The sequence below is a fragment of the Nothobranchius furzeri genome, chromosome 9 (assembly GCF_043380555.1).
Source record: "Nothobranchius furzeri strain GRZ-AD chromosome 9, NfurGRZ-RIMD1, whole genome shotgun sequence".
NCBI classification, from domain to species: Eukaryota; Metazoa; Chordata; class Actinopteri; order Cyprinodontiformes; family Nothobranchiidae; genus Nothobranchius; species Nothobranchius furzeri.
This window is the reverse complement of record NC_091749.1, coordinates 36,558,595-36,624,615: the sequence shown is the minus strand read 5'-3', so window position 1 is coordinate 36,624,615 and position 66,021 is coordinate 36,558,595. Positions and strand designations below refer to the sequence as shown.

The window sequence follows — 66,021 nt, the reverse complement described above, 5'->3', positions numbered from 1 at the left end:
TAAAAGCCTTGGGAGCGCGTGATGTTCTGCCTAACAACAGGCAGCTGTATGAAGTAGTCCTCACCTACAGCTTTCACCAGGTACTACCAAATCCATCAGAGTACACAAGTTTTTCTAGTGCTTAAATATGCACTTAAGTGTTGTTTTACTTCCCCAGCCTAAGAGTGGAGAGGTAACACCCAGCTGCCCGATGCTGTGTGAGCTGCTGTATGAGTCTGAGTTTGACAGTCAGCTGTGGATGCTGTTTGATCAGAACAAGAGACTGCTGGGCTCAGGGGACGCTTACCCACACCAGGTACGCTTGGACAGGGAAAAAAAGTTTCTTCTGGTGTTTTGAAAACGAAAAAGAAAAGTTAGTAATTGTTTCTAAATCTCACGATCTGACAGAACTTATTGTTTTACTTCTCTAGTATTCTCTAAAGCTGGAGAAGGGCGATTACACGGTCCGACTGCAGGTCCGTCACGAGCAGTCCAGCGAGCTGGAGCGTCTGAAAGATCTGCCGTTTGTGGTTTCTCATCGTCTGTCGTCTACCCTCAATCTGGACGTTTACGAGACACACCGTGCTGCGCTCATGGCCAAGAAGAAAGCAAACTCCATCACCTTGTGTCCAGGTGCGACACAGCCGTTCTACGTCACGAGTCTGCCGGACGACAAGTGAGTCTAACAGCTGAGGGGGGTTCTGTTAGTTCTGCTGAGGGTTAAAGCAGCAGTCCGGAGGTTTCGCCCTTCACAGATTTCTAAAACATCTCAGATTATCATTTATTCACTCTTATTGTTTTAATCTACAGCAGAAATAACAATTTTGTTCATTTCTACCATGAGTGATGTGGTTTTTCTTTGTTTACTTTTAGGATCCCTAAGGGGACATGTCCAGGATGCTACCTGTCAGGCTCGCTTGTTGTTCCCAAGAGCGAGTACGGCAAGAAAGCTGTGAGTGGTTTTCTTCAGTTGATTTGTAAACTTTAGCTTCTCATCAGGACCCAACGGCTTGCTGAGAACAATGGTTACCCTAATCAGGAAGTTTCAGATGATTCTAGAAGCAAACCATGGAGTAAATATACTAAGTTATTAAACTGTGATGTCAGAAGTACTTGTGGTTTTCAAGAGTTGAACTGACCGGTTCTTGGTTCTTTAAAGTTTCCCACAGAACCAGGCTGATGCGTCTCTTCATATTCTGATCATTTCAGACACCTTTGCCTGTCTAACGTTGTTTCTGCCTTAGTCCAGATAAACAACCTGATAATGAGTCTGTTTACGCCTGGCATTAACATGTCTCTAATCCCTCAGACCACATTGAGTTGTACATGAGATGCCATGTATGCAAATGTGAGCTGTCACACTCTGGTTTTCTATTAAAATACATTTATTGCTGCCAATAATAATAATAATAAAGGAGCTCTTGCAAAATCTTCTGCTGCAACTTTGAAAGAGAACAGTCTATAACGCTGTCATAGCTTTTGGTTCAGGTTACTTTGATGGTGGTTATTTATTTATTTATTGGTTTGGGGAAAGTGTTTGTTTTTAATCATCACAAAACACACTTGAAGGATTTGTTAAAGCCAGAGAATACAATTTCCCAAGTTTAAAATGTGTTTTATTTGAAGAAGAATGTCAAAACACATCGGTGTGGCACAGGCTTATACTTTATTTTTTATATTTAATTTTTTGCACCAAACTGGTTAGTGGTGTCCCGTCTGTTATTCCCCCTGGCAGAGTGGGATGTAGATTGATTATTTGTTGAATAATTTAGTGAAATAAAACTTATAAGATGAATGTTAATGCCAAGAGTAAAAAGGCCTTGCATCATCAAAATATTTATGTTTAACTTGGTCTTGTTGAACTAGTCGGCTTGACGGCTTCCTTCTGATTTTCAAAAATAAGGAGGAAGGCTGGAGCGCTCAACATTTCAACACTTATTTGGTCATCAGAGTAACCAAAGACCAAATAAGTGTAGAAATGTTGAGTGCTCCAGCCTTCCTCCTTATTTTTGAATCCTGATGTTTTTTTCTGGTTTTGTTTGTGCTTTTAAGACCAAAATTTGGAGGGAAAAATTCTTGCAAATGATGACAGAAGGCGTTGATGCTGTTTATCCTTTGGGATTCACTTTTTTTCCACCTTAAATTAGGTTCTTCTCATCTGCTTTAATGAAATCTTTATTCCTGTTTTAATGGTGGTTCACAAATTGAACAAGCGAATAATTAAATCAACAAAAGTTTTCATCTTTAACTTTCTGACTTGCAAACTTTTAATTAGTATCTTTTTCTTCAAAGTGCTCTTCCTTGCATCTCATTCATGTCTGCATAGTTTCAGTGTAAACAACCAAATCATAATTGTTTGAGTCAATGGCGAGAAGAAACAGGAAGTAAAAATTAGATGTTGTTAAATCGGTGATAAATAGGTGGATTCAGACTCTGAGTGAGGTTGAAGAATCAAATGAAGAAAGAGAGAATCCTATTTGGTTGGTGTTTGTGTTGTCTCTTCCTTACTGTGTGTTATTTTGACCACCAGGGGCAGGCCTCTGCAAAACGACAAGGAAAATATCAAAAGGTACTGGATGAGCTAGAAACACTGAACAACAGAGCGCCCACTGCTCTCTTTCTGTCAGGAAATAGCTTATTATAATACACCTGCATTTATGTCCAAGCATGTCAGTATTTCTGTTCTGAAATAAGCAAATAGTCGTTTTTATGCATTAGCTTTGTATTTCTGGTGGTCGACACAATTATTAATATTACTATTTTAAATCTGTAGCACTGGATTATAAAATGTACTTTTCCTAGCTGATCTGAGCAGAAAAAAACAGTGAGAGTTTGGTGTTTTAAATTATGACAGCGGGAGGGAGACGAGAAGCATTTGAGATGCTGGATTTGGATGTCCTGTTTTTACAAAAAATACTTTATTGATCAAATTTTTTTTGGTTTGTGTGTGTCTGTACAGGATATTGTTCCAGTTACCTACCACTTAATTCCTGCTCCTAATAAATCAAAGAACGGGGGTAAGGAGAAGGACAAGGATGGAGACAAAGAGAAGGAAGTGAAGGATGAGTTTGCTGAGGCCATGAGAGATTTAAAGATTCAGTGGATGACAAAGTGAGCACTGTTTTTGTCAGGTTTAATTTGGAGACCGACCGATGTCAATTTTTAAAGAATTTTGTGGCCGATGGCCAATATCTAAAGCCAGTTATTAAGTCTGATATATAAAGCAGCACATTGATTGTGGAAAACAACTGAACACTCACTCTGTGCAATGTAAATGAAATAAGTAAATAAATCTCTTAATATTTATTATACTTCAAATGTAAAGCAAACGCAAAACATTAACAAACATTATTAACCCTGTTTCAGAACGACAGAAAATAAAACGGATTCAAGTTTTTTTCTTGTGTTTAAAATAAAGAGAATCAAACGGTACCCAGAATAATGGTGCAAAATAGTGGCTGGCCCGGGTAGAATATTCAAGTAAAAAAACCACAAAGTAAAGCACACTACCACACTGTAGTAAAAAAATAAATCTCAACTATACATAAAAATAGTGCAAACATTAGACACCAAACTTAGAGATATTTCACTCAGAAGCTGCGTCTGTTGTTAGAGTTCCCAGAGCTAGATAAGTGAGAAAGGATTTCTAGCATAGAGCTTTCCTTTTTACTTACATTGTTTTATGCTAAGCTAAAGCAAAACTTACTGCTTCCAGATCAGGAGAATGACTGAGCTTGCTAGCTACAAAATCCTTTTTCTTGCGTATCTAACTCTGGGAAATCTAATATACACAATTTTACTTAAGCTGGGCGGACACTGTGCGACTTTTTCACTCGTAGCACTCAGCTTCAGCTCAAACTGTACGACTTCCTCGCAGGGCAGATCTCAGGAGTCGTGTGCTCACACTGCACGACCCAGTTCTTGGATGCGACCTGACAGCTCACACTGTACGTCTGGTAGCAACACGTCGGACCTAAAAATATGCTAAAAATAGCAGTTTTTACACATCATACTTTTTTGTCTTGTTTTGCCTGTTGTCCTTCGGGAGTGCTGCAGGGACACACACACAGGGATTTTTGGGGGTTGGATGAGGAAAACGAAATAAAGAAAGTAAATCTGTGTTTTGTGATCAGTCTAATTTAACATGAACACGACAAACATGCTTTCTTGACAATCTTTGTGAGTAAAAAACGTGTAGAAATAAAAATGAACAACGTGTGTTATTAGGGAAATAGCGGGCGAGCGGTGTTGATGCATTATTGCACATGCGCCGTGAGCAGTTCTGGTACTTTTTGGGTCGCAGCTGCTCGCAGCGCCGCTTCAACAGTGCGATACCCTCACGAGGGACGAGCAAAATATCAAACACACCAGAAGTCCGTGCGAGCTCACGACTGCTGTTCGGTAGCTGGTCATGTGGTGTTAATCGCCTCTCGTAACCCCCTGTACACTACACGACGCTCGGTGCAAAACTCGCCCCGATCTTGTGGATTCTCGCACGAGTGGAAAATCGGCTCAAAAAAGTGAAAAAGTCGCACAGTGTACGCCCGGCTTTAGGGGTGGAATATTCCCTTTGGTGTAAACAATGAAAAAGGCACCTGATTTAAATAAAAAAAGAATTTTTATCAGCTTTCAAAAATAATTTTGGCCGATATAGGAAAAAATTGAATACATCGGTCGGCCTCTAGTTTTAATTCTCCACCCTTTCAGGTTGGAAACCAGCGCCATCTATGATGAACTGATTGAAAACTACTCAGATTACCTTCCACTGCACGTGCAAAGGCTGCATCAGCTGGACTTAGAAAAGGTACGTAACCTAACCCTACCCGACAAAGAAGAGCACATTCTCAGAAATGCTTTTATTTGTGTAAAATCTAAACCGTTCAACCATCTTTGCTGACAGTTGTCTCTTTTTTTGTGTTAAGGAACGAGGGAAGCGTCTGGCGGAGGTGGTGTCTGCAGCAGACATTGTAATCTCCCACATCGACCAAACCGCCTTGGCTGTTTACCTCAGCATGAAAACAGATCCTCGACCCGAGGCCGCTTCTATCAAGACGTATGTTAAAGACGTGTTTAATGTTTCTGGGATTCGGCACCATTATTGCAAACCTCAAGTATCTAACGCTGATTCTTACATATCTCATGTAGCAATCAGTTTATGGGTCAAGAAATAATGTAGGATTAACTGCCAGCAGAAGTGTGAACAAGCCTCTGTGTTTCAGGGACATGGAGAAGCAGAAGTCATCTCTGTTGGACGCACTGTGTAGGAAAGGCTGCGCCCTGGCAGATCAGCTCCTGGTGCCCTCTGCAACGCAGGACGGCGCTGGTGCTGGTCAGGCAGCATCAGGTGAGGCTGCAGAGCAGCAGGTGGCCAGCAGCTCTGAAGACACCCTTCTAAACGTGACGAAGGCCTTGACTGATACGTTTTGGGAGGTGCAGAAGTGGGCAGAGCTAACGGACTCCAAGGTGATGAAAGTACTTTAGACATCAAAACAATGACTTACTCTTTTGGGAATGTGTTTCATAAATGTATTAAAGTAGACAGATGCTGCGTAATTATTCAGATTTTCTTTTCTTTCTTTTTTTAAATAAAAGTTTTAAAAACAAAAATGCTTTTGCTGTGAGATGTTTGTGATTCATTCAGTTTTATTATATGTTGACAAACTTCGTTCATGTTTTTTCATCGTTTAGGTTTTGATGTTTTCATACAAACACGCCCTGGTGAACAAGATGTACGGCCGAGCTTTAAAATACGCCTCTAAAATGGTCGAGGAGAAGCCGAGCAGAGAGAACATGAAGAACTGCATCCAGGTACCAGAGCCGTCACCGTCAGCTTATCGGCTCTTTTCTAGATGCTTCTGGTAAAATAACTTTACGCTTTGTTTTTCAGCTCATGCGTCATCTCGGATGGACACATTGTGCCACCTTCAGTGAGAACTGGCTTCCCATCATGTACCCTGCTGACTTTACACCATTTTAGGCACAAACACCCACCCGCATGAGCACGGCAGCCATAAACGTCCCAATAATTCTGACATCACAACCTCCAGGTCACATGTTCAGTGCATCTGACCAACCAGCTGCCTCCCGAGATGTTGTCTGGTTTTTTTAAAGGCAGACGTTAATAAACCCCAAACTAAAAAGTAAACAATTTGAGGCTTTCAAAGCTTTTTTGAGATGTTATGAAGTCAATTGAACCAGAACGTAACCTTTAAAAAATTCCACCAACTTACATTTATCTACAAATCTTCCTCGGCTTTCAGGACAATTTGTCATTTCGACCTTTTTTTTGTGTAAATAGTGTAAAAACTGATAGTGTGGACGTCAGGGCTGCATCAGAAGTCTTTCCACACAGCCTGTGACCCTGAGCCTGGCTGTGTTAATGCTTTAGTAAGAAGAGAGAAGGACTTGATCTACAAGACCAAACAGACTCTTTCTGATATTTAAAAAAAAAGGCTTGGACAGATACTTTTTGTTTTTTTCAGCCAAGTTTAGGGTGTATGTTTAGCCTTCAAACACAAAAACAGTCTCAAGGTGCCTTTCTTTGTGTACCTTTTCTGATTAAATGAAAATGAGAGGGAAGCTGCACAGATCTTAGCCTCCGTCCACACGTGGGTCATCTTCATCCGCATCTAAGAGTCGAACATACAAGCTGTAACACTCCGCAGCATGATTTTATCATTATTTTTTCTGGTTGCTACAGTAAAACCACACTCTACCCGACCTCAGTAACATAATGCAGCGGTGGGCCACCACAGGACATTCGGAGCAGATCACATGTTTTAATGTTCACACAGTGATATAAAGAACTTACCAGTGTAGCATTCAGCGTGCTGCATGTGTACACAGTGTCATAAGAATAATGTAAACACACACACAACACACAATATTAAGATGCAATAGTTGTATACTACAGATGTAATCTTAATCGATGTATTTTGCATATACGCATGTCTAGTAGAGGTGTAAGAAAGGCTAGCTTTATGTGAAAATGAGAGTTTTTTGTTTGGATTTAACAGATGTGATTCAGGGTGTGTGTTTGGGAATGATTTTATGTGCACCTGTCAGCATATCTTGGACATTTCTCCCTAAAAAACCTAAACAGGAGCCATTTAGAGGGGTATTTTATCATTTTAAAGGGACCACACCAGTGGTTTTACCCATATTAGTTTGCTTTACTGCTAAGACCCATATCACAGCTAAACATGTTGAAATTAGCTTAATGTTAGGGTTGTTTGCTGCACTTCCTCACAAGACGGTAGATTTTGTTTCTGCACTATTAAATATACTGTTGTTATATTTTCACAGAAGTAATAAAAGTAGAGCCGATCCCCACACATTATTTCTGTCAGTAAAAATGTTTCTTTAGTTGTAGAGAAACACTGGTTTGGTCCTTTTTAAATGACTCATCTGACTCATGTAACAAATGAGGTCTATAAAATAAAATGTTTTCTTTATCATCGTATTGTTTGCTAATCTGCAAGAAAAGGTGTGAAATCCAGTTTTATTTATTTATTTTTAAATCAGTTTAACCAAAGGAGTTTTCTTGTTGAGCTGGCTTCACTAGCAACAGATAAATGACATATTTAATATTCCTAAATTCAGACTATATGGAAGGTTTTGGTTTGACTTTTTCTGATGTTTGTAGCACTCACAGGTGGAAGATCAGTCTAAGAATGTAAAAGCTGCTGCTTTTAGAGCCTTTTGTTTGCTGGAGGTCAATCTATGAGCAGCGGGATTCATTTTTGTTGCTTCGTGCAAAGTCTTGAGATTTGTGGTTGTTTGGCAAAATCCTTTTGCACACCAAGTTTTCTGTTTTTTATCTTGCTTTTAATGTTCTTGTGTTTCTGTTTTTGTGTTATTTTTATTTTAGAAAATGTGTTGTGCTGCCAGTGCCAGTCTGTCTAAAAATGGCCTTAACTTTCACCACACGACTTCACCTTCAACCTCTGACTCCTCAAATCTGTTGCTGTCAGTCTCCTTGTGTCAGAAATGCTTGTATGAACCACGAGTGGTTTTATTTATAGCCATAAAACTTTAGAAAATGCTCATACTTAAAAGAATGTCATGAGGTAACCATTTATTCTATATTCTGGATCATGTAGGGAAAGGCCTGTAACTACTGTTGCAATTATTCTGTTGACATGGAATAAATGAAATCCCAAACAAAGAAAGTGTGCAGAAATAAAGGAGTTGAAAGAGGCACTGGCTTGTGTTTATTTCAAAAGCGTTTCAAAACTGACACATTGTTTTGATTATATCTGCAGCCTTTTTTATATAAAAAAAGAATGAAGCCACCAAATATGATTATTGCTTTTAAGTTTGACAAAATAGCACCTGGAAAGCACATTGAATTGCCTCTGGTTGAAATGTGCTATTTAATAAAACTTCCTCTCCTTTATCTGCTTCACCACACCTGATTTTAATCAGTGAGAGATCTACAGGCTTTTGCAGAGCTTGACCTGCTGAACAGGTCATCTACCACAGGATCAGGTGTCTTGGAGCAGGAAAACCGCTAAAACATGCTGACCAGTGGTCCTCGACCAAGCAAAAAAAGTCATGTCATGCTAGTTCTGATGGATTTATTTGAGATGCTCCTTTTCCAGAGACGACTAAACAACATACAACTTCAGTGATTTCTACAAACAAGAATTGGGTGCATAAATTGTGGATTTTTCTCTCATTGGGATCAGACACATACCAACACTTCTAATTAAGGGTGGGACTCGATTAAAACATGTATCTAGTTAACTAGGGGCTGTGTAATAATCAATCTTGATTAATCACATTTAATCAATTCAAGACAATTCGCACCCAAGCAATTTTAATCATTAAAAAATATTTTAGTGAGGCACAGACAACATACCCACACTAATGAGAATATTTCTGTAACCACAAGCTCTGATTTTTTGTCTCATAAAGGTAACCACTGTGGGATTTGTAGGGAAATATTGGTATGTTTGTTATTGTTGAATGCACATGGAACATTGTAAATGTGTACTGAACTGACACTAGGCGGCAACAGAGCACTGCTAATTTATATATATATATATATAGAGAGAGAGAGAGAGAGAGAGAGAGAGAGAGAGAGAGAGAGGTGTAGTGTAGAGTTCAGGGAAGTTCTGCTGAGAGTTGCAGGATGCATGCTGCATGTATGCTCATCCCTCCTGCTGTAATAAAGTTCATTGATCTGAATATTTAAAAGTTTCTCATTGAGGTTAAAGAGAAGCTGTGTATCCAAAAATAACCCAAACGGTTCCTTGATTTTTGGAAATAAATTATTCGTAACCAGAATCTTTGTTCATCCAAGTCCTACTGACCAAGAATGAAGCGTTATAAGACATCAGTCGTCACAGATAATCCACTTTTAGATGTTTAACAGTTTTAAGCCTTGATCCTGTTGAGTTTGTTCTTGTCAACATCCTCTCCTTCTCTACTAGTCGCCGCGTAGATCTTCATCTCTCCATCTTCAAGAAGCAAGCTTGAGTGAAAGGCCTTGTGAAAGTTGTCCATGAACACCAGATCAGACTCAAACCTGACCCTGTTGGCCCAGATCAGAGTTGTTCCAGGTTTGCAGAAATGCTTCATGGTGACCAGGAGCTCATCCAGGAAGGCGTGATGGTAGACCACGTCGGCGGCTAACACGTAGTCGTACCTGTAGATGGATGGAGGGTAGGTGTTCTCCAGGTCGTAGCCCCAGGAAAGAGCAGCCACCTGGGGAGTGTGTCTGCAGCGGCCCCTGGTGTTCCTCATCACGTTGGCCCTGAGGTTACCCAAAATCTCTGGGAGGTCAGTTGCTGTGACTGAAGCTCCTAAGAGAAAAATCATTCAAATGAGAAGTTCAGTGTTTTTTGTGTGTTTTGTGTGTTTGATTGTGTCCCAAAGTGATCACCTAGTAGGCTAGCCACGACAGTCACCAGTCCAGTTCCTGCTCCCAGCTCCAGCACCTCCTTTCCTTGCAGGTTGACTGTGTTTCTGTTGTCCTCCAGGAAGGAGCACAAAGCCAGCGCCTGCAGGTCAAAGGAAACAGGAGCACATTGCTGAGTTGATGATAGCATAAATGAGGTTCTGAGAGTTTCATTTTATTTAATAATACTCACAGCTGGCCACATCATTCCTCCGTATGAATCTATGGATTCATAAATGACGATGTCTTCTCCTGCGTAGTGGTAGATGTCTTTAGAAGCTCTGCAAATGATCCTGGGGACCCAGCTCTGTTGCACAGGTCTCTGCTCCGTAACCTCTGGCTCTGTGGAGAGAAACTGACATCTGCTTTAGTAAAGTCAATAAATCTGTAGCTTGACGTTCCCTATAAAACGAAATGAACCTAAATAAGATGGGATCAAGTTAGGTGACAGAATAACCACTGTAAAAAAAAAAAGACACTGATCGTCTTCCTTTTAGGTTAAGACACTCTACCCCTCTGGGCTCCTTGTGCTATCTCTGGACTGTTTCTTTTAGTTTTGGCTTCACTATCTTATGACCTTATTTTACAGCTCAGATTTAATTAGTGCTGCACCTGCCTGCCTGATAAAGCCTCAAAGCTGTTTGTTGCTACAGGAAAAAACAGCTGTCAGACCAACGTACAGCCACGAGAGTGAAGAACAGACCCTAAAAACCACAAATGCAAAAAATAAAATCACCTTTTCTGTTTACGACTTCCATGTTTTTCATTTGGCTCTATTTGGGGAAATGATTGTGTTTTTGTCCAATTTGGACAAATTAACTTTTGAAAGCTTCAAATAGTCGTGACATCTTATTTCTGATAACTCACCTGGAGCATGATCATTCATCAAATCTTTGTTCTTTGGCTCATCATCCTCTCTAGGTGACAAAGTCTCCCCTGACTCTTCCTCCTCATCACTGCTTTCTTCCTCCTCATCTCCTCCTTCTTCTTTTGTAACTTCCTGTTTGGCACAGTCAAGTTTTTCTTTGCACTCCTTCTTTCCTTCACTGCTCTCATCCTCATCTGTTACCCGTTTCTCCTCCCCATGAATCTCCATATCCTCATGCTTTTCTCTTTCTCCTTCTCTACTAGTCGCTGCGTAGATCTTCATCTCTCCATCTTCAAGCAGCAAATTTGAGTGAAAGGCCTTGTGAAAGTTGTCCGTGAACACCAGATCAGACTCAAACCTGACCCTGTTGGCCCAGATCAGAGTTGTTCCAGGTTTGCAGAAATGCTTCATGGTGACCAGGAGCTCATCCAGGAAGGCGTGATGGTAGACCACGTCGGCGGCTAACACGTAGTCGTACCTGTAGATGGATGGAGGGTAGGTGTTCTCCAGTTCGTAGCCCCAGGACAGAGCAGCCACCTGGGGAGTGTGTCTGCAGCGGCCCCTGGTGTTCCTGCTCAAGTTGGCCCTCGTGTTGTTTAGGACATCTGGGAGGTCTGTTGCTGTGACCCAGCCACCTGAGGGCAGGAAGCAAAAATATAACCAGTTCTAACTATTGATTGATTGAAGAGATTCATATCTATACCGAGGAGTGCTGCTACAATAGACACAAGTCCAGTTCCTGTTCCAATCTCCAAAACGGCTTTGTCCACAAGACTCCACTGGTCCTGGTGCGTGTCCAGGTAATGGCAGAGGGCCAGAGCCTGAATAATATAACTGCAGTCAGTATTCACATCCAGTAAGGGTTACCTCTGTTGGGGTAATCATGAAAGAGTTTTATATGCATGCCGGCAAAAGCTCTGAATTTAAGGAGATGACTCTGAGCAACCTGGGCTGACAGCTGCATAACTAAAGGGATGGACCAGAGTCACTATGAACAGCCCAAATAAGCTTTAAAAAAGAACAATTTTGACTCCAATTTTAGAAGTGGACCAGAAGTCTGCTTCCAAAACCCAGTCTGGAATCTGGTTTAATGATAAGGATTCCCGATAACTGAAAACTCTACTTGTTGTTCCACTTTTGGAAAAATCTGCAGTCAGAGAAGGAAGGCAAGAGGTGCTGCATCCATCACAGAAACACACCCATGTAGACGTACAAACTCAAGTCGGAAATAACTTAAATTCAGAAATCAATCATTTCCCCCCTGCTAATTAGTTTAAAAATCATGATACAATTAAAACATGCAAAAGAGAACCTTAAGATAAAAGTATTCAGTGATGCAATTTGAGGTTTAAAATCTTACCGCAGGCCATATCATGCCTGCATACGAGTCCAGGCCCTCCTCAATGACGATCTTATGACCTACGTAGCTGTACACCTCCCTTCCCGGTCTGTAGTAGACACATGGAGCCCAAATGGATGGCTTTTGTGGCTTCCCAAAAGCCAATTCCTCTATTTGGGAATCATCTGAAAATATATAAATTATATAAATTTCATCATTGCTTTTAAACCAAACTACAATTCTACAATAACCTTTTTTTTCCTCTTCATCCTCTTCTTCTCTTGTTTCCTCCACAAAGCACGAGGACAAAGTATCCATGCAATCTCTGCAATTGAGCAGAAAAACAGGATGAGAGTAGAAAATTTTGACTTTACTTTTGCAAACGATAAATATATTTTGTCTTTTTTTTCAGCTCTTTTCAAGCTTCAGAGTTGTGATTTTTTTTGTTTTAGTAGACATGAAAAAACACAACAAAAATACAAAAACTGAAGCTTAATTTGAAGGATTATAGCATTCAGTTCAAAACATCCATCCATTTGTTAAACCCGGTTATCCGCGGGGGGGGGGGGGGGGCTGGTGCCTATCTCCAGCAGTCTTTGGGCAAACAGGCGGGGTACACTCTGGACAGGTTGCCAGTTCATTGCAGGGCAACACAGAGACACACAGGACAAACAACCAAGCAGACACACACCTAAGGACAATTTAGGAAATCCAATCAACCTGACAGTCACATTTTTGGACTGTGGGAGGAAGCTGGAGTACCCAGAGAGAACCCACGCATGCACAGGGAGAACATGCAAACTCCATGCAGAAAGACCCCAGGCTGGGATGTGAACTCAGGACCTTCTTGTTGCAAGGCAACAGCGCTAACCACTGAGCCACTGTTTTTGTTAATCCCCCCCCCCCCCCCCCCCCAAATATATTAAATAGCATAAGTTTAGAAGTATCCTACCAGTCAGCGTTGGCTCACTGCTGCTTTAATGCCCCAGAACGATTCCAGAAGTAACTGACTGTAAAGGTTTTAGACTCTCAGCATCCAGCAGGACACACCCATCCTCATCACAAGGACACTGAGGTATTTTTAGAGCTGCATATATTCAAAATAAACACAAGCAGGACTCAGAGGGCACAAAGATTCAGCTCCATAAACAAAGGTGACTCAAACAGGGAGCCAATAGGAAGTAGAGAATGATGGGAATGCCGTCCAAGGAGGTCAGGTCTCGTTTCCCCACAGTTCAGGACCTTTCTGCTGGTGGTCAGGAGCAGCTGGTTGATCATCATTAAGCCTAACCTCATGTAAAATATGAACAACATCAACTTTCATCTCATCAATGCCACTGAAACTATAAAACAAACCACCACGTGTGTTTAGATCAACCACATCCTGCTGCTGATGCATCATTTTTTTATTAGTAGGATTTTATAAATACTCACAAACGGGGGATTGGCCAAGCCTAACTAGGATTTATGTTCAGCTTGATATCATTTTGGCTGAGAGCAGTGGAATGTGAGTGTTGTTACTAAATCACTAACAGCACACAAACCTGCAAAGGTGACATGTTGCTGCGCCTCTTTCTGGCAATTCTTGTAAGTCGAGTTTATTGTAAAAATCAGAAAATGAAAAGCCGTGTGGTAAAATGCAGCAAAAAGTCTTGACCTAACTGCACAATTTACACAAATTCATTCATTCTGCCGTAATTCATATTACTAAAATATGACGTGCCGCTCTGATTTTGATCACTTCGTGATTTTTCTTCCCTGACGCACAAGCGGCTTTCTCATCAAAACAAAAAGTTTGTTTAAATTTAGACACAACTTGGAGAGTTTCCATGTTGTGTTTACTCATTTGCTTTTCATGCAATGGCCTCAATTGCTTCAGCAGAGTTGGGAGGTAACAGGATCAGGCTGCACGTATGAAGCCCCTGAGAGGAGAAGGAGGCTCTAGTAACATCCTCTTCAGACTTCCCTCAGTTACATCTAAACATTAGTGCCCCCTGGTTTCAGGTCCTGTTGTACAAAATGGATTTCACATGAAATCTGAAACGTCTGGGTGCTTTTTACAGGAAGCAGTTCATCCATCAGCCTTGTCGTTTTTCATTGACAAAAGGTTTTTCACTTGATGACAGGCAGCATTTAGGCTCTGTCCCTCTCTGAGAGGGTTTTGGCATTGAAAGGCTTTTGAAAGAGTGACAGAGTGAGGTGATACGTCCACAAGGCCGCACTCAACCCTCAGCTGTCTAGCAGTTATTTGTCCCGACAATGGCAGCCACATTCGCTGCCATCGGCTTAGATAACCTCGTTCGTTTTTAATCCAGCTCGTCAACACGGCTCTTGTTCTGCAGCCAGATATCAAGCATCCACCGTGTTGAGCAAGATGAGGAGGAATTATAGGATCCTAAAAACCTTGGAGGATTTGGGATTATTAAAGTATCAGATTTAAATGGTCACAATAATAGAAAGTGACTCGAGCTTATTCTTTCCAACATAACCTAACAGGTGAGTTTCCAAAATATGAAATAAATTGTGTCGTTGGTGTTCAAGTTACTGCAGCAGCACATAAACTCCCTAACATGGATGGGGTGTTTTATTTAGGAGGCCTACGTGCTTTGCTGATGACACAGATAGGATTAATTTAATCTAATTGAGTTTGTTTACATTTTTGCACGTTATTCTATGTGTCTTTACTTGTTTTTCCACGTGTTGTTGCATTTCTGTAGTCTCTTGCTCCTGGGCAAACACACACTATCAGATTTAACATTTTAATGTGATTGCTTTATTTAAAATTGTGAGTATAATGTATCTAGAAAAAAAATTCAACCCACTTCAATGTTTGAAAGCACAAATGTTTTGACTTATCAAACTCTAAAACTGTAAAAACCTAGCTTGGCTCATCACGTCATTTCAGACGTGGTTTTAAACCAAAAATAAAATACAGCTTGGTAGTACACATTTCTGTTTATGTCAAATAATAAAATAAAGCACAAAGCAATTAAAAATATGTGGACGTTTGAATGAAAAGGTAAAAGTATTATCTTAAAATATTTTACCTTAATATTGTTTTACATGGTTTTATCTTATTGCCAAATTTTAATACAAGCAATGCAACAAAAAGAAAACATTTCTTGTCCTTTTCTTGTTGTGGTAGCTGACTGGTTAAATACATTATAATGCAAATCAGTGGATGGATAAAGAAGGGAGTGAGAGATTATTTAACCTTGATTCCGCCTTAAATTGGTGCTGATTAGAATGTGAATGATTTGGTGACATCTGGTGGTGAAGTTGCAGACTGCAAGCAAAATAATGAAAAGCAGTATTTGTTTCCTGATTCGGATTTATCTCCAGGTAGAAAAATCAGACTGAAACCATTTTATGTGTCGTCATCATTCTGTCTGGAGCTTTTTAACCTAGCGTCAGATGATCTGATAAAATCCTAACTCGTCTACAAAATCAATCAGTGCACCGTACTGAAACAATCACATTTTTATCAAATCACAATGAATGGTTGGTTCAGGGACAGATTTTTTTTTATTATTAAAAAAAATTCCCTATTCTTTGATTGTAATAAAATGTAGGGCTCATTCTCAGAACTCTTTTGATCAATGCTTATGATTCTCATCAGAAATATGTCTGGAAACTCACAATCCCCTGATTACAGTAAAAATGAAACTTTAGCTCCACATTTAATCTATTCTATGGAAAAAAGGAAAATTAAAGAAATTTAAGACTTTGTGCATAAAATACCTTTTATTATTTACTGAAACCTGTAATGTCCCATTGCAATAAAACACCAGAATAATTTACAGGTAAATTCACCAAACAGATGATCTTCCAGGTTTTCCACAGAATGCAGTCAGATCCATGTTAACTCACTCAAAACAACAAACTGGTCGGCTGATTTAACACGCTTCTCAGCTGTGTGTGGACCCATTTCAAATTCACTAAGAATGTGTATTTAGGGAATTCAGGCTGCAGCCTCTCTCTGGTTCCTGCTCCTCTTGTCCTTCCTCCAGGCCCGGTACAGTCTGATGCTCAGACTGGGGAGGTTGTACAGCTCCTCCAGGTGGAACCTCTGCTGGAAGCGTTCCACGAAGCTGTTCTCTGGGTCCAGCCGGAAGCGCATAGCCCACAGTATCTGAGTGTTATCCTGACACAGGTAGTCAAAGGTGTCCATCAGTTCGCTCAGGTAAGGGTGGGCATACACCACGTCGGCGGCTAGGATGTAGTCGAAACAGTGAGTGGCACAAGGGAAACGCTGAGACACCTCCTGACCCCAGATGAGCTCAGTGACCTGGAGACAGTCAGCAACCAGCATAATTAATAAAATGGTTATTAAAGAGCATTCTGTTAGGGAAAATACTCGTCTCGTCTCGTCTCGTCTCGTCTCGTCTCGTCTTCCTCCGCTTATCCGGGTCCGGGTCGCGGGGGCAGCATCCCAACTAGGGAGCTCCAGGCCGTCCTCTCCCCGGCCTTGTCCACCAGCTCCTCCGGCAGGACCCCAAGGCGTTCCCGGACCAGATTGGAGATGTAACCTCTCCAACGTGTCCTGGGTCGACCCGGGGGCCTTCTGCCGGCAGGACATGCCCGAAACACCTCCCCGGGGAGGCGTCCAGGAGGCATCCTGACCAGATGCCCAAACCACCTCAACTGGCTCCTTTCGATCCGGAGGAGCAGCGGTTCTACTCCGAGTCCCTCCCGAATGTCCGAGCTCCTCACCCTATCTCTAAGGCTTGAACCGTCACCTTATCGTGGTGGAGGAGTTTGAGTGCCCTAATGATCCTAGGAGCTATGTTGTCTGGGGCACTTAGTGCCCCTGGTAGGGTCTCCCATGACAAATTGGTCTTAGGTGAAGGGTGAGACAAAGAACGGTTCGAAGGATCTTTCATGGCGGTTAAAATGAAGAGTCGGAGTACCCGGCCCGGAGGGTTACCGGGGTCCCACCCTGGAGCCAGGCCTGGGGTTGGGGCCCGTGAGCGAGCGCCTGGTGGCCGGGCTTTCGCCCATGGGGCCCGGCCGGGCCCAGCCCGAACCGGATACATGGGCTCGTCCAACTGTGGACCCACCACCCGCAGGAGGAACATGAAGGGTCCGGTGCAATGCGAATCGGGTGGCAGACCAAGGCGGGAGCCTTGGCGGTCCAATCCCCGGACAAGGGAAAATACTGTAGAACACAATATGGTGTTTAAACTTAAGGTTTCTTCAGGTGCTGATTGATGAAGAGTTTGAGGTTTGCAGGATTTGTTTTTGTAATTTAGAGATTTGGATCTAAACAGATGCTGATTTTATTTTCATGATGGAATAAATCAGCTGTGCAGTGGTTAGAGCTGTTGTCTTGTAGCAAGAAGGTTCTGGGTTCGATTCCCGGCCTGTGGTCTTTCTGCATGGAGTTTGCATGTTCTCCCTGTGCATGCATGGGTTCTCTCCGGGCCCTCCGGCTTCCTCCCACAGTCCAAAAACATGACTGTTAGGTTAATTGGTCTGTCTAAATTGTCCTTAGGTGTGAGTGTGAGTGTGTGTGTGTGTGTGTGTGTGTGTGTGTGTGATTGTTTGTCCTGTGTGTCTCTGTGTTGCCCTGTGATGGACTGGCTCTCTGTCCAGGGTGTACCCCACCTGATTGCCCATTGATCGCTGGAGATGGGCACCAGCCCAGCCCCCACCCCCACCCCCACCCCCCACCCTGCGTGGATATAGCGGGTTCAGAAAATGGATGGATGGATGGATGATAGAATAAATCTTAAAATTACCAGAGGGATGTATTTGCATCTGCCCTTGGTGTTACGTGCCACGTTGTACTGGAGGTTTCCCAAGACATCCGGTAGGTCAGTGGATGTGACTTTAGCACCTGAAGAGAGAAACTAGGTGAAAACATGATTATTTTCAAGAAAATGACCAGATTTATTTATTTTATTACCTAAGAGGCTGGCTACTATGGTAACGAGCCCTGTTCCAGCTCCCAGTTCGATCACGTTTCTGTCTGCCAGGTTGTACTCGTCTCTGTTGGCCTCTAAGAAATGACACAGCACCATTGCCTGCAGCAAGGGAGTAGTTGAGTGGAAGGAGTTGAAAGGAAAAGAGGGGACAGCAGCTAAATAATTAAAGGACAAACCGAAGGCCAGAGGACAGCTCCGTATAGGTCTGTGGATTCTTTGATTCGGATCTCCAGATCAGAGAAGATGTATCCCTCCCACGTCTCAGGGCCAACGGTCGATGGGTGGAAACGCCGAGACATGATGGCTTTGGCCAGTTCTGCATCTCCAGCAGCATCTGCAGAAGAAAATCTCTTTGATAATTATACTGATGTCAAACTGTGAAACTAATTATATTAATTAAATGATGAGCCCGACAAAGAGATATAAGCTAACTCGTATCTCAAGATGCAAAACAGCTTCCAAAGTGCAGGTTATCACAGCTTTCAGAAAAGATAAACACATCCTTTTTGAGGTGAAATTAGATTTAATGAAACTTTGCATCGTCCTGTTCAAGCATTAACTGTTTTCTGTTCTTGTGAATTAAGATTTTCTGCTGTTTCTTTTCTTGTATATCAAGTTAATCTGAAGAATATGCAGTGATGCTGCAGCCACATGCACATATAAATATTTTCTTTGAAAATTCATACAATTAAGAGAGCCTATAAGACTTATTTTTACTTTTAAATACTGAATAGTTTTTACAGAATAAGGTGACAAAGCAGGAAGTGAGTAGCGCTACCATCGTTTTCATCATGACCTCTTTACTCAGATATGCTGAAGGTTCTGTCATCCAGTAAAACTGGACTTCTGGACTTAAATTCAAAACAAAAATGTAGATTTCCAACCTTTACGATTAAATTTCAACATTTTCAAAAAACAAAAACAAAAAAAAGCTAATAGTTGCTTTAGTTTGAATGAAACACAGAGGAACCCCCAGATTTTAATCCAGGGACACACAGTTATTCTGTTAGTGTCTATTACTTTGATTCTCCGCTCTCTGGGCATATATAGTAATCTCTTCCTGAGCCCCCTGCACTTGTGTCATGGCCACAACTTTAGTTACATCATGCTGGCTTAGCTAAAAGGTCAGGACACCCCACACAGGCTGATGGGGTGCTGGGCACAGCTCACCAGCTTGATTCACAACTCATCATTTTAATGTTTCTAAAGCCAGTTCCACTAAAGCAGATTTATATGATTTAGGTGTTTTTGCACTTACACGTGATGCAAGATGCTTGAATCTAGAGCATCAAGTCAAACTGAGGAGCTAAAGTTTAAACTCCTTCCTTACCTTCTTTGGTCTTTGAGTCCTCTGTGGCCTTAGACGGTCGTGTCTCCATTTCTAAGTGAGTTCTTCAGCCGCAGATGAAAGAACATCCAAATCAGGATGTCTAAAGTAGCTCAGCCAACTGCAGTTCTTGCTTCGTGGCCCACCATGGATCCTGATCTGTGACCGGCTGTTAACGGTGACCTCTGTGGTTTTAACTTACACAGAAACACAAGGTTTCCAAACTTCTCCCCGTGCCGAGCCCCATATCCTGGCCATATTTCCAGCTCTCTCTGGGCGTCTAAAGCAGGAGAGCTGACAGACAACGACAGCTGCTCCGCCTGGCAGCTGGACCTCAACTGGGAAGGAAAGACGGGCAGCAGTGTGTTTTAAATACTGATGAAAAGTAAACACAATCCAAATAAGATAAATGACTACACGATGTTTTGATGAAAGATTAAATGAAAATGTTGTTTTCTATGGATTATAGCACACTTATATTATCAGGTGATCATCACGTTATGGCTCAAGCGTGGATTTTAAAGTGTTAACTTTTCAGTTTACCATAAAATATATTATATACTAATCTTTTGATTTCCTTCTCTTTTATGCACAATAAACCAATTTTCTGTTAAATCACATTATTATTGGCTGATAAGGCTACGCTTCATGTCCACAATGTAAAGAAGCTAAAATGTGTAAGGAAGTAGTTTATCCTTACTAATCTCACATCAGAGAGAAAAATAAGACACAAATTAAGAAAAAATACAAATTTTATTGCAGTTTAATGTGTTTGTGTTACAAAGATACCTCAAAACAAACCCCAGCAACATGAGTGTTTACAAAAACTCTTTTTTTCTTTGCAGAAACGGCTCAGTTAATCTGTTAGTCAAGTAAAACATTCACTCATTGACAGCGTGTTTAAGTGAAGGTTTGAGGTCCCTAAAGCTTCTTTCCCCTCACTTTTCCTCTCCCTCGGCTGCGTTTAGCTCCCCGGCCTCGCTTGTTGCCCTCAAACACAGATCGAGCCGTAACCATAGTAACTTTCTTACCATCATCATCATCATCATCATCATCATCACTGTCCTCATCAGAGCTGCTGCTCCTACTGACTTTTCGAGCTCTCTTTGCTACGACGGATGACTCACCAGAACGGCAGACATCCTTTAGAGGTGTCAGAGGAAGTTCATCAGCTACCTCTGAACTGAGAAACCCTCCTGCCCCCGTCACAGACCTTTCCTCTTCTTTCTGTCCCTCGCTGTTCTTCGCACCCCCCCTCTTGGATGGGGATTTAATTTCCTCCTCTTCACTATCTTCACCTCCTCCGCCTTCTCTCTCTTTTCTCTTTAGGCAGGTGACGGCCCGTCGGAGGCGCTGGCTGCGGATCGCCTGCTTTTCCTGCTGCTCCAAGCGGAAGAACGAGTCTATTCTCATCTGACTCTAAGACACAACAGTCACAAATAAAAGATAAATACTGCTGTTATTCTTTCGGCCATCTTTTAGAAGCCACTGCTGTCAAATCTGGATGTTTTTGAGTCCCTTGGTTACCTGCTGGCTGTTGAGCTGTTTAATCACCGGCTGAAGAGTCTCCTCCGTCTTTCGACTGCTCCAACCAAAACGACTCAGACAAAATGTAACAACAGTTAAGGAAACTTCCTCTCTTTCTAAACACACACAGAGAAGCACCAGCACCTGCACTCACAGAGGATATTCTTTAATCAAGTCGAGCTGGGGGCGCCCCCAGCTGAACGAGCCGTCGGACCGATCAACAGCAGGTTCCAGGTAAGCCTGAGCAACAGCCGGGTTGGGAAAACCCATCTGGAGTTTCAGATCCCTCAGCTTCCTCTTCACCTTCGTGTCTCGATGATCAGCCACCAGACGGCTGTTCTCCTGAGCCTCTGACCACCATTTACTGCAGGAAGAAATTAAAAAAACGGTTTAAATTGTTTAAACAATTACTCAGAGTCCTAATCCATATGCTGGGATTGTTCAATCTACTGAATAGCTCAGTTCACAGAAGATTAAAGAAGATATTTGAGTAGGCTAATGGATAATCCTGAGAATTAACGCAAAAAACAAACCTGAGCTGCACCAGTGGGTCCAACCCCGGTCCCGGAAACTCATTCAGTATCTCCATGCCGGTCACGTGCCCAACTCCCGGCACACCCTCTGTGTAGTCGCTTCCAAGCAAGTAGGCCAGATTTATTAATTTAGTCCTGTCCAGGCCTGACGGAGAAAAAACAACACTATAGTAATAAAAACAGGGGAAAGGGGGGGAGAAAAACATATAAACAAACAACTAAACATTTAAGAGTCAGACTATAATGGAACATCATTGTAGTATTTTGCTGCACTTCAGAGTATTTCTGCCAGAAAGAAACAAAAATTGATAGAAAATACAGTTTTTATTTTATGCAATCTCTAAAAATCACCTAAAAAAACTACAAATGGACAGAATGAAGACGAGCTGATCACATAAATATGTGCAAACACACACAGACGACTGCAGCTACTGACCTAGCTGGCTCTGCAGGTCGCTGTACTGGTAGTGCTCAACGTATTTGCTTTGGCTGAAGAAGTTCTTATAAACATGGCGTCCTCCAAACAGCCACACGTCCGAGTCGTCGGTGATGGTCCCGTGCGTCTGGTCGGCCCGGTCCAGAGCTGCACACTGAGCCTCGGCCTCCATCGGAGCCACCAAGAACGGCACGCCGAACAGCCGCAGCAGCTCCTGAATTCAAATCGTCACCTGATGATTTTTACGATGCTAACACTGTCTGCCAGTATGTTACAGATTCTCCTGTTAACACTTTTAATCTCCGTGGATGTGTGTGTGTGTGTGTTCTGCTGTTATGTGAGAAATCCCATCGCTCATTATCAAACAGCTGATGGGATTAATAAAGGTCAGCCTCTTTTAACAGTTTCACAGCAGAGTCAGGTTTTGATGATCGGAGATACTCCTGCAGATGCTCCAACATTAACTTGTGCACATTTACAGCAAAAACCCGAAGCGATCCCGAATCATGGCTCTAAGTGTCTGGCAGATGCGCCACACTTGGCCCCGGGTGGCATTGCACCTGCTGTGGATCATCAGGTCTCAGATCAGCTGCTAGCTTCATGTGAGGATGGTGAGTTTATGTTTGTAGGTGGTGACGTGTGGTTTCTTTAGTTCACCTGGCTTTCCAGGTACATCTGCCCGGTGACTGTGTTCGCCATCCGCTCCTGCTGCTGCTTCTGCTCCCTCAGGTTTCTCTGCTCCATCTCTAGAGAGTTCTCCAGAGCCTCCAGTTCATCCTGCAGCATGAGACAGTCGTGCTACACCGCTGACATTCTTCTAATTGAAACATGAAAGTACATTTTGTCTTTGACATTTTAGAGTTACAAGTTCATTTTTGGTCTCATCTTGCTTTTTATTCCATACGCAGCAGTAAACCTGAAACCTGATTTAATCAACTTTACAAACTTAATGAAAGTGCGATTCAGTTTTAGAGAAACTACTGATTTAAAGGGGTTAACCTGTAACCAGAGGGGACTGGAACGATTCATTGTTGGCCTCAAATTAAAAATTATTTTCTAAAAAGGTCAGAATAAGAAATACTGACAGATCAGTCTGTTACAAAAGAATCCTTTAAAGATCTCGGTTGCAGGCAGAGGTGGTGTCGTTATTTCTGAAGGGTTAAAAAGAGGAACAAGGTCAGCGGTGCCTGAAATGGCATTTCCTTTGTTTATGTTAATAAGAGTCTTAAAAATGTATCAAAGTATTTCTGTTTTTAATAATCTGACAGTAAAATCCCATGTTGGTCGACATCAGAATAAACAGGTTTGTGGTCATAATCTCCATCAGTTTAATGTTAAATAATAAAATTCTTCTAATCAGAAAATGGTTTAAGGTTAAACTGTCAAACAGACGGTTGGGTTAGTAAATACTCACCGCATCGATATGTTCCCATTCACTAGCGGCTGGTTTGGATTGGGTGTCTCTTCTATCCTCCGACTCCTCCTCTCCCTCTGAGCCGGGAGCCGGATGATCGGGAACCTCGGGTAATCCTCCCTCTGACCCGGTCACATCCTCTCGGAGCTCTCCTGAAGGCCTTCTCTCTACAACAGCTGGATCCTCTGCACAGCCTTCTTTACTCTCCTCCTGTGGGACCTCAATAAAACTTTCTGGGAAAAATAAAAAAGACATTCAAACACATTTTAACATTTATTGCTCTGACATGTACGAAAAGGATTTAAAACGTTTACCTTCTGACTCGCTGTCCTCTGGCTTTGCCTCATCTCCATTAGTCCCATCTGCAGCTTCACTGGGCCGCTCGTTCCTCTCCTCTGTGACTGCAGGGTGGATGTTCGTCGAGGTTCTGGTTGATTTTTCAATTGGCTCAGAAGGAAGACAGATGACTAACGTGTTCTGGCTCTTTTGGTCTGGCTTGCGCTCCGATTCTGACTTTTCAACGTTCTCTGGTGCTTTTAAAAGCTCCTCCTCTGACTCCGCCTCCTTCTTGGGACTACGTTCAAACGCTGCCAATCGAAGTGCTTTATTTCTCTGTCCGATCACTTCCTCCATCTCCTCTTCAGAGCTGCTGTCCAGCAAACTGTCTGAACTTTGTCGCGTGATGCTTCTTTCAAATTCAGATGTTTCTTTGGACGAAGGCTGCGACTCCTCGTCTGAGCTGCTGATCACCACCTGAGGCACAGGGGGATGAAGACACATCTGCAGCTTGGTGGGCGAGCTACTCGCTCCGTCTCCCTCCTCGGTTAGAGCTTGCTGGATTGCCAGGAGAGTACGTGGAGAGACGCTGCCTTGCTTCTTCTCCTCATCGGAGCTGTCATTCATGGCAGCCTGGATTGCCTTGAGGGTCCGAGGTGAAGGTGGAGCTGTGTCTCCCTGAGATGGGTCCGACACAGACGGCTTTGAGGAAGAAGCATGTGCTTCCATCTCTTCTTCACCGACAGGTCGCCACAGCGGCTCGGGTCTGTCTGCAGTTCTTCTATTGGCTGACAAGGACTTTCCAGACCAGAGCGCAGACGCAGGTCCACCGTCTGAGGTGGCTTCCTTCTGTTTGGAGCCTTTGTGTGCAAAGACATTAGGAGGTGACTTGTGTATTTATTAAAAAAGAAGGTTTACGTGTATTTTACCAATAAAACACTACCTGAGATTACTGATGATATTCTGATTATTTTAAACACAAGTTCACATCTGTTTCACCTTTAATAAGAATATAATGCGAGTTGTCTTCAGAAACCAGACGGTTTGCCTCTATGCTGCGACGCTGCTCATCTCCATCCTCTGGGCAGAGCTGCGGAGCTCCACCAGCGCTACGCTGGCTCATCTCTTTCTCCACACCCTCCAGACGCTGGTTCAGACGGTTCCTCTGCAGCAGGCCGGCCAGCTGGTACTGAGAAAAGTCCCCCGAGCACTGAGAGAGGAGGGAAAGAAGTTAGTGGTAAAAAAAGAAGAGGATATGAAGATCGGATAAACGTACCTCTGGGGGTTTGTGAAACATGGTTCGGCGTCTTTTGCAAAACTCTTTCATTTCTTTCAGTATCTCGTGCTTCATTTCAGGAGGCAGGTGGGTAAACTCCTCTGAGTTGATGTCCACCGAGTTCGGATCTTCATACAGTTCCTCCTGAGAAATAATAAGCAGTCTGGCTTTAAACACAACTTATCCAATAGTGAATTCATTCATTATGTTTTACAGATCACACACCTGTAGTGTCCTATCGCTGCCAAAATGTGTTATTATTCATTCAAACTAGGCATAAATAATTGTAAACGGAGATAAATTTAAATTACAAACTCGGATATTCTTAAATCATCCTTCAGCAGAGACCGTTTAAGCAGTGATGCTTGTCTGTTAAGTAATGACTTATTCATGTTTTACCTCATATGTGTGAGTGCTGTCAACCTTATCCTCATTTCCTCTGCTCTCTTCATCCTCCTCCTCCGAGCTGCAAAGAGAATAAACCAGTTAAATATTTATAGTAGCAATACTACAGGCAAAACAACCAAGGTGAATGGTTAAACCATCTCTGATTAAAGATAATTAGGACTTAGTTAACTCTAATTTGTGTTAAAGAAAAATACATTTATGAAGTGAAGATGTATAATCCTTTCTTTTTAGAGAGCAACTTATCATTTTGCTAATAATCTGTTTGGCTTTCAGATTTATAACCGGTATGGGAGATTTAACGAATCACAACGTGTGGTACGAACGTGTTGGCGGGACTTCCTTGTCTCTCCGAAGACTGCAACATAGCCATTAATAGACTCCTTCCCCAAAATCTCCAGATCCAGGTCAAACAGAACATTCTGGGATATAATAATCTCAAATCACCTCACTTCTATCTACTTGAAGTCATGAAAGTGGGAACAGAATTGGACAAAAAGCTGCTTAAATTAGCTGCTTCTTGTAGATGTTTTATGACAGATTTGTTGGTTTTATGTCAGTCTCATTACTGATATTTATGATATTTTATGGTCCTTCTGTTTTTGTTCATCTATGAATGTGTCTGGAAACATGTCTTGCTGCTTGTCTTTACCTGAAAAAGAGATTTTAGTGTCAGTGAGGCTTATCCTGGTTAATTTAAAGGTACTGAGTGATTGAAAAATCTATTTAGTCTCAAGACAGAGGACACTGCACAGGTTGACTACAGATTTAGAGAGAAGTCAGATGCATTATTATTACACAGCAGTAGTGTGCTCAGAAAAAATTAACAATTAACAAGGTCAGCCTGAGGAAGTTTGCAGCCACAAACGAAACGTAGCGGGAAAACAGGTAAACAGAACTGCTCTGTGTTTTAAAAAAAGAACTACAGCATGGAATTAGAGAAGCGACACAGCAAGAACACACCTAAGATGTTAAAAAAATTAACAAGAGTTTTGAGTTTCAGATTGGCTGACAAAGCTGATAGACTTCAATGGTGCATCTCATAAGTAGTAACCTCAATTTCTGACCTGCTTTTATCCTTTTCTTCTACAAGTGGCAGAGCTGGCAGAACATACATGTCGTCCACCTCAACCCTCCTCACGCTGGAGAGGCTGGAAAGCTGATCCTTACTGTAGCAGTGGGGGGAATTTGGGATATTTCATCCAGTGTTATAAAGATCACAAGCATCCACTTAGAGACCAAACTCCCCCTAACGCCTACCTTTTATCTCCAAGTGCGGCTTTCAGAGCTTGTCTCTTTAAGAATGTCTTCAGAAGTTTTTCATTGGTCTGTTTGGACTCACGAGTCAACTCCTCTTTCCTTTGCCTCCTCAGAGCCTACAGAACCCGATCGTGTAGTGTTAAATAAAAACGCATGTGACGGTTACCGTTAATCTAAAACTGACTCACCAGGGTCTGTTTCTTCAGCAGTGGAGCATCTCCATCAAACACAAAAACTGGTCTGATGCGGAAGAAGAGGAGTTTACAGACGCGGTTGAATAAAGTGAGGAGGTGGGCGTTCTGGACACTGTTGCCTTCACGGTCCCTCACCCCCTTCACTGCCTGGTTGAGCCATATACTGATATCTGGAGGTGTCTAATTAAAGTTCATACATAGCTCAGCAGCAAACAGAAACAAGAAATCGCTTTAAAACGTATAAAAGATGGAAAAGCAACGGTGTATAACAATAAACGAGAAACAAATCACCTCAGAGCAAGGATACCAACAGCAAGAATCTTTCCTTCCAGAGTCTCGGGGTTGATGGGTTTCCCTGTACTTTCCAACAGCCTCCACAGTCCGTGCACTCCCATATTAACAACAACGGCAACTCAAAACTGCAACCAAATAAACGAAGAGCTCACTTTACTGGGTTTTTGCGACAAAACTACAACAGGAGTACAAAGAAACAACAGGAATTCATGCGTTTTTGTAGCATAATTTTCTTCCCTAAAGAAAATCGAGGCGCGTAACAAAGGTTCCGCTACTTGGTTCTGGCATTTCGTGCTGTGGCACAAAGATAACCAATTTATTAATATTTTGAACAAGAATATTAATAAAACGGTAAAGAAATGAGGTTAGTTTTATGTTTTTTGTATGATCAACACTACAAGACATTTTTATATGAGGAAACTAAAGTCGTGATGGTGTTATATTAAAATGTGTCTCCTGATTCCTCGCATGTTTACATACATTTCAAGCCAGCTAACATAAAAATGTTGTGGCCCAAAATAATATCAATAAAAAATATGAATTTGGCAAATATATAGTTTTATAATCTGCTGAACACAAGGAAATGTACCTTTAATTGTGATTTTAGCCATCAGAAAGCGTTTTTACTTTCGTTTACCGCAGTAAACTAAAAGGTACATTAAATATCAAATAATTTTTCTTAAATTGTTCTAAAATAACTGAGAATACGGACCACAACGGTCGGGGGAACCCGGATTCAACGCAACACCGGTGTGTACATCATGTTCTCTCTTCTTCTCGCGAGAGAACAACTGTCCGGTGGAAAACTAAACAATTCAGCAGAGCTCGGATTCTTTCCCCTTGTTGAACAGGTATATCTTCCAATAATGTATTATTTAATCCAGTGATTTGACGATTGTCAAATGAGTGATTAACAGTAAACCATCACGTAATAAATTATGTTTACAATCCTTGATGTTTTTGCTCGTTTACTTCTTCAGTAAAGCTTCTCAGCTAACCGCTAACAAGTTAGCTTACCAGCTATCATATCTTGTAACGTTATTATCTGATAAAGTTAACCTCTGACCAGCGGCTTTCTTTCATGGCAACAGTATGCTGCCAGTTTTGACACCAAACTAATTTATATACCGTTATTTGCCACAGGACAAGGAGTCACCAGGTTTCACCTGAGCTACCTTCTTCACCACCACCATGACTGCTGTTGTGAGAGGTTTGTATTTTAACGCATCTCTTAAGTTTCACATATACAATTCATTTCAGCAAGCTGATGAAACGCACTTCTAAGTGATCTGAGATTGCTTTGTTCAAAAATATTCATAAATTGGCCTGATTTTTCTTCTAGTCAGCATTTATACAAGTCTTAGGCAATATTCAAAGTCCATAGTTACTTTTAAAAGCCAAAGTAAAAAAAAAATCCTGGTCTGATGAAGCATGGTGATCAAGAAAGATATAAGAACATAAAGTCATCAGATACATTAAAGATGTTTCACATGACTTTTAAGCTCTCAATGCTAAATAATAATAGCACCTGATCGGGGCAATCACACCTGATTTTAGGGCAGCTGATTCTGATATTTATGCCCACTTAAAATCACTCAACATATATATAAATGTTACTTATAGACTACTTTGTTATTGTTTTTATTTTCAGGTTCTGCCGGTGTGCCTATTCGAGGCCCTGGTGATGGCATGGAAACTGAAAAACCACTAGCTATCTCAGAGGTTAACAATGACACCCCACTGCCACCAGTTTCATCTGAAGTCCCTCTCCTCAAGATAGCCAGTCCAAAACACAGCCCCAAATCCACTCATGTTACACCCGCTGCTACCCCGCAACCTCTCGGGGTCCTCCTCCTGGGCAAGGTGAGTCGAGAGGCCTGTACAGAGGTGGATGCTGTGAGGATCATCGTACCACGAGCTGCCATAATCCGGAGCAACCGAACCAGACCATCTGAAGGAAAAGGAGAAGCAGGGCAGCAGGGTGAGGAGCAAGGCTCTCCTCCACTACTTTTGGTGGAAGACTGGAGAGGACAAATGGAGAAGCTGCAGAACTCTGAACGCAGGCTTCTTCAGGACAAGGAAGGTCTTTACAATCAGCTCCGTGTGCAAACAGAGGTAAGACACTGATTAAATGGACAAAGAAGACAAGTGTTGTAAAATTTACAGAATATGCATGTTAGTAACTTTTCTTAAAGTTCTTCAAATTTGGCTCTTTTTAGCCACGTTCTCACAAAAAAAGAGCTTTTATTGATTTTCTTAATGCTGTATGCCAGGTGAATCGTGAGCTAAAGAAACTGCTGGTAGCATCTGTTGGGGACGACCTCGAGTACCAATTTGAGCGTCAAGCCCGGGAGAAAAACCAGCTCATTCTGGAGAACGAAGCTCTGGGCCAAAGTCTGGCCCACACCGCAGAGCAACTGGAGCGCATGAACATCCAGTGTGACGTCTGGAGGAGCAAGTTCCTGGCCAGCAGGTGAGAAATGCTCAACATAATCTATTCAAGTGTTTACTGTAAATTCTTTATTTCTTATATTAAATCACTTGTCACAATTCTTAAAGGATGAAAGCAACAAAGATGAGAAGACAGATGTATAGATATAGAGCACCATGACTAGGGTTGGGCATTGAGCATCGATTGTAAACGTGATCTGCAAATTGTGATCAACGCTTTTCAGAGCTGATCACACCAGCTGTCTGTGTCTCCTGCAGCGTAGAGGAAACTTGTTAAAATACGGCAACATGTTGGATTTAATAGAAGCTTTAAAGAACAAACTCTGGACGGTGTGAGGTGAGTTAGTCTCACTCCAGAAATAAAAACACACAGAGCGTCAGCAGTCAGACGCAGCTGCTCACCAACACTCGTGTGGGTGTGTGTGCGCGTGAGCGTCAGAAGGAAGAGGACATTTTAGCTGCTCCTGAGGAGGAGGCAGCCGGATGCTGCTGGGCAGCCGCTTCGCCCGAGCTATTACTGTCCAGAATGACCTCTAAAGGGTCAAGAAGACAGGCACGAGCACAAGAGAAATGAGAGAAGTTGTGTTAACCTACAAAAGAAAACTCATGAGGATAGAAATGACATGTTTTTGATTTGGGACAGGGTCTTTCCCAAATTAAACTTATGCCATCAACAAACGATTTTTGATCTAAATAAGACAAACTAGTCGGTGGTTTGTCGGGTTGGGCATCGAGCATCAAGCATCGATTGGAACCGGGACCAACTGTTAGTTTTTCCCGGAATCGTTCAAAGTTTTTTATTTCGATTCCTAGAACGCAGACGGAAGAGGAATCCGCGGCCGATCTCCGTGAAAAATAAACGTGATCTGCGACTTGTGATCAACGTTTTTCAGAGCTGATCACACCAGATGTCTGTGCAGCACTGAGTCCCTCCCACCCGGCACTACGCGTCTGCCGAACTTTTACTCCGTAATGTAAACTTAAAATTCCTGCAGCTTAGAGGAAACTTGTTAAAATACTTCAACACGGTGGATTTAATAGAAGCTTTAAAGAACAAACTCTGGATGTTGTGAGGTGAGTTTGTCTCACTGCAGAAATAAAAACACAGACAGAGCGTCAGCAGTCAGAGGCAGCCGCTCACCAACACTTGCATGTGCGTGTGCGCGTGTGTGTGTGTGTGAGCATCAGAAGGCTGAATAATAACCTGTAGAATAATTAAAGTCATCATGCTAGAGCAGCGTTCTCTGTGGTGGACCACACCAGCTTCTGCCACAATAAATAATAATAATAATAATAAATCACACACAAGTTGTGAAGTTCTTATATTTGCTTATCTCATAATTAATTAATACATTTTTTTTTCTATCTTACCTTCTGCACCAAAATACCGCAGCAATTTCCTAATGTTGTGACTTGGCACACATATGGCAATAAAAACTTCTGATTCTGAACATTTTAATTCCCTTTTTGAACTATTTCTGTTGAGATTTAATGTTTAAAATCTGTTACATTGTTACTGACAGCAGCTACGTTTAAGTTTCACTTTCTGTTCTGACTGAATGCTGCTGCAGCATGGAGGTGTAGTTCTCAGTCATCCTGGACATGATCATCCTGAGAGTTTTAGCTGAAAACAGCTGGACGTTTCTGGATATGTTGGAGACATTTAGCCTCTCATCCCAGAGGCTTCTTCCAGACTCTGGTTGTGGTCAGAAACAAACACACTGGTTGTGCTGCAAGTCTTTTTCTTTTTTTCTCCAAAACATGTTTCTGTCTAAATGAAGGTGATGTTATTGTTCATAGAATTAAAATTCATGTTGAAGTTAAGATTGTTTCATCAAGTAGGACCTGTGGTTAGCTGGCTCATGTAAAGCATGTCATGTCTTGAAAGAATCGGAATCGGGAATCGATAGGAACCGGAATAGAAACGAGGAATTGGAATCGTTCAAAATCAAACCCTAACCATGACATAACCACATTTATTTTATTGCATTAACATTTAGCACAAATGTTTATTCATTTTTCCAGAGTCATGGCAGAGGAGTTGACAAATGCCAGAGCAGCTCTGCAGAGACAAACCAGAGAGGCACAAGGAGCGATCCAGGACCTGCTGCTGGAGAGAGAGGAGTTCACTAGGGAGATGATGTTCACTCACAGGTAACAGAATAATTAGTAATTCACCACTTCTCCCACTTTAAAGTCCAAGAGGAACTCAAACTCAGTTCATGGTGGCAGGACTGAATACACGATTGTGTCTTTGCAGCAATTTCATTGATTTTGGCATTCTCCCATTGATATCCTCTGTATAGTTTATTTATCCTGCAGAATGGAGGACAGAGAGGAGTTTCTTATAGAATCATGACTATTCTCTGCCATCTACTCTAAATTTGCAAGCAGTATGTGCACAGGAGAGGTTTTTATCAATGCATCTGGTCAGTGAGCGGACGCTGCCTTTCTCGTTACCAACCAGGTCTCTGGAACAGCTCCTGGTGTCTTTGCAGTGGGGCCGACAGCAGACGTATTACCCCAGTGCACAGCCCCTCTGCATGGGAGAGTTGGCTGCAGCTAATCACAAGCTGGCAGATGCCATCAACTCCCATCTGCTGGGTAAGAACACCAGCAGCCGCGACAGCGTGACGAAGAGCAGCAGCGCAGCGGCAGAGCAGCTCTGTAGCACACCAGCGGAGAAGATGGCTGAGAAGGTACCACTACTGTTTTTCTTTACTCATCTGTCGGAGAATAATTCAGTTTTACTGATATATTTTTTTTTTACTGATTTAAAAAAAAACACTGATTTTGTCCTTTAGGTCCTGAAGATTTTAAATCCAATTACTTGTTCAGAAAGCAAGGAGGAGCTTCAGCACACAGATTCGACTTCCTCAAACTTCCTGAACAAGAAGAGCATCGGCAGGTTTCACCCTTACACCCGCTATGAGAATATTACGTTTAACTGCTGCGAGCGCTGCTCTGGGGACATCATAGTGCTGTAGAGGTGCAAAGATCTTCACCTGGCTTACTGGACGTCACTTGTATGTCACAAAACCTGGCAGGACATGTTTTGTCTTTTCTTTTTGGTGGTTTCAGTGCACAAAAACTTGTCAGGTTTTGTTGATTCAGATGATGGTTTAAAAATATCTGAAATCCAAAGAACGCAAATAAAGTAATTTGTTTTGGATTTTTAATGCAATAATAGAAAATAATTTCAGCTTTATTGTAGCCTGGTTTAAACCATGTTTACTGGTAGGATGGGCAGCCTAACGTGTTGCATGGAGGAAAAAGATAAAATTTCACTTATTTAACTGAATCAGTTTTTTTTTCCCTCAGCTGAGGAAATAGGCTGCGATGAGTCATTTAGCTTTAAATGAAGCTAAATGGATCATTTGAACAGTTAATGAAAATAAGTGTGGATGCCTCTTAAATAGCAGGATTATTTTTCTCTATTGTCACTGCAGTATTTTCAGATTTTAAAAACTCTTAATACTATTTATCTATGTTTCAACTTGCTGTACAGACTTGAATGTTAGTGTTTTAAAAGTGGACTGTTGGTACATCGGCCTTTGAACAGTGTTGTTGCTAAAAGAAAACCTGATAGGATTTTAATGAATTTTGATTCATTTTAAGTCACTTTTTTTTTTTGCTTTATACTAAATTAATTTTAAAACCAAGAGCAGTTTTTTTATAAGCCAGTTGTACAATATGTTGGTTCATGTCATCTGCATAAAGAAGTCTCTTTGCCATAAGAGGTAATGTTTTTTATTTTGAAAGTATTACAAACTTATTTATTCATTTTGATTTCTGTGGACTAAAATAAAGACCAAAGAAGTTTTTACCTTTTTAATATAGCTTGTACTTGTCATCTGTTCAGCCTGCATAAAAACTCAAAGCATGTGTTACATTTGATTTAACCTTTTAGGTTATAACAAAAACACTATTTTACAAAGTTATGATTAATTCACTCGTCCTGCCACCACACCTTGTAACTTTTTCTAGCTTCTATGTTGGTTTTCAGTGATGGGCGTACTTTGGTTAAATTCCTTTCCCCACCCAGCTCTCCTTGATTTGTGGTTCTTTTACTGGCATTCTCGGTTTGTGTCAGCTTTTGGTGGAAGCCATCGTGTTTCCTCGTAGGAACAAACTTTAATGCTTCCTCCCATTTTCCAGTTTCTTTGATGGTGAGCATGATGCGAATCACCTGGTCCAGAGTCAGATTTTTGGCTCCAACGTCCCAGTGCAGAAACTCATCCAGTGGTAAACGGGCCGTAGCCAACTTCAGACGCTTGGCATTGGCCAGTGACAAGCCTGTCTGGATGGATCTGTCTACCAGAGCTCCAACAATGTAGACTTTTGAATGATCAAAGGTACGGAGGACATTAGGAGAGTCTGCTGTGAGATATACGAGCTGTTCTCTGGGGAACAGTTCAATATAATGCTGCTTGGTGGTGGTGATAAGCAGCCGTTCCCAGGTTTCTTCACCATACCGCTTGACCAGCTCCTTCTTGTAGGTCCCATCTGGCTGCAGGTTGCAGAAGTGGAGGTGAAAGGGATCAGGGGCACGCCGGTTCCACCCTTCCACCTCCAACAGTTGAGACACTGTGTTTTCTAACTCCCGTCTGGACATGTTGGACTCATAGCTCATGTCAAACACAAGAGGTTGTCCAAAAATCATTGCTTGGGCGGTTCTCCAAGCCAGCAGTTTGTCCAAGGAGCGATCCCAGAACTGGAGAATTATTGTGTTTTTAAAGTTGTGGCCATCTTGATTTTGTCCTATGTCCAGCTCTCTTTTCTCTTTAACTGAAGCTTCTCTTTCAGCCTTTTTTTTCTGCTGCTTTTCCTTGCGTGACAGTTTGTGGCCTTCCTTGATTGCCAGGTACTTCAGGTACTTCTTACGTGAGGCCTTGGTGGTGAGATCAGCCAGTAATCGTACCTCCTCCTCAGTCATCTCTTGAGGCACAAGCTTCCCAGCTTGTCGCCACATTGAAACCAGTTCCCGAGTTGCATCCAGGGAGGAGCTGTCCTTTAAATCTGCACCACTTTCATTCAGGATACCAGCATCTTCACTTGGTCCCTCGTTTCCAGAAAGTCTCTGCTCCTGAAATGAAGCTTGAGATTTCATTACATACTTCCATTTGTCCAGATCGATTACTTCGGACTGCTCAGATTGAACTCCTTCAGTGTTGGGGGCATCTATGGAGCTCTTGGTGCACAAGTGACGATGTAGAATAGATGCTCTGTCAAATTTAACTGTGTTAAACCACAGTGAACGGCTCAGTTCTTTTTGGGGTGTTAGAAATGTACTTTTAAAAAATAAACTACAATGCCTGGATGTAAACAGCCGTAACATCGTGAAAATGAAGCTAAAACGTTGCTTCCGTCTAAAAAGTCGCCGTTATTTTGGGGAAAACAAGATGGAATCCCAAAAATATCGTTACCGGACCGGCTCTTCCGTGCTCGCTTTTCCTTAAACTATCACAAATGACATTGTGTCGCTCAACTTAAAAGCAATCACCAAGAAATATCCACGTGTGTCGTTTTACAAGCTTCATTAGTGGAAGGTCACGTCACGATGTGTTACATCCTAACGTGTCGTACTAGTAATCAAATATATAAAAACCAAAGTAATGCCATTATCAGAAAAAGACATTTAATTTATCTAATGATAAAATCGGGTAAGTATGTTTGTTTAAAGATAAATGATACGTTTTACAATAATTATGAGTAACATTTGATCGAGTTTCTAGAAGGATGTTTTACCGGGTTGCACGAGGTCAAAAAGATCACTTCCTTTCAGTCAAAGCAAACGTGTTAGCATCTAAAATGAGTTTGTTTTTACCCAAATTAACGTGCAAAAAAGATATTGATGAAGCTATCAAAGGTGTAGCGGAAAAAGTGGTAGTTCTGAGGTTTGGAAGCGATGATGACTCTGTTTGTCTCCAGCTGGATGAGATAGTAAGTTCCACATTAATAATAAACAAGTTGGTAAGATTCTCATGTTATCATTGTTGTAGTGAAATATGTTCTTTGCTTTCTTCTAGTTATCGAAAACTGCCCATGACCTGAGTAACATGGCGTCCATCTATATCGTTGATGTAGACAAAGCGCCTATTTACACAAGATACTTCGATATCAGCTACATCCCATCAACTGTTTTCTTTTTTAATGGGCAGCACATGAAAGTGGATTATGGGTAGGTGCATGAGTATTTTCAAATCAAATTGTAGATTATACGTCCTTGGATGGATGATTTCATTCTTATTTCGTGTTGAAGAATATGATTGGTTTACTTATGTAATAAATAACGAATAATATAGTTTAGGGAGAGAAATAGAGTGAAAATTTGACTTTCGCTAATCATCTGCTAAACATCAGATCAGTGTTTCTTTCTCAGCCCTACTTATTTGTTTGTATAATAATAAATAAGTTGTCTAAAGTGACTTGTATGGTCACACGTGGCTTTCCAGGATATTTAAAGAGTTACATTAACCCATACAGCCATTATATCAGTCAACAGATTTATGCACTGTAAATAATTAAATATAACCTATAGATATGCTAATTGTTGCTGTTATGTTTTCTCTTTAGGTCTCCAGATCATACCAAGTTTGTTGGCAGTTTCAAAACCAAACAAGATTTCATAGACCTGATTGAGGTGATTTACAGAGGAGCCATGAGGGGGAAAATGATAGTCCAGAGTCCCATAGATCCTAAAAATATTCCTAAATACGATCTTCTCTATCATGATATTTAGAGTAATTAGCTTCCGCTGTGTGGCATTACTCTCAAAATCATGCCAAAATGGCCCTGACTATCACTAACTGCAGAATAATAAGAAGGTGATTTTATTTAGAAAGTTGAAAGTTTTCACAAGTTTAGGTACAAACTGTCAGAATAGAAACTTTTCATGTTGTTCTTATTTCTTCCTACAGAACAGAAAATACAATGTATTTTTTTTTGAGTAGCTAAAAATATAATGTTGGTTTATAAATGTACAGTTGTTATTGCAATAGAAAAATGTGTGATGTAAGGATATCTTTAAATTCTTGTGGATGTGATAAAAATGCATATATATTATAAACTTGGTGAAATTATCCTGGGCTAATTATTTCCTATGGAAATCAGACTCCAACCTGCAAATAAATTAAATCCACTGTTGCAATGTAAAGACTTCTGTATCTTAATAAACAATATTTTCTTCCTTTCTCCCTGTACACAGTTTATTTTTGAGTTAGAAGCTTGCAAATTTAAATCTTATTTTTGACTAGACTTTTTTGGGTGGACTTGGTATGTTCCACTGCACTGGCTCATGGCAGAAAAAATCAATTAAAGAGTGGTTTTGACAGCAATTAAACAGAATAAACTAAATACGAAATCAATAACGTTCTTTTAAGAAAAAAAGGCCAAAGCACAGTTTTGGAGACACGAGGAAGGACATTTTGGCTAAATTGTTTAATGGCTTGTAGAGCGGGAAACTTGGCATCTTATTCTGAAAGTCCTCCATACCGGAAATGCGTTTTGTTCAGGCGGAAGTTAGCTATGGCTGCGACCTTGTTTGTTTGAGAGCTAAATATACTTGGGCCACAAGTAGGAACGTTTAAGTATAAATATTTAGCTTTTAACATTATGATTTCCCTTATTAAGTCTGCGGCCGGCGGACTGACAGGAGTCTGCAGAGTCTACGGCCACCAGCAAGGTAACTAGCTAGCTAGCTGATTATAATGCTACACGAGGTGGAAATATTTCAGGTTGTTACTTTGGAATATAGGAATTTTGTATGATGAAATACAATCACAGAAATAATGGCATATGCTTTTAATGTGACTTTTCTTCGTACGTTTTGTTACAAATAAGTTGATATTAATAGATATCTGCATAGTTTTTTTAAATCAATACAAAATTTAAAGAGGCAACATAGTAGTAGTAATGGCATGTAATAACCATGCTAAATCTGGTGTTTTTTTCCTCAACAGTTCTTTCACAGTGCTGCTTGAAAACCCTCCCTGCTGGGCTCAAGACGTTCCAAGTCCCACCTGACTACAGCGGTAATTAATTATACTCTTATTATTTGTGATTTCAGATTGAGAGTGCCATTAGATAAAACCATGAAATAATAAAAATCTAAATAAACCCACAAACGTGTTTAAATAGTGAGGAGACAATAGAATGTCAAAGTTAATTGTGTTCTTTGGATTTCATTGTTCAATAGCTTTATTTAAAATGAGTTTTTGTGCTTTTTTCCCCCCTCCCTGATTTGAAGATGTGTTTCTGCCAAGCAAACCCAAACTGAAGTTTCTGAACAAGGTGCCAAATTTAAAAAAGGCCAAGAAAGAGATGAAGAAGCTGCGGGATATCCAAGGCCCGGCAAAGGCTTCAAACACCTTCATAAATGGACAGTATGCTATTGTGGTGAGAGCATTTATGAATGCAGATTTACTTATTGAGTGATAACTAAAGCATAGCATAGCTAGCTGTTACATATTTCACATTTCTTGTTTTTTCTTATATATTGTGTAACAGAAAGATTTCAAGTCTAAATCATTTTATTATTTTTCTACATGAATACTCTGGTGTAGGTTTTCTAGTTAAAAGGTGTGATTAATTGAATCTTTGGATTTTTTTTATCTCTTTCTGATGCTCAGGCATTGGGTGGAGGCTATCTACGCTGGGGTCATCTAGAGATGATTCGTCTGACGATTAACCGCAAGATGGATTCCAAGACGACGTTTGCACGGTGGCGCATCAACGCCCCGTATAAACCCATTACCCGTAAAGGTCTGGGCCAGCGCATGGGTGGCGGTAAAGGAGCCATCGATCACTACGTGACCCCGGTTCGGTGTGGACGTTTGATCATAGAGATGGGAGGAATGGTGGAGCTGGGGGAGGTTGAGCACATCTTATCTGAAGTGGCCAAGAAGTTGCCTTTTCCTGCCAAGGTGAGATCACAGATGGAGTTCACACCATGCTATTTCTTGCTTTGTTTACAGTTTTCTCACATGCACTTTTTTTTTTTTAATTTGATGTATTTTGAATGTTTGAGCTGATGATCATGAATACAAGTTGACACTTTGTTAGTTGTACATTGTTTCTGTCAAAACAGTATAGCTGATGTTCCTGCTGTCTGTTTTACATATTTATACCATCAGCTCTACATTCCTTTCCCCCATTTCAGGTTATGAGCAAAGAGAGTCATGCAGAGATGCTGAAGATGCAGGCAGAAAAAGAGCAGAACAACCAGAATCCCTGGACCTTTAAGCGGATTGCACAGGGCAACATGATGGGTATCAGGAAGGTTCTCAGTCCCTTCGACCTGCACAATCATGGACGCTATTCAGGCAAATTTCATTTTCCAGAAAGGGTGTGACAGACGGGAAAGACGGTTTTGTGCTGTGCGGCGACACCTTCTGGACCACACTAGCAGAATTTTAAAAGGTTTCAACCTTTTAGGCCCATCTGAATTTTTTTCATCTTGTGTTTCAGTGTCATTTTTCATTAAAATCATTTTTTCCTTTGGTGAAAAAAGTAATAAAAACTACATTCTTTATGTTGTTTTTAATTATTAAATGTGAGGGGTTTGATTCTTCCAACAGGGAGCATGGCTGTTTTACTTGCCTTCATAGATTAAAAATATGGTGTGAAACTACAACCATGAAGGAACATCCCTTCTGTCACAGCGACAGAAGGGATGTTCCTGGCGTCAGCATCATGCTGCATATAGTGACTAATTTGTGGTTCAGAGTATCATCTGGAAGGTTTCAGTCAGCTGGATCCAGGGTTGGCATGGTCTTTAGAAGTTCTACAAATTATTTTAAGTCCTTGTTTTCACTGAGATCTTAGGTGTTTTAAACTTTTCTGCAAAAAATCCACAATAATTATGAGCAACACATCCATCTGTCATCTGTACCTGCTTGTTCATGCAGGGTTGTGGGGGGGCTGGTGCCTATCTCCAGCAGTCTATGGGCAAACAGGCGGGGTACACCCTTAACAGATTGCCAGGCCATCGCAGGACGAGCAACACTTTCAAAAAGAAATTCTTAAAAACCGGTAAACGGTTAACTAGAAAATATGTTTGAGCTATTAAGTTCAGGTTAAGAGTGATTTAGGAATGTTTTTTTCTACCTTCATTTCTTATTTAATGATTTAGTTTGTATTTTTTCCTATTTGTTTTTTAACCTCCTAAGACCCTGAGTCCACACATTTGTGGTTATCTTGCCTGTAATGGCTAGATCCGCTTTTTTCTTTTAAATCGCACCAAATACAAATTTGGGTCTCAGGAGGTTAAACTACAGGAATTTGCTGTAACTTTTTTTTCTGATTACACAAGTTTAACAAAATAAATAAGCTGTCTTCAAATATTTACTCAGTACTTTAATAACTTTTTCTTTACCAACTTAAAAAATTTTTTTTTTTTTACTATTACTGGAGTCTCATCCCTGGGCTGCCAGTGCTGTAGTGGAGGGGTTTGAGTGTCCCTATGATCCTTGGAGCTAAGTTGTCTGAGGATGGTAGAGTCACCCATGCCAATCAACTCATAAGTGAGGGATCAGACAAAGTGCTGCCCAAAAGCCCCTTCAACAAATGGAAGCAACGCTTCCTCACTCTACCCGGATGTGAGTCATTGGGCCCTTGCTCTGGATCCTGGCCTGGGTGTGGAGCACACTGGCGAGCGCCTGATGGATGGGTTTTCCGCCATGGAGCCTGATTGGGCACAGCCCAAAGAGGAAAGAAGAAGAAAGATCATTTCTACAGCACCTCTCAAGATAAAAATCACGAGGCGCTTCACAAAAACAAAAAGTGTAAAAATATAAAAAATAATTTAGAAAATGATTAAAAATATATTTAAAATGAGCAAAAAATAGACAATTGTGATTAAAAAATTTAAAGAAAGAGAGTGAATAGGAAAGAGGGAAATCAGTGGATCCTGAGGAAGGTGGAATAGGTAGGGAGAGCAGAGCAAGGAGAGGGTGATGAAGGCCACGCCAAAGCCAGCTTGAACAGAAGAGTTTTCAGCTGCTTTTTAAAGCATTCCACTGATCTCAGGGGGAGAGAGTTCCAGAGTCTGGGGGCCACAGTAGCAAATGATCTGCCACCTTTGGTCTTTAGCCTGGTGCTGCACAACCAGTAGGCTTTGGTCACTGGACCTCAGGGACCTGCTGGGGGTGTAGGGACTAAGAAGATCACCAATGTAAGATGGTGCTTGTCCATGTAAGGCCCTATAGACCAGAACCAGGATCTTGGAAACGTGGGTCCCCCTCCCTGTGGGCTCATCACCTGTGGGAAAGGCCAAAGGGAGACCACAGATAGACACCCTGTGGACTGGCGCTGCCAGGCATACATGAATACGTAAATATGTATGTCTGTGCTGCCAGGAGCCAAGATGTTCCACAGACATCACGACTGATCGTTGTTTATGGTATAGCACACATTGACTGGTGCTGTAGCTAGCTGCTGTTAGCTCCTGCTTAGTTTGCATGAGTGAAGATGTTCTGGTTATCCAGTTAGACTATTTATGTTGTTAATACTAATTTACAAACAATAGTATTTTCATGTGGTAAGTTTTAATCTGAAGGAATCTACAGGAAGTGCTCGTGAGCGTTATAGAGGCTGTAGTAACAACTTATGTCCAAAAGAGGGCGAAAAAATCCTTATTCTCAAAAGCCACGTAAAAGATTGAGTTCCATCCAGCTGACCTAAATAATACACATCCTTTATAGACAGAGTACGTGGCCATCAATCAAATAAAGTGAAAAAATTCAAGTAATTAAAGATTTATGTAGACAACAAACAATCTCCAGGAACCCACTTGGGGGACTGGGGACCCCAAGAAACACTGCACCAGAATTCCTCTTTCAAGCGCATATGACCTTGGAACGTCATTTTTTTAAAAGTGCAATGCAAATACATTAAAGAACAAAGTGATCTCTGTCCAGGGTTTTATGGAGTGCAAGATATGATGTCTTGTTGCAGAAAGATAACTTTCAAAGGCATTTTATCAAAAGGGTGTCAGAACAATCTGTGGAAGTGATCCATATCGCAATAAAGTTGTTTGTAAACCTCAATTAATGGTAAATGGTAAATGGCCTGTATTTGATATAGCGCCTTCTAGAGTCCTGGAACCCCCCTAGGCGCTTTACAACACAACCTGTCATTCACCCATTCGCACACACATTCACACACTGGTGGGGATGAGCTACGATGTAGCCACAGCTGCCCTGGGGCGCACTGACAGAGGTGAGGCTGCCGAGCACTGGCACCACCGGTCCCTCCCACCAGCAGGCAACGTGGGTTAAGTGTCTTGCCCAAGGACACAACAACAGCGACAGACTGAGCGGGGCTCGAACCTGCAACCTTCCGATTGCGGGGCGAGCACTTAACTCCTGTGCCACCGTCGCACAAAGAAGAAGAAGATAAAGAAATTTGTTTGCTGGGTTTTTTTTGTTCTTGTTCTAGTTTGTGTTAGTTTTTATTGTTATAGTTGTTGCTGTTAATATTATTTCACTTATTGATTTTTGTCTCTGTAAACACCCTCCTCTCCGGTAGATGGCGGTAGAGCACCTTGAGGTTGCTTGCCGACTGCTATTGAAGATGCAGAAGAAGAAAATGAACGCATGCGCACAGTCTGCCTTCGTTCAAAACACAAGCGCGAAAGCCAGACCATGTTGGCAATAAATTCGAGTAGGATTGACAAATTCATGGCCTTTTAAAATATCTTATTCATCCAGTTTCTTTGATAACATTTGGATTCTTACACACTACAACATCGGTTCTATATTTCACAGAGCTCTTTAACGGCGTCATCAAGCTAGCAAGCCTCGTTCTGCTTGTTTAGCAATATGAAACCTGTACGGGGCTCTAACCGGGCTTCCTCACAGGCACCCAGCAGAAACAAATCCCGGAAGAAAGCTCAAGTAAAGTCGAATGAGGTAAGAACAAAACACACCGGATAAACACGCGGACCAATTTGCTGTCTAGTGAACTTTTTCACGATGTTATATTTTAGGGCCAAGAGCAAAGTGACGATTCTCCAATCCACTCAAAACCTCCACAGAAGAGGAAAGGTAAGGAGGACTCTTCCAGATTAGTCTTGATATACATAACATAGCTAACATGTCCCCGAGGTTGCATTTATATGACTTATGTTTTTGTTCATTAGCTGAAGGAGGTCAGCGTTCAGTCCCCAAGGAGGTGAAAGGTCAAGACAAGTGGAAGGTCCTCCCACCTTCATCCATTTGTGCCATGGAGAACATAATGGACTTATCAATCCTGTGAGTTTAACATTCACCCTGTTTAGAGACATTGATCGTTTGTGTTTAGGCTGAATGTCAGAGTTCCAGGGAGGAAAGGGTTTCCCATCCTAAAATCCAGTGATGATGGTTACCATAGTAACAGATTTTGTGAGCCTCATTCTGTTTTACTTGTTATTTAAAACAGCTGTGGCGGTTTTAGCTTTACAATTGTGTTGATTAAATTATTTTAAATCAACTTTTCATAGAATATCATCCTATATTATTCCATAATCCAAATGAGATTTAACCATTTCTAGCCCTTCACCACTCACCCTGTAATCTAAACCTTATTCTACACTGCTGCGGTAATCTTTGCTAAAATAAGCCTTAGATTATTAAATAATTTTAGTTTTGATACTGGTTAAATTATAATGCATATTTTCTTATTGTTTGCATACTGAATTAAAGTATTACAGCTATTTAATTGGGCTTTGAAAATGCAAAATGGCCAAAAACCACTTTGTTTATTTGATTTATATTTTAAGCACAAGTCAGCATCTCAAAATACATATATTCATATTATTATAATATTTATATTTATTCTACTTTTACGATCATTCTTTAGAGAAATTTTAAGTTTTGAATATTGGCTGGCCGATATATCGGGCTGACATTTTCAATTTTGTCATTATCGGCCGAAATAATTTTTAAATGCTAAAAATAAAACCCAAAAAACAATCAGGCACCTGTGTGGCCAACTGCTGCCACTACTTGACTGAAGAAAGGACCCGAAGGACTCCAACACAGCATTTTTTTAATGTTTTGAGTTTGTTTAACATTCAATAAATAGTAAGAGATTTATTGACTCATTTAATTTACATTGCACACAGTGAGTGTTCAGTTGTCTTTCACAATAAATGTGCTGCTAAATGTATATCGGCCTTAATAATCGTCTTTAGATATCAGCCATTAGCAACAAAATTTTTTTAAAATTGGTATTGGCATCTGCCTTAAAAAAACCATATCGGTCGTCCTCTAGTTATGAAAGTGTATTTTATATTGAATAAGGAGTGACTGCACAAACCTCCACCAAATCCTGTGTTTCGAGCTAAAATCGCTGTCTACCTGTCAGCCATCATGTGCAAAACATCCACATGTGTTCATGAATCGCATAGCAGAACTTCAGCACCTGCAGCTTTGGGCTAAACCATCACATGGAGATTTAAAGCACCCCAGCAGATCAGCAGCTCCTCCTCCAGCTAAGAGGAGGTGTGTTATGGAGAAATGGCCTTCTAAGGAGGAGGGGATTGTTGGCCTGATTTGAAAACATCTCTTTCTCTTGTGTTTGTGGAACACTGCACACTGCACCTTTAACCGGCCCAGCGGAGCAGGTTTGATGAGTCAGACTTAAATGATGCTTATTTTCAATATTTTAGGCCAAATATGGTCACCTCTGTTTCCTTTAACAAAGAAAAACAAATGCCAGACTTTAGGATCCACAGCTCTAGTATCTGTGCTTATATTGTTTTGGAAATTATTTTTTCTTTTTACTTAAAAAACTAGTTTAGAGACGCACTTCTCATTCAGGATCTGTTCGTCATCCTTCTTATCCACCCTAACTGATGATTAAATCAAATATGTGGTGATCTTTACACAGACCCTCGATAATCAGCTGAAATGTTCAAAACTATAAAGTCAACGTCTCAGAATAAGAAGAACTCGGGACATTCCTGTTTCTGCTAGCAGTTTCAGAGCTATTTGTACATAACATACAATGTTAGAGGTCATTAAAATGTTCTGAACTCTAGATTATTTATAGATGTAACTACACAGTTAATGAGAAATGGTGAACAAAACAAAACCTGACATTAAAGGAACTATTTTGTTTGTTTTGCCAGAACAACCCTCACTATGAAGCGAAAAGATAAAGTGAGCCAGGAACATCTGAACTTATTAAAAAACAGGTAATAAAAATGCATTTACCCCTAAGAGTCCTTCATGTTTTCAGTCACTTCCTGTCACAGTCTTAATCTAAACATGAGTTTATGTTGAAAGAAGCAACAAAAATTTAAAAGAACATCTTCATTTATTAACTTTCTTTTCTCCAGTAAACCTGAACTGTTCGTTCTCATCTCTGATCCTTAAGTCTGATTAAGTGTGACTGATGCATTTTCTGACCGTTGTCAGGTTTTTAGCTCATTGCACACAGCTTAAAGCTCCGGTGCAGAAACACGCACGTTTGGTTTACTCCTCTCAGCAACACCGGGAAGAGACCAGGAAGTTGGCCGCTGGAAAGTTGACTCTGAGATCCCTGAAGGTGAGCGACATCGCCTGCATTGGGCTGCTTTTCTCCAGCGTGTGTTTGTAGTTGCTGAACTGTGAGAGCACCCAGCCTGCTGCACACGTATCTGAGAGGTTTCCCCTCAGATGTGGACTAGACTAAGAAAGATCTGCCGCAGAATCTGATAAAGACCTCAGTTGCTCATATGTCGTGGGACTGTCACACAGAATGTAACTCAAGCAGACTCAAATGCAAATATCCAGGAAGGTAATTTCCATGAACAAGGCGGCTTTTTAAGTTCTGTGTGTGCAACAGTTCCATCTCTCGTTCTAGTTGGTTGGTTTTGCTTGATTTAAATAATCCTGGATAGACTTTGCAGATTGTTTGGGTGCAGTGTCTAGCTTTGAAACCCTCTGCTGTTCAATAAAGGGTGTAAAGTCTTGATTTTCTAGATTAGAGGTAAACTTAAAGTTTCTCATCAGATCACTAAATCACCCTGCTTCTTATAGTTGCTGCAGTTAGACAGTTTAATACACATAAGCTGTTGCAAATTTGTACGTTCTAAGAATGAGACAACAAAGATTGTACTTTAATTTTTTATGTCCAGAGCAAATTTTTCAGGTGGTTCAGACTGCTGCTGGATAACTGACGCCATACTAAAACAATAAAAGAAGTCTCACCTGCCTGCAGGGTGCTTGGGATCATATGATCAAATATGGAAATCATGCAGTATGCATTTAGCTATTTTATGTTCTCTATTGGGGCTGCACAGTGGTGCAGTGGTTAGAGCTGTTGCCTTGCAGCAAGAAGGTCCTGCTCATATGTCGCTGGGATCCCAGGCTGGGTTCGCTTCCCGGCCTGGGATCTTTCTGCATGGAGTTTGCATGTTCTCCCTGTGCATGCGTGGGTTCTCTCCCGGTACTCCAGCTTCCTCCCACAGTCCAAAAACATGACTGTTAGGTTAATTGGTCTGTCTAAATTGTCCTTAGGTAGGTGTGTGTGTGTGTGTGTGTGTGTGTGTGTGTGTGTGTGTGTGTGTGTGTGTGTGTGTGCGTGCGTGCGTGCGTGCGTGTCTCTCTCTCTCTCTCTCTCTCTCTCTCTCTCTCTCTCTCTCTCTCTCTCTCTCTCTCTCTCTCTCTCTCTCTCTGTGTGTTGCCCTGCGATGGACTGGCTCTCTGTACTGGGTGTACTCCGCCTGATTGCCCATTGATCGCTGGAGATGGGCACCAGCCCCCCGAGACCCTACATGGACAAAGCGGGTTCAGACAATGGATGTTCTCTATTGGTGTCTGATTTCTGCTGCTTGTGCTGTATATTTGGTTACATGTAACATGTTCAGGAGGACGTGAAGGCTGTTGTCAGAGTTCTGGAGAATGTGGAGGAGCAGACGGCATCTTTGGAGAAGACATGCAGGCTGCTGAGAGACGAGCTGGAGGAGGAGGAAAAGAAAGCTGCACAGGTGCAAAACGCAATCAGGCTCAATATGTCTGGACGTTAATGACAATTATTATTGTGATAAGATTTTTAACCAAATATACAACATGGTGGGCTTTTGCAAACATTTAGATCAGATGTAGTTATGATTACACACAGAAAACAATAGATTAGAGCAGGGGCACTCAAATACAATCGGCCGAAGGACATTTTCATAATCAACATAAAGTCGGGGTGGGGGGGGGGGGTGTGCTGGCGAATCAGGGCAGGGCCACAAAGAAAGGCCCCGCGGGGCGCCTATTGAATACCACTGCAATAGAGTAATAGAATTTAAGTAATAGTATTAGAATTTCTATCTGTCGACTGTCGATAAGTTTTGCGTATGTCGCCCACCTTTAGGTCCAATAAAGACTTTGTGGTGGTCAGCTGGTTATTACACTCTTTTCTCTTGTTCAAACTCAGGTTATTATTTATTCCCACTTCCTTATTTGTTCATTTTAGTAATTACACATACTCATAGTTTATGGTAAAATAAAAATTCAAGTTGATTAATTGCCTGTTTTATTTTAGATTTATCCATTCAGTCTACAAATTCAATACTTTCACCTTGAAAAGTTTGTTTCTACGCCTCAACAAAAAGCAACAACCTAAATTTCATAAAGTACAAACAAAAGCACATTTTGACTGAAGAAACCCATGCAACAATTAGTTACTAATGCCAGTCAGAAAAAGATAAATCGGTCAAATAACCAAAAAAACTAGACATTGTTTAAAGTTGTGAAAAGATTAGGCGAGTCTGCAGAAATCTTCATCCATAAAAAGTCAAGGCTGGAACCTGTTGGTGGATGAACGCTTCCTTTAGAAACGATTGTGAGACTTTCGTTAAGCTGGACTTGGGTATTTAGCTTTGCAGAGCCTGCAGCAGAGTTATTACCTTCTTCTGCATGCAGATGATGGACCAATGTTCATGTTACTTCTGTTTTATCTGTAAAACTAGACCAGAATGGCTATTGCAGATAAATGTTATACGTAATGGTCACTTGAGCTTTTTTGCTTTGGTTTAAGAGTAAAGCTGAGAGAATGGTTCTGCCGATATTTCAGTAGATAAAAGTTCAGGTCAGTAGTGTAACCCCTAGAGAAGTTACTGTAGGCTGTCATGTTCTTGTGTGTAGGCAGTGATTAGAAACACCAAGCCCACTTATCTTCCATCGGATACAGAACATACTGAAGCAGCAGAGACCGTAATAACCGAGCTAACCTGATTCCAGTCTTATTTTGTAGAGACTTTGCAAATCATCAGCGGCTATACGAGAAAACGTAGCGGCTTCTGTTGGGATGATTTTGTCACGTCTGAGTTTAATAAGAAAATATTATGATTTCTAAATGATACCATGAGTTTTAATAAAAAAAAAAGAACTATAATGAAAAAAACACACAAGCATCTATCTATGTATGTAAAATGTCTTCCAACTGTCAATCAGTCCAACAAATGACAGTGGCTGATACATTCATGCAGGTTTAGTCTTTTTCACAATCATTCTCGATCAGTTTGCAAGTCCACATGCAAGAGACTGTTGTTTTCCAAATTTCATTGGCTATTTGATGCGTCAATCAACAAACTGCTCCAATCTTGAGTCAAGCTACAAACGTTACGATAGGAGATGCTCTTTTAACACATCGGACAATAGTTGAAGACTTTACTTCAGCAGAGGGGTCAGCCATTCACCTGCTGGATCACGTTAGATGCTGATCAAAAGTGTGAAGCTAATATGAGGATGCTAACAGGTTACGGGGAGAAAGAGACACACCTGAAGGAATTTTTTGTTTTGTTTTCAGTGTTATTTTAGGTTTGTCGATGTTAGCGTTGTTCTGAACATACTTTTTCACTGGAGTACTTATTTTGGACTCTTGTGAGTGTAAAAATATGTGTGCTGGCAGTTCAGGGGCCACAAAGAAGGTCTGGCCCGCAGGCCGCCTTTTGAGTACCTCTGGATTAGAGTTTTTACAAAAGCTCTTTTTTTCCCTCGTTTTGCACTTTGAGTTTTTATTTTTATTTTATTGAGCGAAACCTGCCGGAGCAGAGTAGAGCAAGGCAATTAAGACACAAAAGTAGTTTGCAGCTCTCTGCACAAAGTCTAGAGTCTAGACATTTAGCTTATTCAGCTAAAAAGCATTTTTAAATGTGACTTTTTCTGCAGGATCTTAGAGCGATCTTGTGAAATCAGGTCGAAGTAGACAGCGCTGTAAAAGCAAATCATTATCTTTAAGAGCTGCTGAGAAAAGCAGTTTTTCATAAACGATGTGCAACACGTCGCCCTGAAGCCTCTTACTTTCTATGTTTATGCAGATTTTAAAAATAAGAGACCAAGCTGTTCTCAAGCTTCCCCCCGTCCCTCCTCACCAGGATGACTCGACATTAGAGGTCAGTTTAAAGTCGGCACAAAACGCTTTCACAACATCTGCATGAGCTGATGACAGAACTGTTCCTATTAAAAAGACAGATTTGGTTCAATCACATTTTCTTTTCTGTTTTTGTTTTAATACGCTATGAAATTGTCAGTCTACTTCCTCTAAAACTCCACAGGAAACGTTATCCGTGGTGAAATGTGTCATTGTGAAACGATTTGAAATCGGATATTTGCAGTTAAAGCACAAAATGACAGTTCAATGGAAAGTTCATTCATACTGTTCATTGTAGCTTATTTTGTTTTTTCCACAGACCCATTTGAGAAAGATCATACCAGTCAGCCAACACAAGACCACTGCCAGGAGATTGGGGAAAATCTTGCAGAAACCAGAGGCCAGCGAGGAGGAGCAGGTGCTGCTTCGGCAGGCTCACAAACACGCTCAGCTGCTCTTCAAAACACTCCACAGCAATGAACCTTGGTCAGAGGGAGGAAACGACGATGCTTCTTTGGGCAGATGTTGCGTTTTCTGTGGTGCACATCTGTGTTAGCATTAGTGGATGGGGCACTGTTTGTCTGAATGTGTGGTTTTTTTCTTCTCATGCGTCTCAAAATGTTCTTTAACACCTTATTTTTTCTGATTTCCTCTCATCTTTTCTAACTCGTGTCAGTTATCAACCCTACTGGGGAAGTGTTTACTGTTTAATAAAAAGAAAGCCCTGACAAGAGGTGGTGCATTTGGATGTTGTTTTTTACACACAAATAAAGTTAATTATCTGTTTATGGTGAGATTTCACATCTGTGCTCAAGTAAAGGCTGGAAATGCAAACACCCGCTCACACCTTGGGACATTTTAGTCTCCAGTTAACCTGACATGCATGTTCTTGGTTCGGAGAGGAAACTGGAGTACCTGGAGAAGAGCCACACATGCACGAGAGGAACATGCCAACTCCATGCAGAATGGCTGCGGTCAGGAATCAAGCCTACAACCAACAGTGCTGCAATGTGACCATGTCTCAAACAGCAATTCAATGTGTGATGGATTTATCTACATTTTTAGTTTTTTTTTACTATAATGAAGCTGTTACCATGGATACCTCATTTTTTGATAATCATTCAACACCTGCTCCCTTTGAAGTAGCACAGGATTAAAAGGTCTAGTTAACGTTATTAATGAGGATCTTCTTGAGTAACTGGAAGCTTTCATATAAAATTCTTGGATGTCACTTCCTTGAAGACAGCCGTTCTCTAGTGTCACCTTTATTCCAGTCTGGTGGCCTTATCTGGCTAGGATTTATGTAACTGTTTCCCAAGAACCTTTCTATCAACTGTTTTTGTTTTCTATTTTTTCCCTGCGAGTGTTTTGTGTCTACAGGCGTGACTCATCACGACTGAATATCTGAGATTGACCCTGCCTTCAGCGTGCCTGAGTACATGCAGGAACGTGTCCTCTGATTAAAGAAACACCTTCAAGCTGTATTTCGTTAGCTGCATGCTTTCTTGACAAATCACTGGAACAAATAAATCAAACTTTTTTTTCTCCACCTCTTTGAAGGCAAGTGTTCTTCAGAGGTCTGAACAGTAGCTAAGATTTGATAAAAGCTGTAAAAGTTGCTAGAATCAAATGTTTATGTAAAGAAAATATGGAATAAGAGTCACCCGAACACTTAAACATGAGGAAGATGGTGGAAATTTCTAAACATCTTCTGTGTGACTCAGATTAGAAGATAAAAGGGCCAAAAAAATGAATGTGAACTTGTGTAGAATGCCATTAGTTAAATTTAAAATATCAACAGTGAAACATCTGAATGTAAAGATTTACCTTCAAACAATTAAGGCCTTATTATTATTCCTCTACAGAATGCATTTGTCTGCTGCAATAAAGTTTTATTAAGAATTTAATTTGAGCCATATTCGGCGACTCTTTAAAAATAACCATGCATCAAACTCCAGCCCTCGAGGGCCAGTATCTAGCATCTTTTTGTTGTTTCCCTGTTCCAACACAGTTGATTCACTTGTGCAGCAGCTCATCAAGCCCTCCAGAGGCCTGTTAATCACCTGATGATTGAAATCAGGTATGTCAAAAAAGGGAAAACACTAAAACGTGTAGGATAGCAGCCCTCGAGGACCGGAGTTTGACACCTGTGGTTTAGCACATTGTCAGAGTGTAGAGAATGCACTATAAATGTATCTCTGCTAAAACCACATTTAGACTGTAGATCAGTATAAAACCGACTGTCACAGCCTTTTGGCTAACTTTGATTAGCTATGGCAGCCAATTTGTGGGTTTACATCAAGAGTTAACGCTCCCACTGTCCTAATGGGTGTGACCCTGCAAGGAAAGTTGACCACTGAGCAGGGTTGATGGTTTATCCCTTGGGTCCATGTGGCAGGGGTGAAGAGTGAGTACCCCCTCACCCCTGCCACATGGACCTCAAGGGAATCCTGCTCAATGGTCAACTTTCGTCACGGGGTCACCCATAAAGACAGTGGGAGGGCTAATCAGCTATAGACGTTCATTCGGTTTAATTCTGTTGATTCTCTAGACATTTAGATAACAAACACACATGGTCACAGGCAAATGCAATGATTATCTGGGAAAATGTAATCTTGTAAAGTCTTTGAGGTGCAGAGACATATATTTAAAGGACTACTTCACTGAAAAAACATGTTTTAATTATTTCTGATTAAAATCAGTCACTCTGAGTTTTTCATGCAGCCTGAACATGAAAATAGTCTCCTGCGTTAGCTTCTGATAGAAAGAAGACAGCGAAGGCTGTCAGACCTACGTCACACTGTCACTTAACATTCATGGACTCACCCATCTTGACGGGGAAGGCTGTTGTTGTTTTAGCGTCCAGGAAACAGCAGAACGCCTCTGCTAGTAGAAGCTAAACGTTAGCATTAGTAACCCCACCACACAGCAGAACTCCAGGCTTGTGTTATTTGTGGAGATAAAACATCCATGTTGCAGAGCAGAGTCAGTGGTAGAGTCACATTGCTGTTAGCCAATCAGAGGTGAGATGTCCAAATATCAGGAAAAAGTCTCCAAATCCTTTCTTGTGCGGCTCAGCTCTGATCTGGCTCACTTCTAGTTCCTGAATCAGGTGCAACAGGCTTTCGTTCCTACTAGAGACCACTGAAAATGTATTAAAAATATGAGTAAAGAACAAGTTTAAAGCACACATTTGTTCAGATTTAGATGGGAAAAACATGCAGATTTTTTTTTTACAATCATTGCAGAAAACATTTGATATCCCCCTCCCCCCGCTTCCTTTGTGAGTAAATTCGACTTAAAGATAAACAAAAATAAAACTTTATTATCTGGTTTAGGAAAACCTGTTTTAACATACTTTTTATATACATTGTAAAAAAATCTCACATTCATAAAATATTTGACGTAAAGTGCTTTTTTTAGCAAAACGGGACGACAGTTTTCACAAAATTGACAAAAAAAACTTTCAGCAAAATTGAAACATGGGTGACCTCTTGGCTAGATCTGCGAGTTCTTGAGTGACTTTCTTCGTACGGACTCAAAGGAGTCTTCATTAAAAAGTCGTTCGACGGTAGAGACAAGCGAAGCTTTTACGGCGCGGCCCAGGCCTCTGGCAGCAAACACATACAGCACAGGATTGGTGGCGCTCTTGAGGTACACCAGAAACAAAGAGATGTACTTTGCTTTTATGTACGACTCATAGCGAGGAGACTCTTTAGGTGTGAGGGTCTGCAGAAACCGACAAACAAAGTAGGGCACCCAGCAGGTTAGGAAGAGGAGCATGGTGGCAAAGAGCACATGGTACATCCTTTTCATCCTCTGCGTCATCTTTGGTGATGAGGATGTGGGTGTTGGAGGCATGGTTCTATTGATGGTGACCAGAACAGCCAGGTTACTTCCCAGGAACACCACAAGGGGCAACATGAAACCTGCTATTGTTTCTGTAATGAACAAACCCAAGTTAAACTCCCCGCTGTCGATGCAGTGGTATTTCCCGTTCTTTTCTAACAGAACGGCAAAGTGGATGTAAGGGGCAGACAGGATGAAGGCCATCAGCCATAAAATGCCACAGGTCAGGGGAACGGCCCAGTAGGGTCGCCGAAGTCGAGCCCACACCGGCCTCAGCAGACACAAGCAGCGCTCCAGGGCCACAGCACACAGCAGGAAGGACGAAGCATAAAGCCCCAGAACGCGCAGGAACATGATCAGGCGACAGAAAGATTCTCCAAATGGCCAGCTGTACATGTTGATCAGGTAGCCAAGCATGAGAGGGGTGCGCAGGAGCAGGATCAGGTCGGCCAGGGCCAGGTTCAGTACGTATATTCTGAAACTGTTGGCAGCGTGCGTTTCCTCGTTACTGCCTCTGCGGACCAGGTGACGCCGCTGCCGCAGTCCAAGTGCCCAAACAACCAGTCCATTTAGAGGCACGCCCACCTTCAGGAGCCAAAGAGCAGAGCCATTAGGCTACATGGGACACAGTTCAAATACATGCAAATGCCCGTTTTATGTTCTGTTTAATAGCAAGGGTGGTTATCTCGGGAAAAGATTGTTCCGATTGCTTACCTAGATCTTTCCTGATAGGAAAAGTAACTTTATGATCTCACCTCTGCACTCATCAAATAAAGTTCATCATAAACAGTAGACATGGTAATCAGTGACCATCAGGCTCCGTTTTTCATTCATAACACTCTAAACAAAGGACTATCGGGCAGCATGTGGAACTTCACAGATGACGTTTCTCACCAGAAATATGAGTGAGGTGACTGTAATTTCGATCCCCCTTGAAGCCTCTCCTTCCCATGAGGTGTTGAAGGCATCTAGAGACTGATTTGCTGTTGTATTTATCTCAGCCATCGGGCAGACGTCAGGCTGAAACACAGAAGACACGTCCGAAGTAGGAAAGAATGAGCAACACTGGGATTGCACATGTATTGGCTGCTTACAAGAAAAGCAGATGTCCTCATCACAAACCAGCATATAGCGCAGACTTCCTTCCCTGCGTTTGTTTTGCGACAGAAAAGCAACTACAGGGTCCAACCTTTAACCAAAATCACCCGTCTGTGAAGGTCTTCTAGCCCCATTAATGACTAACTAATGAGACACACACACACACCCAGTGTATTAGTGCTAAGGATTAAAGGGGAAAATAATTGTCAGTTTTTGCATTTAACCAGCCTTAGGGGCAAAACTAAATGTTCATTTAAAGGGCGTGTTAATGTGTAGCGGCATATACTTTAGTTCCTGAAAATACTACGGCTTTTATATGAACCAAAATACGTGTTTCTCATCGATACTTGGTTTAAAGCTCATAAACGATTTCAGAATTTACAATAACTATAAAAAGTAATTTACAAGCTGCTTATTGTGAGTTAAAATAGGACTTAGATCATCGAGGTGCTAATTATAGTTTGTTCCTTACCTGTTATTCTCCCTGAGTGTGTGGATGAAACGGAGCAGCGCCTAAAGAGAAAAGGAGTGTCTACCAGCTGTTAACATCTCTCTCTCTCTCTCTCTCTCTCTCTCTCTCTCTCTCTCTCTCTCCCTCTCTCTCTCTCTCGCTCTCTCTGACTGCAACACCTTTTATATTTCTGTTGAATCCGACAGACATGCAGGTGCATTTAAGAAACATTTAAGCTAGAAAGTTGCAAAGCATATGTTTTAGTTATTTACCTTCAGTCTTCTTTAGTTAATGTAGACTGGCACTTTTCATTCAAATAACCTGTTTTTGTGCTTTCACCTGCCTGTTAATGTGCAGCCCTGCTTGCAGAAGACTGGATGGTTTGTAAATAAATCCATTTTATTTCATTTACAAACATATAAATGTGTAAAATCAATCAATTACAGAGAAACTTTCTGCACAAACTTTACTTTTACATTTTAAGTAAAGGGATTTTTGCCTCATTGTTGTGCAGCTTTAAAGAGGAAAACTGAGAGATGTATGTGATGTAATCAGTGATATCAAATAAAAAAGCCCCTTTTCCTTTTCACAGCTTTGCTGCTAAATCAGTGTGTGGATGATATATTCTCCTTTTTTTCAGTAAATTTCATTTATGGATCAGAATGTACTGTTTATGGTCATTTTTAAAAAATCTGGCTGTTGATTAGATTAAAATATTTTGTGCTTTTAAGACTTCAATGATGATTTGCAAATCCATCCCTAGCCCGGACGGAAGTTGGGCCACTCAAAACCGCTTCCTACTTTCACAAGACTTGCATGTGTGTGTGGTTTAAAGTGTGTGTTCTTTTAAACAACTGTTGGGTCCATATCCGAGTCCTCACATGAGGAGGCGTTTGTTTTTGCAGTTTTCTTACAAGTGAAAACATCAAACATGCCACCCCCCTACACACACATTTATGGATGTGTTAGAGAAAATCTAAAGTTTGGGTGAGTAAACACTCCCCAGGCTCACTATCCCACCCTGTGTGCTGCTGCTGCTGCCCACCAGTCAGAGATTATTTGATTTGATGCAGGTGTCCAACTTCTGGAGAAGTTAAAGACCATGACCATTTATCAAACATTGAGTAGAATCCTTACTAAAACCGTATTTAAGCTCAGCAAAAAAAAGTACTTAAGCCAAGTAGGTTTGTGATCTATCAAACATGGAGTACGCACAGCTGCACACAATCTCCGCTTCATAAATCGGAGAATAACGAGAAAGGTTCTCAGCTGCATTTTAGTCACACCCCGCCCTCACCACGCCCACTTACTGCCATAAATAGTCAACGCAAAGTGCCTTGTGGATCTCATGCATATACATAAGCCGGCTGTTGCAGCGCTCCGCCAATGATGATGGCGACCGTAGATCAAGGCAGATCAAGGAAGTGCAATTTCACAGAAGCAGAAATTCAGGTACTTGTGGGTGAGGTGGAGAAATGAAAGGAAGTTCTTTTGCAAAACAAATAAGAGAAAATCCACGGAGCTGCACAGCGTTGCTGAAGCCGTCAATGTTGTGACTTCTTCAGAGAGATCTGTGGCGGATATTAAAAAAAAGGTCCAATCGAGATTCGAATCCCAGACTCCCGGGTGAAAATTACACACGCAAACCAGTCAACCAAACAGAGATCTCCCCTGTGCTACTAGCCAGGGCTCATGATCAATTGGGTCACAGTGACAGGACACACACTGCCTTCTCAGCAGCAGCACTGCAGGTGCTCTCCATGTCCAAAATGTGCGTAAGCCAGGTCCTTAGTCAACTTAAAGTTGTGCACATTTTTCCGCTAAGTTTTCTTTCATAAATCCCAAAGTTTGCATGGAACGTTGCTTACACAGTTTTCCGACCCAGTTTTGTGTGTAAGCAAGCTTGATAAATGAGGCCCCTGGATTTTGTGTGAAAATATGAGACAAACATGATCACTGTGATGACAGTTAGACTTGGAATGGATTAACACCCACTTCAGCTTGCCCTTTCCTGTTTCTTCTGTGAAAAAGTTACTTGCAACACTCTCCATGTGTTTAAACATGTCAGCTTGCAGTATCTGCAGTGGGCGTGTGAATATAAGGGAGGAAGGCTGACAGTATCAGAGAAACGTGGAGTGGCAATTAGGGATTTGTAGAATAAAGTTAACTAGAAAAACCCTGAAGAAATTTTAAACAGGACCTGACTGCTTGCAGAGCATCAGGTCACTTAAATATGCAAATATAGAGTGGCACACACAAGTTATTTGCTAATAATGTTGCCATATTAAAATAAAATGCTTAAAAAAGTAATAGCACACCTCCCACGGCTAAGCTGTTCGTTTTGCTGTATAATTTGTGGAGGTGCACGCTGCCGTTCAAGCCGCATTAATGTAATAATAATAATAAAGGACATTAATGTCCAAAAACTCTCCAGGTGCATAACAAAAAGGGCCCTGCTTGCCGCAGCAGGTCTCTTAATAATCTATGTAATGCACATTAATGTTGATAGATGTTAAACATGTTTTACAGTCCTGACTATCAGGTCTTATAGTTTTAATTAATCAGTCACCCAAAGCCTCGACTTCTGTTTGCTGAATTCAGCCATGAACTTTTATATTTTTGCATACGTATTGTGCATGTGGCAAACTTATTATTTTAATTACTCAAAGAAAACAAATTTGAATTCATTTCTATGCCAATGTTGTCTTTAGGCAAGGCAACTTTATTTGTATAGCACCTTGTAACGGCATAAAACCGACCAAAGTAAATTAAAAACATTAAAAAATTAAACTAAAACTTTAATTTCATTGCCATCAGTCTAGCTTTTTAGTGTTGTTAATTTGTCCTTGGTCTAAATCCACCCATTCCTTACTGAGAGAGTTTTGGTTTAGTGAGGGGAAAAATCATCAAAAATTAATCTACAACCCTTTTTGCACAGCATGGAAATAAAAGGTAAATAGAAGGTTCACACTGGAAGGATCATATTCATATCCTGTGGACTGAACTGGAGTCACTTTCCTCCTACAACAGGAAAATGAGCCAAATCATTTTGCCAAAATTTAGCAGCCAAATTGAAATAATGAGCTGCAATGTTGACTGATTTAGCATCCAGCACTGTCTCCTTGAAGGAGTGCTTTATTGTATGAGGAAGAACTCATCAAGCCAAACCATCACAATGCTGCAGGAAACATGTGGTTTTCCAGACTGAAAATGCTGCAAATGATGTTTATTTAGTTTGAGGACAGCAAAGTTTTGAAACTTTAAAAAACAATAACATTTCCAAGTGATCCCAAACTTTTGATCGGAAAGTAGATTCACCCAAAAATTCATTTGTGGATACATTTTATTATTGAGGAACTCAGCCTGTTACAATACAATATAGATAAGCCGTAAATTATTTTGTCAGGGGCCTGCCTCTTCCCTTCATTAGAGATGTTGTAGTATTTAAGCCTAACCACTAGATGGGAGTATTGTTCATTCAATAATTGCTTTCTGTTATTTGTGAGTCTTCTGATTGAACATACCGGTAGCTAAATTGCTGAATGTTTGAAACGTCCTACTATTGCCCTTTTTTGATAGCCTAGCAAGCCATAAATTATATTTATTTCAAACGTTGCAATGCAAGAATTTGGGTCTCGTTCATAACAGGATACTTTTTTGACTGATCAAATTATTACTTTTGTTTCGCAGGATAATGCAAGACTCCACTTGCTTCTTAGTTAAGACATGTCTTTCTTTTATTCAGGGAACCTGTTGATATTAAAGAAAAAAATCAACTAGTTAACAATATTTGCTTTTGACTGTGATGTACCAAAACATTGTTTTCAGTTTTATTAATAATATAAAACTGACTAAATCAAAAATTTAAATTGTAAAATAAAATAAAAAAAACTGTTTAAAGTGAGCTGGAGTGGAAACTTGTAAGAAAAAAATGTAACCTATACTGAATGATAGTAATTTACATTAGACAGTTTTAAACAAAAGACATTCAGTTTTTCACACTTTTTATTTTTTTCCACCGTTTTGAAGCACCATTATTCTATTATTTAGCTTTTTGCCCTGGATGGAAGAAGATTTGTGTCATGAAAAGTGAAGGGAAAAAAATCTGTTACGACATTTTTTTTAATCAGTAAAAGAAAAAAAACTTTTATTACTAATTAAAAGAATGTGGAAATTTTCAGCCGGGAATACTAAATCAGCCCTGCAAGTGGCCCACTTTGGTTCAAAATGGAAATCCTTTGTTTAAAATGTTGATTTTATTTTAGATTTTGATCTATTTAAATTTAGGATTGCTACACATTGTATTTTTTGTAATGGTAAAAAAAACGACTGAGATCGTGTCGCTGTCACTTTGATAAGCTGACACACGGGAGGCGGCTTGCGGCAACAGACAGCGGCAAAAATCAGCGCCACACTCTGTTCCAGGGCAAATAGCAAGTCCTCCATTGTTTTGACTGGCTGTCAGATTGGAGGGAATGTTGGGTAAAGCAGTTTGGAGTTGAAAAGCAGTAGGAGTCTCACGAGGTTTTGCTAGAGTTAAATGAAGTCTTACCTCTGACATTACTATACAAAAACAGAAAAATATGTGAATGGGTTCATCCAATATTACAAACTAGAAAAAGAGACAAAAAGAAACCACATCAACATCTAGCTCGCCAACAGTTTCCCATGCCGCTGCCTTTTTGTGCAGAGCTCTATATTCTTTTGTAGAAATGTTGTAAAGCTCTGGGAAATACGACACGACAAGTATGAACTTTTCCTACGTTTGCCCAGAGATGTACTGAGAAGCATCCTGTCCGCTCATTGGTCAGTCATTAAAACCTCCGCTGACTGGTCCTTGTTTGAGCAACAGCGATGAAAAGTTGAAATTTTCTCAACTTTCTGGGATTGCGTCGCTGGCTCGCCTCTACATGACACATGCACGAGCACAACATTTCACGTGCACGTTTTTCGCGTGTCGCTTAGGAGGAGGGAGACCGGCGATTATTGCTTTATTGCGCATGTCTCATTGAAAATGAATGGAGGAGAAGCGATGTTGCCTCCCGTGTGTCGAGCCCATTCATATGAAAACAGTCTCCTACACCTATCTCCTGCATTAGCTTCTGATAGAAAATAGACGGTGAAACTCTAAAATTTGGAAAACCTGGCAGATCTATGAGACACTGTTAAGTAACATTCATGGACTCAGCACATCTTGACTCACGACGAGGAAGGCTGTTGTTGGTTTAGCGTCCAGGAAACAGCAGAGAATGTCTCGGCTAGTAAAAGTTAACTGTTAGCATTAGCAACTGCACCACGCAGCAGAACTCCTCCCGGCTTTTGTAGTTTGTGGAGATTAAACATCAACATTGCAATTCAGAGGTAGAGTTGCTTTTCTGTTATCCAATCAGAGGCCAGCTGCCCAAAAATCAGGAAGATCAAATCCAGCCGTCTGAAGCTCAGCTGTTATGTGGCTCACTTCTAGTTTCTGGAAATGGTGCACCGTGTTTTTTTAGCTCCAGATTACGACCTATAAGGCATTCAATAAAGACTACTGCAAATGTATTGATTTAATGAGTGTCCCACACCTTTAAGACAAACTCAGAAATGCCAGGAATCGGTAGCTATGGTTCCTTGGAAGGCAACTATGAGGAAGTGATAACCAATGCAGTTTAGCATTGTACCAGATGTGTTTGTAAATAAAGGACATCACTTGCTGTTCTGAAAAAAGAAATTGTTGGATGCACGCTAAGGGACTGAGCACATAAAGAGTTAAAAGGGGTTTGTGGAATAAAATCATAACCAGCGCCGGTATTTCCACCTCTAATGCTGCACCCACGCTTCCTTTAAACCTGCTAATATTAGAGCCCGGGCTTTTGATTGGGGGAACCAAATGTCAGTTCATTTCTGTGAAAGCGCACCAGTTGGTTCTGCGTTCTGTTGCTCTTAGCTGGGTGAACTTGTTTTGCTCTAAACACACTGATGGGATTATAACTGAAATCTATGTCTTTTAAGAGGCATAAAACCTAGGGTGTGTGGGTTGTGTGAAGTTTTCCCAGAGGGGGTACAACATATGTTTCGGTTTGTGGTGGAAGATGAAGGCAGGATGACGTCATCGGGAGCTAGAAATGTTATCTGGTCATATCAGCTGTCTGTCTGTCGGGCCTCATGCATATCCCACGTATGACAGGAAAGCACGGTGAAGTCAGGCTATCAAGTTGCCCACGTGGAAACCGATCTCGGCGAAACAAAGAGAAGGAAAGTACTTTTTTCTCTTTGTTTCACATGAATAAAAATGCAGAGGGGCTTTTGCTTCTATAGCTTCCTCTGTAAAATAGAATAGAATAGAATAGAATAGACTTTATTAAACCCACAAATTCACTCGTTGCAGCAGCAAAAGTGTAGAACCAAACATTGGGTGAAGGGTAGAAGAAGCTCAACAAAATTGGATCATTTAGTTAAAACTAAATAGAAAATTAAGATCTGGTTTCCTTTTTCCAGATACAAATAAACAATAAAAGCTTGTTTTTTGGATCACAAATACAATTTCTGTGTTACCTTTAAACTGAGCTCTAACTTGACATTCTTTTTAAAACGAAAGGGAAAACTCATCATGAGACTTTTCTTCCCAAATTTCTAATTTCAAAACAGAGCCAGACAAAAGAAGTCGAGTCTGTGTGTGAATTTCCAGTTTGTAGGGGGGGTCCCCTACTGCAAAAGTGCTTCTTCCCCCACCTCTTCATGTACTTTCAGTCTTTTCCCTTCAGCTTCTATGTCACTGATTTGCATTTCCTCTTTGACACGCTCGCAGGAACGAGTAGTTCAATGTCAGAGGTTCACTCAGTCAGACGGAAGAGAAAAATGTTTGCGTAAAGCAAAAGTGAGCATCCAGCAGGCTTTATAGTGCTGTTGTCACTGCTGGAGCGTGTCATTGGGTGGAGTGTGTGTGAGAGTGTATGTGTGTGTGTGAGAGTGTATGTGTGTGTGTGAAGGAACGGGGAGGCACCGTGTTCTCAGAAGTGGGTCTTTATGACTTGGTTACCACAATAAGGGCTGGGTGACTGACTTTATGTGCTGCATCTGAGGACTGTAATGAGGATTTTCATGCATCTTGTAGTCATTTAATCGAGAAGGGTCACTTTCAAAATCCCCACAGGTGCCACTCCGGTAACTGTCAAACAGAAATCCAGTTCGTCTTACGACCCTACGGAGTCACAATGTTCAGCAAGTATGCGAATTAGCAAGAAACAGGTACAAGATGGTGCAAATCTTTTTTATAAGAATTTGCCATAATCAAAGACAAATAAAACATTAAAGTGACATTACCGTCAATCTCTGGAAATATCCATCAAAATGTTGAAAATGAATTAAATGATGCCCAGCTGCTGACAAATAATAGTGGCTTTGTAGCATGTAACCATAAAAATCATGTCTAAAATACATGGGAGCGGGTCTACGTCTCTGGGCGGCGCCATATTAGACGCCATGTTTCCATTTAACAAGCGGTTACAAAATTTTTGCCATTCATAAACGTTTTACACATTTAGCTCCTAGCCACATAACAAGTGGAATTAGAAAAGAGCGTTTTAACACCATTGACTTGCATTCATTTTTTCATTCTTCCAGGGTCCAAAAGTAGATGGATGTGACTTAGGCACCCAATGACTCCGTACAATCTTCTCGTGCCTTTTCTCCTTTTGAACCCTGCTTTTTTCCACTCAACAACAACTCTGCCATTTATTAGTCATTTCTCATAACCCTTTCACTATGTTTTCATGGCTCACAAACACATATGTCTAAATAAACAATTTTAGATTATTAAAAATGAATGTGGGTCTATCTTTTATATCTACAGGGAGATCCTGAGATGCTATATTTTTCCACAGAAAAAACATATTTGTCTCATCAACACAAGTTTAGACTAAATCCAAAGGAAATTTGGATTTCACAGCTTCCACCGAGCATTCAGACGCACCATGTACGCACAAATCAGTCAGGTGTGAAAATAGTCTCAAAAGGATTTTTGTACTTGTAAACTGATCTGTGTGTAATGTGGTATTGTCCGTGTGTACCAGGTGATTTGTGTGTGCGTAGAGTTACACACACACAAATCTAGACACACACACACACACACACACATATGTGTAGACACACACGCACAAATTTAGATACACACGCGCAGATCTTTTGAAACTTTTTTTCTCCCCATATACTGTCCCCTGTCGCCAGGGAAAATGCACATCGTCACTTTAAACTGTTGACGTTTTATGCTATTTCAATCATTTTCTGTTCAACTTGGCTGTGAATTTGGGCAAATTAATTGTAATCACAATCATTTGATTCATAACCAGTTTTTTTAAAGAAAATAAATATTTAACCTTCCAAAATGAGTTTCAAATCAGAGAGGGAAGGATCAAACCACCAGCTGTTGCTCTGTTTAGTTTCTCTGCATGGAAACAAACTGGCATTTAAAGGGCTTCCTGATGCCATCTCACAGCAAAACATGCCGTCCAGCGTTAAGGCTGTGTTCACAGATGTGTTGTTTTTAGCGCTGATGGACACAGAAAAAATACACGGAGGAATACGGTGTTGTTGCTGGATTGTTGCATCACAGTTTTACAGGCGTGAAAATACAGATTTGGGAGGTTGTTTGGCGGAGAAAAACACTCGACTGTCAAAGTGAACAAGGTTAGGGCTTCATCCCAACTAAAGATGTTTTAGACTAACTTTACTTTGAAAAATAAGTTGTTTCAGACCCTTTGTGCCAAAGACTCCTAGGTAAATGTAACAGAATGTTGTCACAATACAACAAGATTTCACAAACATGTTTTCTGTGCTGTTTTTATGTTTTTTCAGTGCAAACTGAGATTGTCTCCTATCCCAAACCCATTTCATCTCTTCTGATAGAACTGTAGATTTTCTAATGATTAATTCAAAATACACAAATGTAATGACGTCTTTCTGTGATTTGGCATTCAACGACAAGTGAAAAATCAGTAACTTTGGATGCAAAAACAAAACAAAAATCATAAATATGAATTTATACCTGCAGCTTGATGTCAAGTTGAAGCTGGTTTGAGTTTAAGAGGCTGAATTTCTTCATGTAGAAATAAACAAGACATGTATTTATTTTCACTTTCATTTTCTTTCAGTATTTGTGTTTTGTTCAGTATTTGTGTTTTGTTACAACTGTTTGGAGAATTGCTTGAATAAACTTTTTTTTAATTATTTTTACTTCAAATGTATCATCAAATGTTCTCTTAATCCACCTTATTGATGGAATAAGCAAATCATGGGGTAAAGCAAAAATAAATAGGTTTAAACCACATGTTGTCAAAGATGTAATATTTGATTTATGCCAAAGCTTTGCTGCATTTTTCATGAATTTTTTAAATTAAAACATACTGAAATTTGATCCACATAAATCCGTGGCGGGATTATGAAATTGAATCTGAACAAGCCATTTTCAGAATTTCACCTGAGATTTGATTAATTCATTTCATCAACAACCTGGTTTTAGAAAACAAAGATTGTGTTCAGCCACCATTCCTCCAAACAACTTGTGAAGAGAAAACCAGTCACTGAGCATCTACTAATTAATCCCTGCAGTCAAATGCGGTGATGAGAGCAGAATAACGTGAGGATGTTTTTCTCGAATAAGAGATTAATGTACAAATGTAGATCAGTCCTTAGAGACGGCATCTCTTCAGAGGCTCACCAGAGCTCCACATCCAGCTTAGAGGGGTTTCACTGTTTCTGCCAAGAAAAATGAGAGAGAGAGAGAGAGAGAGAGAGAGAGAGAGAGAGAGAGAGAGAGAGAGAGAGAGAGAGAGAGAGAGAGAGAGAGAGAGAGAGAGAGAGAGAGAGAGAGAGTAGAAAATGTCAGTCAGACGCCAAGATTTCATCATCCTCAGGAGATTTGATACTGCTAGTGCTGCCAAATGTGCTTTTTCTGAGTAATTAATCAAGGCTAAATTCACTGATTTATCTCAGTTTTACTGTCTGATTTTGAATGAATTGGTAAAGATTTAATTAAAACCTCAAGTTTTTACCTGTAGCGGGTTCTGGGTCCATCCTGGTGTCCCCTCCCAGTGGGATGTTCCCATTGACTTTTTAAATAAGATCGACAAACCCTCGACTGTCACCTGTAGGTTTATGAGAGGCTGCATTGAATCCAGTGGGCGGTTCCCACCACCACCATCTTGGTCGTGAATTGCTTCCCGTAACTCCTGGAAAATACAAAAATGGAGCTCAGAGTGGGGCTGTGTGGGTGCGGGGGCAGATGACTGACATCCATTAAACTGAGCTGATGTAGCTATAAACTAACTGAGCTGACCAAAGCTAACAGGGGTTTACCAGTTTTAACATGAGGCAGAGGCTAAAGCCTTCTCCGGAGCAAGTCGCTAGCGCTGACAAATCATCTGCTACCTGTCAATCAAATGGGCACACCCCTAAATATTCATAATGTCAAGCTTCAATTACATCTAAACGGATGACTTACACAAAAGATCACCTCCCTCTGAGTTATCATGATGGTAAACTCGACCTATTAAACCTAAAATGTTTTTGAACCAGGCTGTAAACATGCTTAGTTCTGCTGTGAAGTTAGCATTTTTAACATGGGAGTCAATGGGAACATGCTCCTTTATGGAGCCAGACCCTAGTGGATGAGGGGGGAACAGCATGTTTTGTTACTTCTGTGATGGCTTCACCTTTGGCTGCAGGAGGTTTCCCTTAGATGTTCCCAGTATAGCCTCCACAGGCTTCATCCAGAAGACATCCTTATCACATGTCTGTACCACCTCAGCTGACTAAGGATTGATTGATTGATTGATTGATTGACTGATTGATTGATTTATTGATTGATTGATTGATGGATGGATGGATTGATGGTTGATTGGTTGGTTGGTTGGTGGGTGGGTGGATTGGTTGATTGATTGATTGATTGATTGATTGATTGATTGATTGATTGATTTGGTTGGTGGATTGATTGATTTATTGATTGGTGGGTGGATTGATTGATTGATTGATTGATTGATTGATTGATTGATTGATTGATTGATTGATTGATTGATTGATTGATTGATTGATGGGTGGATGGATGGGTTGATTGGTTGGTTGGTTGGTGGGTTGGTTGGTGGGTGGATTGGTTGATTGATTGATTGATTTGGTTGGTGGATTGATTGATTGATTGATTGATTGGTGGGTGGATTGATTGATTGATTGATTGGTTGATTGATGGATGGGTTGATTGGTTGGTTGGTGGATTGATTGATTGATTGATTGATTGATTGATTGATTGATTGATTGATTGATTGATTGATTGATTGATTGATTGATTGATTGATTGATTGATTTTTAAACATTACCTGTATTGGTCATTCAGCCCGTTACACAGTTTCACTCCACATACAAACACACAAAAACTCTTCCTAGTGGTTTACTCTTTGCATTTTGAGTTTCCTTGTGAATATCAACCCTGATCACTCTGGTAAAAACACTTTGAATGTTGAGTGGCAATAAGTGCTTGCTAGTTTTAAACATGATCTGTGATAGCAAACCAGGTCCTGAAGTTTAAGTAAATGTAAAAACTGAGAATTTGTTTGATCCAGATACTTAACTCTGTGAATGACTCGTATCACCCTTTTTACTGATTGTGGGTAAAGTTGGAGAAGCTACAATTGCCTTTATCTCTAAGGCTGAGCTCAACCATTCAGCACAAGCTCACTTTAACTATTTCTATTCAGGATCTTGATATTTTGGTCACGATCCAAATCTGATGACTTTAAGTGAAGTTCAAAGATTGAGCGCTTTGCCTTCTTCTTTTTCACCACTACAGAGTAACGCAACACCTTCATTATGTAGACAAAGCCCCATTCAGCCCATCCATCTCTTACTCCATCAT

At 40.9% G+C, this 66,021-nt stretch overlaps 10 protein-coding genes across 15 annotated transcripts in view; 5 read left to right on the top strand and 5 right to left on the bottom strand.

Annotated features, from left to right (window-relative positions):
* The window catches only part of tpp2 (tripeptidyl peptidase 2), a 12,818-nt gene extending 6,735 nt beyond the window's left edge, over nt 1–6,083 (top strand). The window contains exons 19-29 of one of the 2 annotated variants that reach the window (XM_015952691.3): nt 1–80; nt 158–295; nt 411–655; nt 853–931; nt 2,510–2,548; nt 2,939–3,090; nt 4,687–4,783; nt 4,902–5,032; nt 5,199–5,442; nt 5,668–5,787; nt 5,867–6,083. The exon at nt 1–80 is cut by the window's left edge and continues 17 nt beyond it. In XM_015952691.3, the coding sequence (XP_015808177.1) occupies nt 1–80; nt 158–295; nt 411–655; nt 853–931; nt 2,510–2,548; nt 2,939–3,090; nt 4,687–4,783; nt 4,902–5,032; nt 5,199–5,442; nt 5,668–5,787; nt 5,867–5,956 (1,415 nt within the window). In that variant the 3' untranslated portion in view covers nt 5,957–6,083. The remainder of the gene's footprint in view (nt 81–157; nt 296–410; nt 656–852; nt 932–2,509; nt 2,549–2,938; nt 3,091–4,686; nt 4,784–4,901; nt 5,033–5,198; nt 5,443–5,667; nt 5,788–5,866) is intronic. The other variant, XM_015952692.3, reaches the window with a different exon arrangement.
* Nucleotides 6,084–9,151: 3,068 nt separating this feature from the next.
* LOC107381139 (uncharacterized) lies at nt 9,152–13,178 on the bottom strand. Its single transcript, XM_015952693.3, has 8 exons — nt 13,043–13,178; nt 12,342–12,415; nt 12,112–12,275; nt 11,455–11,572; nt 10,751–11,386; nt 10,077–10,225; nt 9,869–9,986; nt 9,152–9,788 (listed from the first exon to the last, which is right to left on the bottom strand). Exons 2-8 carry the CDS (start codon nt 12,406–12,408, stop codon nt 9,361–9,363), a joined length of 1,680 nt encoding a protein of 559 aa, XP_015808179.3. The 5' UTR covers nt 12,409–12,415; nt 13,043–13,178; the 3' UTR covers nt 9,152–9,360.
* A 2,636-nt stretch (nt 13,179–15,814) lies between these two features.
* mettl21e (methyltransferase like 21e) lies at nt 15,815–19,684 on the bottom strand. 2 transcript variants are annotated; one of them, XM_015952698.3, is made up of 5 exons: nt 19,348–19,684; nt 18,194–18,351; nt 17,999–18,116; nt 17,832–17,929; nt 15,815–16,378 (listed from the first exon to the last, which is right to left on the bottom strand). In XM_015952698.3, the coding sequence occupies exons 1-5, from the start codon at nt 19,394–19,396 to the stop codon at nt 16,052–16,054; spliced, it is 750 nt and encodes a 249-aa protein (XP_015808184.1). In that variant the 5' UTR covers nt 19,397–19,684; the 3' UTR covers nt 15,815–16,051. The 2 variants fall into 2 exon arrangements, with proteins under 2 accessions (XP_015808184.1, XP_054588399.1); XM_054732424.2 differs by having other exon boundaries at nt 18,194–18,333; nt 19,348–19,619.
* A 394-nt stretch (nt 19,685–20,078) lies between these two features.
* On the bottom strand, nt 20,079–27,192 carry ercc5 (excision repair cross-complementation group 5). Of its 2 annotated transcripts, XM_070554491.1 has the most exons (15): nt 26,973–27,192; nt 26,660–26,835; nt 26,472–26,587; nt 26,279–26,380; nt 25,206–25,272; nt 24,807–24,950; nt 24,530–24,740; nt 23,569–24,390; nt 23,255–23,487; nt 22,498–22,617; nt 21,841–22,054; nt 21,405–21,549; nt 21,035–21,235; nt 20,872–20,956; nt 20,079–20,763 (listed from the first exon to the last, which is right to left on the bottom strand). In XM_070554491.1, exons 1-15 carry the CDS (start codon nt 27,058–27,060, stop codon nt 20,266–20,268), a joined length of 3,222 nt encoding a protein of 1,073 aa, XP_070410592.1. In that variant the 5' UTR covers nt 27,061–27,192; the 3' UTR covers nt 20,079–20,265. The 2 variants fall into 2 exon arrangements, with proteins under 2 accessions (XP_070410592.1, XP_070410593.1); XM_070554492.1 differs by lacking the exons at nt 26,279–26,380; nt 26,472–26,587; nt 26,660–26,835; nt 26,973–27,192 and adding an exon at nt 25,538–25,770.
* Nucleotides 27,193–27,711: 519 nt separating this feature from the next.
* blzf1 (basic leucine zipper nuclear factor 1) lies at nt 27,712–32,582 on the top strand. Its single transcript, XM_015952696.3, has 7 exons — nt 27,712–27,810; nt 28,103–28,169; nt 28,611–29,074; nt 29,233–29,432; nt 31,436–31,564; nt 31,878–32,109; nt 32,215–32,582. Exons 2-7 carry the CDS (start codon nt 28,151–28,153, stop codon nt 32,395–32,397), a joined length of 1,227 nt encoding a protein of 408 aa, XP_015808182.3. The 5' UTR covers nt 27,712–27,810; nt 28,103–28,150; the 3' UTR covers nt 32,398–32,582.
* Nucleotides 32,583–33,144: 562 nt separating this feature from the next.
* trmt10c (tRNA methyltransferase 10C, mitochondrial RNase P subunit) lies at nt 33,145–34,953 on the bottom strand. The gene has a single exon (XM_015952695.3). It carries the CDS (start codon nt 34,746–34,748, stop codon nt 33,360–33,362), a length of 1,389 nt encoding a protein of 462 aa, XP_015808181.3. The 5' UTR covers nt 34,749–34,953; the 3' UTR covers nt 33,145–33,359.
* A 205-nt stretch (nt 34,954–35,158) lies between these two features.
* txnl4b (thioredoxin-like 4B) lies at nt 35,159–36,604 on the top strand. The gene is made up of 3 exons (XM_015952699.3): nt 35,159–35,353; nt 35,440–35,591; nt 35,987–36,604. Exons 1-3 carry the CDS (start codon nt 35,222–35,224, stop codon nt 36,150–36,152), a joined length of 450 nt encoding a protein of 149 aa, XP_015808185.3. The 5' UTR covers nt 35,159–35,221; the 3' UTR covers nt 36,153–36,604.
* Nucleotides 36,605–36,900: 296 nt separating this feature from the next.
* Nucleotides 36,901–38,942, top strand: mrpl16 (mitochondrial ribosomal protein L16). Its single transcript, XM_015952697.3, has 5 exons — nt 36,901–37,094; nt 37,372–37,443; nt 37,659–37,807; nt 38,041–38,334; nt 38,571–38,942. Exons 1-5 carry the CDS (start codon nt 37,025–37,027, stop codon nt 38,760–38,762), a joined length of 777 nt encoding a protein of 258 aa, XP_015808183.1. The 5' UTR covers nt 36,901–37,024; the 3' UTR covers nt 38,763–38,942.
* Nucleotides 38,943–42,000: 3,058 nt separating this feature from the next.
* cenpq (centromere protein Q) lies at nt 42,001–49,472 on the top strand. 3 transcript variants are annotated; one of them, XM_015952701.3, is made up of 9 exons: nt 42,001–42,073; nt 42,178–42,321; nt 42,399–42,456; nt 42,552–42,663; nt 44,523–44,588; nt 44,812–44,941; nt 46,245–46,364; nt 48,687–48,761; nt 49,059–49,472. In XM_015952701.3, the coding sequence occupies exons 2-9, from the start codon at nt 42,232–42,234 to the stop codon at nt 49,293–49,295; spliced, it is 888 nt and encodes a 295-aa protein (XP_015808187.1). In that variant the 5' UTR covers nt 42,001–42,073; nt 42,178–42,231; the 3' UTR covers nt 49,296–49,472. The 3 variants fall into 3 exon arrangements, with proteins under 3 accessions (XP_015808187.1, XP_054588396.1, XP_054588397.1); XM_054732421.2 differs by having other exon boundaries at nt 42,024–42,321; XM_054732422.2 differs by lacking the exon at nt 48,687–48,761 and having other exon boundaries at nt 42,024–42,321.
* A 1,926-nt stretch (nt 49,473–51,398) lies between these two features.
* LOC107381148 (C3a anaphylatoxin chemotactic receptor) lies at nt 51,399–54,238 on the bottom strand. Its single transcript, XM_015952703.3, has 3 exons — nt 54,159–54,238; nt 53,483–53,608; nt 51,399–53,173 (listed from the first exon to the last, which is right to left on the bottom strand). The coding sequence occupies exons 2-3, from the start codon at nt 53,591–53,593 to the stop codon at nt 52,238–52,240; spliced, it is 1,047 nt and encodes a 348-aa protein (XP_015808189.1). The 5' UTR covers nt 53,594–53,608; nt 54,159–54,238; the 3' UTR covers nt 51,399–52,237.
* Between the last annotated feature and the right edge of the window lie 11,783 nt (nt 54,239–66,021).

Coding starts and splice junctions, on each gene's coding strand:
- mettl21e (XM_015952698.3), bottom strand. CDS start 19,396: ATGGAGACACGACCGTCTAAGGCCACAGAGGACTCAAAGACCAAAGAA. Junction 18,352..19,347: donor GGACTCAAAGACCAAAGAAG/GTAAGGAAGGAG, acceptor TTTCTTCTGCAG/ATGCTGCTGGAGATGCAGAA. Junction 17,930..17,998: donor CATAGTAGCCAGCCTCTTAG/GTAATAAAATAA, acceptor TTCTCTCTTCAG/GTGCTAAAGTCACATCCACT.
- blzf1 (XM_015952696.3), top strand. Junction 29,433..31,435: donor AGCAAGTTCCTGGCCAGCAG/GTGAGAAATGCT, acceptor TCATTTTTCCAG/AGTCATGGCAGAGGAGTTGA. Junction 31,565..31,877: donor GAGATGATGTTCACTCACAG/GTAACAGAATAA, acceptor GTTACCAACCAG/GTCTCTGGAACAGCTCCTGG.
- trmt10c (XM_015952695.3), bottom strand. CDS start 34,748: ATGTTACGGCTGTTTACATCCAGGCATTGTAGTTTATTTTTTAAAAGT.
- txnl4b (XM_015952699.3), top strand. CDS start 35,222: ATGAGTTTGTTTTTACCCAAATTAACGTGCAAAAAAGATATTGATGAA. Junction 35,354..35,439: donor GTCTCCAGCTGGATGAGATA/GTAAGTTCCACA, acceptor GCTTTCTTCTAG/TTATCGAAAACTGCCCATGA. Junction 35,592..35,986: donor CACATGAAAGTGGATTATGG/GTAGGTGCATGA, acceptor TTTTCTCTTTAG/GTCTCCAGATCATACCAAGT.
- LOC107381148 (XM_015952703.3), bottom strand. CDS start 53,593: ATGGCTGAGATAAATACAACAGCAAATCAGTCTCTAGATGCCTTCAAC. Junction 53,174..53,482: donor TCACCTCACTCATATTTCTG/GTGAGAAACGTC, acceptor TGGCTCCTGAAG/GTGGGCGTGCCTCTAAATGG.
- LOC107381139 (XM_015952693.3), bottom strand. CDS start 12,408: ATGGATACTTTGTCCTCGTGCTTTGTGGAGGAAACAAGAGAAGAAGAG. Junction 12,276..12,341: donor GGATGAAGAGGAAAAAAAAG/GTTATTGTAGAA, acceptor ATATATTTTCAG/ATGATTCCCAAATAGAGGAA. Junction 11,387..11,454: donor TATTGTAGCAGCACTCCTCG/GTATAGATATGA, acceptor TCCTGCCCTCAG/GTGGCTGGGTCACAGCAACA.
- ercc5 (XM_070554491.1), bottom strand. CDS start 27,060: ATGGGAGTGCACGGACTGTGGAGGCTGTTGGAAAGTACAGGGAAACCC. Junction 26,836..26,972: donor AGGAAAGATTCTTGCTGTTG/GTATCCTTGCTC, acceptor AGACACCTCCAG/ATATCAGTATATGGCTCAAC. Junction 20,957..21,034: donor CAGCTCGACTTGATTAAAGA/ATATCCTCTGTG, acceptor AACTGTTGTTAC/ATTTTGTCTGAGTCGTTTTG.
- cenpq (XM_015952701.3), top strand. CDS start 42,232: ATGAAACCTGTACGGGGCTCTAACCGGGCTTCCTCACAGGCACCCAGC. Junction 44,942..46,244: donor TGACTCTGAGATCCCTGAAG/GTGAGCGACATC, acceptor TAACATGTTCAG/GAGGACGTGAAGGCTGTTGT. Junction 48,762..49,058: donor AGGATGACTCGACATTAGAG/GTCAGTTTAAAG, acceptor TTTTTTCCACAG/ACCCATTTGAGAAAGATCAT.
- mrpl16 (XM_015952697.3), top strand. CDS start 37,025: ATGATTTCCCTTATTAAGTCTGCGGCCGGCGGACTGACAGGAGTCTGC. Junction 37,444..37,658: donor AGTCCCACCTGACTACAGCG/GTAATTAATTAT, acceptor CCTGATTTGAAG/ATGTGTTTCTGCCAAGCAAA. Junction 38,335..38,570: donor AGTTGCCTTTTCCTGCCAAG/GTGAGATCACAG, acceptor CCCCCATTTCAG/GTTATGAGCAAAGAGAGTCA.